The sequence below is a fragment of the Physcomitrium patens genome, chromosome 24, assembly GCF_059467195.1.
Source record: "Physcomitrium patens ecotype Gransden chromosome 24, ASM5946719v1, whole genome shotgun sequence".
Lineage (NCBI taxonomy): Eukaryota > Viridiplantae > Streptophyta > Bryopsida > Funariales > Funariaceae > Physcomitrium > Physcomitrium patens.
Genome location: NC_143433.1, coordinates 6,137,589 through 6,209,677, shown reverse-complemented (window position 1 = coordinate 6,209,677; position 72,089 = coordinate 6,137,589). Strand labels below are relative to the sequence as shown.

Below are 72,089 nucleotides of genomic sequence, written 5' to 3'. Positions count from 1 at the left end.
TTTACTAACATGACTATACACATTATTAAAAATTTTAAGCCAAAATCTTGTCAAATTACTCAAGATATAGCTCAAAACACAATCACTAGTGAATTAAGTGACTTATTACCATTAGATTTGCAAATGCTGACTTCACCTTCCAATATCTCCTTTATCCCTGTTTGAAATTCATCAAATAGTATGCCAAAAGTATAGCCGTGAAAGTGTTCTCTCCAACCCTAGTTGCCAATCCTTTATTGCTTTCTATATACACACATTATGTCTAAAAAAGTTACAATAGGTACAAAAACAACACCTTAACTTTTCTTTCATATAAACTCCAAATCACACAAAATTTTCACCAAAATTATAGCCAAAAACTTAAACTTACTGATCTTAGCCTCCAAAGCTCAAATGCCTCTGAAAGAACTACCCTAATCCCTAATAAGGCCTCGGGCAACCTCCTTGAAGACCATTGGACATGATTTTTAGCCAATAGGAATGGAGATTTTCATCATCCATCTCCATTCATCCATATGAATACCCTAACTTCTCTTTTTGCTACCAAGACCCCTCTCCAATTATTTTTCTTATAAGATTTACATAATATATGCCTTAAATATCAAATAAAAGAAACAAAATAAGACTTTAAAGATCACCAATGTCTAATAAAGGTGACTTTAAATGTATAAAAGTTACTATCAACCAAAATTAATCTTAAAAGCCACTATGAAAAGAAAATAAAGTTATATAAATTTTAATAGTAGTTCTTTTAAACAACCTCCTTTTTAAAGTAGTAATCTAACTACATTATACAACCAATCAAAATCTAATGATATGGCTCTTACCATGTTACTTAGTAAATTATATATCAAATAAATAAACATAATATTTTTACATGATAGCCGAACCAAAATACAATAGCATGAGACCTTCTTCATTCTTGTCAATGCTTATCTTGTGTGTATTTTTATTTTAATAAAATTTAATTTCCTTATCTTTGGCAATGATTATTAAAATTCAATATGAAACCATTTTTGCATAACTATCTATTCTTTTTGAATGAAATAAGAGTGTATTAATCCTTTGGTTCTTTGAGATTTATGTCAGTGAAAATTATTGAAACCAATTTCTTTGTATTTCTATCATATTTTTTTATCTTTGGTTACATCTTAAGTTATCATTTTAATTAGACTTATAGAAGATTTTTTATTTTTATTTTTTATAATATCCATTGATGCCCAATTTTAAATTTAAATATTATAAAGAAATATTTTTTAATTTTTTATCATTAGAAAATATTATTAAAGAAATAAATTGGTTATTAAAATATAATAGATGATCTATATGGACTAAAAAAAATTATAAATTATATATTAAAAGGCTAAAACAGATATTTTTAATTTAAAAAAATATTATGTTATATTTATGATATCTATATTATATAGAAAATTTAATTTTAATGATATTTTTATAACATTTTTAAATTCATAATTACCTCTTAAATTTATTTTTATAAAGATATTAATTTATTTTTTAAAATTTAATAAAGAATATAAAAATAGTAAATATGATGGTTTTTTCATAATTTTATTTTTAAAATATTTATATATTATAAATTAAAACATATTTATATATTAACAATTAAAAAATAAAATTATGAAAATTTTTATAATAATTAAATATATAATTTTATATATTTTAATAATTTTATTTTATAATAATTAAAAAAATTAATTATCTATCTTTTTAATATTTTTTTCTTTAATATTTTATATTAAAATGTATATATATATATTTAAAAAAATTGAATATTATAACAATAAAAATTACTTAAAATTTTATTTAAATTTACATTCAAAATTATTAAAATTTATTAAAATTTATTTATTTTTATAAATTTTAATATAATGATAAAATTTTAAAAATATGAATAAAATTATATTTAATAAAAATATATATTAATATATAAAAATAGATAGAATTAAATCAAGAAAAGAATAAAATATATATATATATATATATATATATATTAAGATAATATATAATCTTCATTTCATATTTGTACATATTAGCTAATAAAGAGGTTATGTAAAAGTTTTATAAAGATTATAAGACTTGCAAGATATATACGTAAGATATGAGATGATTCTATAATAGTTGTATAAATTTAAAATATTTTTAGATATTTTTTATAACTACATAGTTGTAAATATATTTTAAAATCTAATTTATATCAAGAAATTTTTCATAATTTATTTTTGAAGAAGATGTTATTTATATAATATAATTTTTAATATATATGTATATATATATATTATTACTTAACTTATTTTTATTTATATAGGTAGAAAAGATGTCCATATTATAATAAGTTACAAACATTACAATCTTTTATGATTATTTAAACAAAACCTATTATTTTGAATCTCTTAGAATATATTTGAAATTTTATTATATATATATATATATATATATATATATATATATACTAAATCAATTCCATCCATTTTTATTTTGATCCATCTATTATCAAATCAAATAAAAATTATATTATTATCCAATAATATGAGTATCAATGTGAATATTAAATTAAAACTAAGATTAGCAAGATACTATGTGTCATAATATAGCAAGGTACTATGTATCATTTGCTTTAGATTTGAATTAATAATATATTTTTTATGCTAATCCAATTGTAAAGCAAATGATATATAGTACCTTGCTTATAGATTAGTAAGATACTATGTATCATTTGCTTTACAATCGGATTAATCTTGGCTATTTATTTCATCAAAGATGTTTTACCAAAGTCTTCTATATTATTTATTAAGTGTTGCTGACAATCGCAATAATGCTTATTAAAATTGAATGTAATCCAAATATGTCTTGTAATACAGCATCCTATACTTAAATCCTTACTTGAATTGCAACAACACTACTAAGGTTGTATAGTGAGATATTGAAACATGCAAACTCCAAGAAGAGAAAAAATTTATAATACTAAAGCCACAATAAAGTCAATGACAAGAGTTTGTGAGTTATAAATACATTAAAATTTCCATGAAAAACTTTAAATACATGAATTATATGACAAATCAATAGATGATGTATCAATCCATAGTCTTACTACATTCTATAATCTTTACCACTAGATTTTACTTTAGACTATAATGTTATGCAACACAATCATACTCTTGCATCCAAAGAAGTTGTAAAAGAAATTTAGTGCTTTTCTAAATCTAGAAGAAATAATAAAAAAAAAAAAAGAATAAAAGCATGAAAGTGCGTATGTACATGAGTCTCTTTTATCATATAATACTTTAATAAAGTCTTTTTTTCTTTATAAGTCAATACTATATGTTTATTCAACCAACCAACTTTCTATCATTAATTTCTTTCAATGTGCAATTTTCCAACTATTTGTCAAATACACAAGAAAATTGTAGCTGCCATGAATGCTCTTCAACTAAATCAAATAAATTAGCATTCAGCCAAACTACACATGGTATTAGTCCAAAATTTTCAACTAAAATTATTTCCAAAATTTTATATGAGATTAAATAGTAATATAATATAAAAGTAAGTTTTTATATCTACAAAATTACTTAAGTAACTTCACTATGATATCCTTGACTCAATAGATATCTATAATGTCTATAATCCAACTAAATTAAAATCTCTATAATCTAGCTAAAATAAAATCTCATTGATGTTTGCTTGTCAATCAATATCCACAATGCCTACAACCTTGTTACATCAATTGGATTGAAAGAACTAAGGTGTAATTGGATGAAAAGACAAAATAATAAGGAATTAGTTGCTTTAATTTTTTTCATATTTTTCTTACTTTAATCATGCTAAATCCTAATGTATAATCCTAAACCTAAACCATAAGTATAAGGAAGTACAAGAGAACCACCTTCAACATCTATAGCATCATATTGCTTTTACTTTGACATGATGCTCTTGCTTTGTCTTGTGTTCTTACTCTTTTTTTATATCTATTATTGATTTTCTTAGATTTACTATCTTTAGATATTTTAGTAGCTAAATAATAATAGCCTTATATACTACTATGATAGGTGATATAATTTGATGCTAATAGATGATGAATTTGAGGATTGAATTTAATATTATACCTAAGTATGGAGGTTTGTGCATAAGCTATGAAGCATGGAGGCTTGTACTTAAGCATGGGATAATGTTCCATAAGATTTTATCAATCAAAAGTTCTATCTAAATCATCCATATATATAATTTCATAAATACATATAATTATATAAGTAGAATTGAGCATGGATCCATGCTACATAGTGCTGTTCTCGTTGCATTCAAGCTTCAGTAGATCAAAGCAATTGAACTAATAGAGGTGGATTCGAACATGGGAAGAGACTGGTTATATGAATTGGGTCTATTAGTATCACAATTGACTCTATTCTGGCTATCTGAAATCAAGTATCAAACTACAAAACACTGAGACTTACTACTTTTTTCTTAACTCAACCCATAATCCATTCTATGATTATCAATTCAACAATAGTTCTCTCAATCACCATTCTTCATAAACAAATAATAAAGAAAAAAAAGAAGTAGCACCAAGCTTACCTTGGCTTACGACTCTCAGTTTGGTCCTTGGCTTACGATTCTCAATCTAGCTCTCGACTTATGACTCTCAATTTGGTTCTTGACTTATGACTCTCAGTCTGACGCTCGATTTATGACTCTTAGTCTGACTCTTGATCTTTCTTTCCTCAACCTATTTATCCTATGAAAAAGATGATCCGTCAGCCAGCGAATTCCAAAGGTTATGACCATTTGAATTCTTAACCATTTATTCTACTAACAACTTATTGTTACCAGCTAAACTACCTAATCATCAGTCTAATTCTCAAGGTTATCAATAACCAACCAGTAACTTACAACAAATTTTATTTACCTATTCTACGTAGCCCCACTCCTAATTGTGCAGTGTCCTTGCAAACATTATTTAGCCTCAACTTATAAAGACATAGTAGTGTTGGCTTCTTCAGTCAATGGCATTGGCTTACCACTCTCTGAATTGGTGACCTTCTCCTCTTTATATCTTTGTCGTCTGCCTTGGTGTTTGATGGTTCTCCATCCAAATACATCGTCAGATCTTCATTCAACAAACCCAATTCTCATACCTAAGACTCACATTGGGCAATTTGGTTGTCACACTCCTCCAACATCTTCTGCCATTCTTTTGTCGGTTTCAAATATATCTCTGAAGGTGTTATCGCTAAAACTGGCATATTGGTCCGTACAAAATTATTGACCTCCTTCGCTAATGTTGCTAGTTTAGTCTGCAACATTGCAACCTCTATCTGCAGCCGTTCTTGCCATTCCTTCCAATCGATCGCTATCTTTATTGTCTCAGATATCATGTTCATCATCTTCTCCTTAATCACAAAAGAAAACACAATGCTTGTCAAGAGCCTCCCTCCTACTTCATATTATGGTCCAATCAATTTGGTCGACTCCTTTTTTTGTAACAGAAAATCCATCATGGGTTTATATATAATAAAGTTTAAGCCAATTACCATTGATCCGTGTTGCAAATTTAATACCCATAAAGTCTTCTAATTGTACTGAATGATTTGGAAATCCGTCAATAACTCGATATGGCCCATGCCATCGAACTTGAAATTTTTTAAGAAAATTTTTAAATCGACTATCGTAAAGGAGTACCAAATTATTTGGCATAAAAGCCTTTGGTCTAAGCTTACTATCATAATAAGTCTTCCTTCGTTTTTGGATAGTTTCCATTATCATTAATGCATTGGCTCTAGTTTCATCCAATTTTTTCAATTCTTCTAAACAGTGCCATAATGAATCTTGATCTCTCAATCTATTATCTATAGCACTTCGTAAACTTTGGACTTCCAATTCAATAGGTATGATTGCTTTGTAGACATAAACCAATTGGAAAGGGGTAGCATTGGTAGTAACTTTATACGTAGTATGGTATACCCAAAAAGCTACAAATAACTTAGTGTCCCAATCTGTTCCCGTTCGTGAAACTATTTTTGTTAAGATTTTATATAAAATTCCATTAGTTTTTTCCGTTTGTCCATTGGCTCTAGGATGATACGGTGTAGTCTTCGGATGTTTTATCTCGTATTTAGCCATGAGTGCTTCGATTGTACTATTGATAAAATGAATTCTCCGATCACTAACCAATTCTCATGGACAACCGAATTGTATAATAATATTTTCATACAAAAAAGTTGTTATTGTACTTGCACTATCAATTTTCGTAGCTATTGCTTCAGCCCATTTTGTTATGTAATCCATTGCGACCAGTATATACCATTTTTATCTATTTCTCAAGGTTGGTGTAATTGATTCCACAAAATCAATTCCCCATTTTTTAAAAGGCACTTAAGCAGGAATTGGTACCAATGGCATTACTGAAGTTCCAGTAGGTCGATCCATTCTCTGACATGGATCACAATGACGGACAAATTGGTAGGCATCTACAAATATTGTTGGCCACTAATAACTAGCCTGTAAAGCTTTACGAGCCGTGCTGTCTCCCACAAAATGTCCACCACAACTGTCCAAGTGGTAACCTTCCAATATAGTATGCACTTCAGTCTATTAAATATAGCATCGTAAAACTCCATTCTTGCCTTCTTTATATAAAACTTCACCAATCATCGTATAAGGTGCACATTTTAATATTAAGCGTCGTTTAAGCTTTTCATTGAAATTGGGTGAGAAGGTTTGAAATGTCAAGTATTGAATTATTTCACTATATTCTCGAGAAATTACATCTACCGCAAACAGTTTCGCATCGGGTAGTGCATCGTTAATGGGTTCATTATCCAATATATTGGATAATCAAGATAAATGGTCTGTATTGGAATGTAATTTTTCTAGTCTTACTTGAATAGTAAAGTCAAATTCTTGCAAGAGTAGAATCCATCGTGCAATATGACTACTCAATTGAGGTTTATTAAACATATATTTTAAAGCATCATGGTCGATATAGAAAATAAATTTATAACCAAAAAGATAATGTCGAAACTTTTGTACGAAATAAATCATTCTCAATGCTTCTCTTTTGGTTGTTGTATAATTTCTTTCAGCTGCTACCAATTGACGACTTGCATAATAAATAAGGTGATCAAAACCTTGGTCATCTTTCTGGCTTAGTACAGAAGCAATTGTGACATTAGATGCATCCACATAAATTTGGAATGGTTTTGTTCAACAAGGTGCCACCAATATTGGTGCTGTAACCAATTTCTATTTCAATGTTTCGAATACAATTGTACATTCCTTTGTCCAAAATAGATTGGTCCCATTGGTTGGTGGTTTCTTTAAGAGATTTTTCAAAGAAAGGCATATAACTGTGAATAGATAGATAAATCATCGATAATAATTAACATAGCCAACAAATGCTTGAACACTCGTAACAATATCTAGTTGCTTTAATTCTACTATAATCTTTATTTTATCCGGATCTGTAGCAATTCTTGCCATGAAAACTATATGACCCAATAGTTTACTAGAAGACACACCAAATTGGTACTTTTTCAAATTTAAAGAAATTCCATATTTGGCACATTGATTCAAATATTGACCTAGACATTCTAAATGCCTAGCTCTCGTACTAAATGTACAAAAATTATCTAGAAATATTTTCATTGAAATTCGTAGATAATCTTGGAATGCTTATATCATTACCTTTTGAAATATAATTGGTGCATTACAAAGTCCAAATGGCATAACCTTATAAGCAAAGGTCCCTTAATCTGTAGTAAAAGTAGTTTTTAACGAGTCTTCTTTTGTAATCTTAACTTGATTATAACCGGAGAATCCATCAAGAAATAAATAATATTCATGTGTAGCGACAGCATCCAATATACTATCTTTGAATGATAAAGAAAAATAATCCTTCTTGATAGCCGTATTTAATTTTTAAAAATCTTGACAAATGCAAACTTTTCCATTCTTTTTTGGCACTATAACAATTGGTGAAATCCATTCACTGAAAGAAACTGGATAGATAAATCCAACCTCCAACAGTTTATCCAGTTGTTCTTTTATCATAAGTGAGTATTTTGGATTAAGTCGATGTTGTCTTTGTTATATTTGTGTAGTGTTCTCCTCCAATATAATTTGATGCTGACAAACTTCAGCTAAAATTCCTTTCAAATTCGCATACAACCATGCAAAAGTAGTTTTATGCATTAAAAAGTAATCCACCCAAATTTCTTTTTCCTTACCTTTTATACGGTCGAAAATCTGAAAGATTTGGAGAGCCTCTCCTGTACCTAAATTAACTGGTTGACATCGTGGAATTTCAAGAATCCCTGGATTGATGTTCTACTCAATTCTAGAATCTTTCATAAAATCCGACACATTAGAACTTTCCATCTCTAGTTCCATACCACTAATGTGATTAACATCTCGTCTATTCATCCAATATGTAATCATATGATCAGAATCGTCAATAATATGTGGAGGAACTAAGTACTCTCCCAGTCCCCTATAGTGGTAGTTCATTCTAGTATGCTCGACAACTTGCCTTGTATCAGCATAAATTGGGTCAGATGTACCAATTTCTTCTTCTATAGAGTCATCTTCACAATCTGACGTGAATTTTGAACTGGCAACTTGAGTTTCTCCATGATATTGGATAGGATATATTTGAAGCATAATTTTATCATTACCTTTTCCAATTGTCAATGTACCACGGCCCCAGTCATTTCGAGTTAAATCCATGGTTGTATCAAGCTAAAGCCCTTCTCAAAACTAATGTAGTAGGCAATAAGTGATCCAAATCCAGTTCCTCGATTGTAGTGGCATTCATAAGATTTACATTAGATCCTCCATCTACTTGCACTCCCGATAATAACACTCCATCAATTGAGACATCAATCGTAGGTGCATCCGGATCGGAATTCAAACTTATTTCTTGGATTTCTTTATTTCAAGATCTGCGACGAATTAATGAGGAATTCAAGATAGTTTGGCACTTAGGTGCTACCGCCAATAGTTGCTTCATGGAGATCATGGGTTGTATGGTGCCCAAATCTTTTAGAATATCATATTGTTCTGTATTAGTGGTAATTTCCAATATCCATTTTTTCTTCCCAGTCCTAGACATCGACATAGGTAAATTGGTTTTTTCTATATTAAAAATTGATAAAGCTCCTGGAACTGAATTTGATGGAGCATATAAAATTGATTCTTTCAACGGGTAAGATTGTTCTTTCAATTGGGCTGATATTGGTTCCTGAGGTAATTGGTACCTCATTGGAGTACGTAACTGATTTAGGTCTTATATTGAGTAAAGGACCTATGTTAGGACCTGGATTGGATGTCCCTGTAATTGGGTCCAATTGGTCCTTCGCTTCAGGATCACCCAAATGTTGAATTAGTCCTTTTTTCTTTTACTGACTTTTTGTAAGGACAACTTGGACTACTTCTACCCAATGAACTAGTGAATCTTGAGGACCTTGATTTATCTCCTTCATTTTTCCTTGGCTTTGGATCTGCTGATCTCAATTATTGAAATTTAATGGAGCATTACATTCCTGATAAGTATGTCCCGACTGCTTGCAATTTGCACATTCTGGTACATAATCGTCACTAGCTCTGGGATTGAAACATTCACAGGCATAATGACTAATCTGTCTACAATGGAAATAAGGAAGTGGTCTTCTTGCACTTCCATCTGGCATATTGGATGTCTCCATCGGTATATACCTACTAGGCTTGTTCCATGTAGGATTAAAAAATGATCCTAATTGTCCCATTGGTACGGAGGGTACTTGGTTTGATGACACCAATGGAACATATTGCTGATACCTCTGTTGCTCCTTCCCGTATTTCTGAGGGTTTGATGCAGATCCCTGATTAAAATTGTAACTTTAAAAATTATTAAATGTTTGATTTTATCAATTAGATCAATTTCCATTCCATCCATATGTATTTCTCGATTGAACTTGATTGACTTCCCACTGAGTTAGTGGGATCATGGTCTGATTATTGAATTGTTGCCTTTATAAATGCCAATAATTTTGGGTATGATACTTTCCTCCACAAAATGTACATTGAACATTCGTTTGTTTGGATGATGGAAATTCCATATCAAAATGATCTTATCCCTTATAATTATTACACCATACATTAGGTCTCATATTAAAAGGCTTTTGTCATTTCTCCTTATCTTTAGTAAAATTCATAGCCAATTCTTCCATTTTCTTTGTTAGATTTAATAACAAGGCTTCATTTGGATCTTTAACAGTCGCATTTGTGAACAACTCCAGTTGTTGATAGGTTGGCGATGTAAAATAAGGTGTCATCATTATTGGCACTATTGCTTGGAGTGGTGTAGCATTAATTGATTGTTGCAACATAACATTCTTCACATTGGAGGCAGCCATTTGTGGATAATCATCCATCGACACATTTCTCAATTGTATTTGTTGGCTCCCTAAACTTTGAATCATCGTGGCCCCCATTGTTAATAATTGGTCATAATGACATTCTTCTCATACCTTTGCTCGTGCCAAGGATGCCTCTACCATAGCTAGTCGAGCTTCTTTTACAAACATTTTCAATTCTAGTAGATATAAACCATTAATTAATATCGACAATATAATTGCATCTGGTATTTGATTATTTGACCATTTACGAAGTATGTCCACGATCCGGCCATAATAGGACTCTATGGATTCCCTTGTAAACATCCTACTATTCATAAAACTTTCTCGAAGCCGATCTTCAAATCCAATTGGTCTAAAATGGATTAGGAAGGCATTCCTCAAGGCCTTCCAATTAAGAAATCTATCCACTGGTTGCCAAATATATCATTCAAAAGCTATATCTTTTAAAGTTACTAGCAACCATCTTAACCAAATGTCTTTAGTTCTACCATTATTAGCAACGCAAGCTGTCAAGAATTGAGATATATGATAATCGGGATCAGAGCCCGGCCAACCACTAAAAGTAGGTAATGGTGCCATATTTGTAGTTTGGTCTCTTATTGCTCCCATTTATACTACAATTGGTACTTTTGGCACTCCCGTGGTCATTGGTGTTATCACTGGTCTCGTTACTATTTGAATCTGAATTTTTCTTTCTTTGGTTTTTTTTGGACCTGCAATTCTTTTTTATCATTCCTGTAGGTTATTTCTTATGCGTAATTACTCTTTTCTTTCTTTCGCTTGTCGATTATATCTTTGATAATCCTCCCTCCTATGATTATCACTCAAAATCTTTCATTCTTCTTTACAAAATCAATACTGCCTTCAATTATAACTCACATATTTGTAATCCTAAAACTCGTTCTTCTCACGTTCTCATTCAACATATAATTCCAGCTTCTATACAATCAATTTTTAACATTTCATATTGTTATCATTTCCTCGGCAGCGGTGCCAAAATGTTGTTCTCATTGCATTCAAGCTTCACTAGACCAAAGCAATTGAACTAATAGAGGTAGGTTCGAATACGGGAAAAGATTGGTTATATGAATTGGATCTGTTAGTGTCACAATTGATTGTATTCTGGCTATCTGTTAGTGTCACAATTGATTGTATTCTAGCTATCTGAAATCAAGTATCAAACTACAAAACACCAAGGCTTATTACTTCCATCTTAACTCAACCCATAATCCATTCTACGATTATCAATTCAATAATACTTCTCTCAATCACCATTCTTCATAAGCAAATAATAAAGAAAACAAAGAAGTAGTACCAAGCTTACCTTGGCTTACGATTCTCAGTCTAGCTCTCAATCTCTCTTTTGTCAACCTATTTATCCTATCAAAAAGATGATTCATTGGCCAGCGGATTCCTAAGGTTATGACCCTTTGAATTCTTAACCATTTATTCTACTAACAACCTACTGTTACCAGCTAAACTGCCTAACCATCACTCTAATTCTCAAGGTTGTCAATAACCAACCAATAACTTACCACAAAGTTTATTTACTTATTCTACACATAGAATATGGCAATGTAAATTAAAAAAACTCTTTATAATATGAAGTTTTGGTCCACTATGTTGGATCTTGTGAGGACCAAATTTGTATGTTTGAAGGACTATGTTAATAGAATATTTTATTATTATAGCTGCTAAATTTATTACTTTTAATTATATAAGATTTTTTTTTATAATATACATTTTATATCTAACTTTGAATTAGACAACTAGAAAGAAGACTATGCATAGAAAACTACATGCATCAAAAAGACTATATACACAAGAATTATTTGAGGCTTGGAATTCCAATTGAAGAATTTTTTTTTTTAATAAATAAAATTAAATAATAAAATTTGATTCATATATTGTCTTTTAGTCTATTTGTAAATCTATTTATCAAATATGTAGCTTTAAAGCAAGCTTTTGGATACTAACCATATATATTTTTATTTCATTTAATGACACTAAGTCTTGTTTAAAAGAAAATTTATTTTTATTTTGAAATAATTATATTTTAAAATACTATATATTTTGTAATCAATTGTCATTGACTATGTTGGTAAGAATTATATTGATTCTTCTATGCAATGTAAGAAAGCAACAATAAATCTTTTGAACAACAAATTTCATATACTTATAGCAAAAGAGATGATGAGAAGCATGATTATAGATATCAAACAAAGAGGTGATAAAATGAAGAAATTTAGATAGTTTATTTAAGTATTAATTTAGTTTATGTGCATTTGATTACAAATTACATCTGTTTGTAAAAGTACATAAGCTTCTATTTACATAAGTATACAACTTCTATTAGAACATAAGTACAAAGCATAGTACATTAGGTAGCTATAATAGAACTCTATTCTAAATTTATTTAAATTACTTAGCTAACTAATCATTCCAAATTTAAAATATATTTATATAAAGTTATAATATTTTTATTATTAATCTAAGTCTATCAAAGAAGAATCTAAGTTGATTAGTGATATAGTAAAATTAATTGGTGATGAATCCAATTTTAATGGTGATGCAATGGCAAAATATTATAAAGCATGAATACCATAAGATGGGCAAGTGTAGATGTGATGACCAATATCTTTGGAATTTTTGCATTGAAACATACTGATACTTGTACCTTTGACATATTCAAATTTTGATGAAATTTGCTATGTAGAATTTGTGTTTATCATGTTTTTTGAATCATGCAAATGACTTTTTGGAAGACTTGCTAAAGATTTTTTCTAACCTTTAGTCATTGTTGCCAATTTCAAGAGTTTTTTTATAGCATCAAATATTAGTAGATTGCAATGAGTTCATCCCTCCAACCAACTATTACAAAGATAATAATTAATTTGACAATGGTAGTAGTTTTCTTCATAATAGATTGATCCATCAAAATTAATAAGTTGACCAAGTCATATTGGATATGGGAATCATCAACCATGAAGTGATATTTCTTCATGATGTAATATCATATTAATTATTTCTTGATAAAGAAGGTTAAGTGTGATTATAAATGTACTTGAATATGTAGTACTATTATTGTCCAAAAGTGTTATGTCTAACCACAAGATTGAGTACATATATTTTCATCTTCATAACAACACTCTTCAAAAAATTACTGTTACGATAGTTGCATATACACAATCATTTAGAGCTTTTTTGAGCCTTGATTGCTTTGATTTAATTTTTTAAAAAAGAAAACAAAAAAATATATATATACTATAAAGATCTTTTTTAGAAATCTTGATATATGACTTTAAGACTTAATATTATCCTTTTGCATGTAATGTGATAATGTACCTAAAATAGAAAGTATCATTTGTTTAGTATTCGATAAATTATTTTTTGTGAAAAATCCATGTTTTTTAAACATATGCAATAATTTCTTTTGAAGAAGCAAAAACATAAATGGCATAGACATTCATCTATTATTTTTCAAAAATCTCTTCCAAAAGAATTATCATCCATTTTGCAAAAAAGATGATCAACCATCTTCTTCTATGAATAAAAAGAATTTCTTGCAATTAGCCAAAATATTTTTTTAAATATACAAAACACAAAGAAGGACCTTAAATGTGGGAAAAATATCTTTGATGGCATTTATAAGTATCAAGTCCATGTCAATACTAATATTCATAAGCCATAATATTCTATACAATAGCTTAAGTTATATTAAAATCCAATACAAATATGGTTGTATTTCTTCTTGAAAAAATGCAACCCTGATTGTAAAAGATATGTTGAAACTTGTGACATCTTCATATAGTATGGGCATCTTAAACTTGTTTTTTTAGTGTATGTAATCCATAACTATATTGTATGGATATCTTTTTACAAACTATATATATTTAATTTGACCAAAAAAAAAGACTATTAATGTTGTTTGTCTCATTTTATTTATAGGCATAATGATATGAAGTGTCGTAAAGATATTCCATCAAAATGTGAATAGCCAAAGAACCTTAAAGATGAGCCATATTAAGAAGCTGGTGTTTATTATAAATAGTATATACAACTACCAGATTTGCAGAGAATCATTGATAAGGAATGTAACTTTTTCCTTGGAACTACTCCTATAACAAGCATGTAAGTTATTAGAGCTTTTTATGTAGATTGGAGACAAAAAAAATAAATAAATAAATGTTTTGTTAGTAATGCTTATAAACTATGGTTGTGACTTTCATTTCAAAGTGATAGATATTAATATTTTTTAATATACAAACAACAAGCATATAATCTAAATAGATGCCTTATCAACTACATGGTTCAACTATGTTGACAAAAATGTACTTTAGACTAATTGTAAGTGCAATATCTATAGCACTTAAAGACAAAGAGGCCCTTCTTAGAGCAATGCCAACAAATTACACAATCTTAAGCTTACTTAAACCGATCTAAGCATCTCTTTATTTCTTTGTACATAATAAATGATTCTTCTAGTAAAATATCTATATCCAAGGCATTTTCTATTTTGAAATGAGAGAATTTTAAGATGCTCACAGCATTCTTTTTTAGCTAAAAGATAGCATAATATAAAGTTACAAAAGTAAGATTTTTAAAGTGGATGAATGTCATAGACAATATTATAAATTTTGAATGGGAATAAATTAGTCAATTTGAATGTTATAAAGTAATTTTTATTATTTATTGTGATTGACAAATTTAATTGTTTTTACTAATAATGTTTCTATGGATGAATTATATTTATATAGTTATATTTACCATGATTAATCTAATTGCAAATGCAATAGTATATATTGTAACATGTTGTATCTTACCAATCTAATTTTAATTTAATATTTGCATTTATACTGCCATCGTTAAATAATAATATAGTTTCTATTCTATTTGATAAAAGAGGGTTGAAATAATTACATGTAGGATCAATCTAATATTTTCTTATATATATATATATATATATATATATATATATATATATATATAAATCTATATTAAGATTTTTTATAAAAACTAACCTATGTATAGGTATCATAATAAAAATTAAAATATATATATATATATATATATATATATATATATATATATATTAAATAATAAATTAATACTTAATTCATAAAAAATAAATTGGATGTTTCAAAAAAAATATTTTTGATTATTAAAAATTTATATTTATATTATTAATAATATTGAGTGGCTATAAAAAATACAAAATTTATTTAAGATGTATTCTTTAATTTATTTTATTAAAAATATGTAATTTTTAGTCATGTTAAATCATATATATATATATATATATATATATATAATTTACTTTATTAAGTTGTTGAATTTATTTTAATAGCCTTTAAATTTTAATTACTGTTTTTATAATAGAGTTTGAAAGTTGGCAATACATATAAAATAAACTTTTAAAAAAAAGATTCATAACTACAACAACAAATATTTAACTCTAAATACAAGTAGAATATAAACAAATAATCAAGAAATTATATAATTTTTAAGTAATTTAAAATTACTTAAAATTATTGATGTAAATCATAAATAAATAATATTTTTGATTTTAAAGATATGAAACTATAAGATTAAGAAAAATCACTCATTCAAATATAGTGTTGGAATTTATATATACTTCTAATTCTAATTGAAATTAATATTTATTAAGATTTGAAAAATATAAGTATAAACTTAAATTTAATTTATAAAAATTTATAGCCAAAAATACTGTTATCTTTATGGCTTTGTAATTTAAAAAATTTAGCAAGACAAATTTATCAACTCAAAATAAATCAAAATTCCACTTGACAAATCATATATATATATATATATAGTTGAATTTAAAATGAATATATATATATATATATATATATATATCAATTCAATTTTTTTAAAAGGCATTAATTTTGATAAAGGCAAAAATTTGAACCTTCTCTTTTTATAATTAATTAATAGTGTATTTCAATTACAAAAACTATTTCTTTATATATATATATATATATATATATATATATATATATATATATATCATTATGAATATAATTTAATATTAATTATTTTTTAATTTTATTTGAAATAAATAGTTTTTTTTCTAATATTTTAATTAATTTTTTATTTTATTTTTTAAAATTGCTATCTCTTTGACAAATTATTTAACAACTATTTAGTCATTTTTATCTTTCATATAGTCTTTGACATTTTAAAGTTAATTTATAATACATTAATCGCAAATAAATTTTTTTTCATTTTTTAAAATAAAATTTTTAGTTTATTTAAAATTAAAATTCTCAATGCTTTTATGTGATAAATTTTATGAATGTATATATATATATATATATATATATATATTGAATCATTTAATTTTGTGGAACTTTATTTCTTATAATTAAATTTTTATTTTTTATTTTTTTATTTTTTAATTGAGAAGTAATATTTCCATGTATATTTGTCAATTTACCTCAACAAACAAGTTTTTTTTAGTAATGTTATAATTCTTTGAATAACCAGTAAGTTTTTTTTTCTTTTATAGAGAGCTTGCCTCCTATGTTGCAATAGCATCTTTTTTGTGACAAATTTAGACCTAATTTCCTCAAAGCCTTAAAATCAAGCATCTTTTACTACTTATATTATTAGACTTTTCAAAACAGTCAAACAATAGTTCTAAAAGCTTAAAAACTTACAAATAATTCTTTACAAATAAGTTTTTTTCTTACATCTCAATTAGTTGACTTCAACTAAGTTTTCTAATAATCAAGATTTAATAAAAGTCACAATTCTTTGGTAAAGAATTTTTTTGTTTTAAAAAAAAATTAAAAATTAAAAATACATACACATAAATATATTTTTAAATTGAATTTCAATCTTCAAAGAAATTCTAGAAAGCTAAGAATCAATAAATTTGAAACCAATCTATAAAATAATTATAATAAGACATAAATAAGGAAATTTATTAAACCATTCTAAGAATTTTTATTTTTTATTTTCAAAGTACAACCTCCTAAAGGTGCAAGTATGAATAAAAATAATAAGAAGAACAGGTTGATGTAATGATTGTGTAGTATGTCTATTTTTAGACATTAGATTTTTTTATTACATGTGTTCAATTTTTTCAGTTATACATCCTATTCTAAAAGTAAATAAAATCTTTGAATATACACAAACAAGTTATTAAATACACTTACAAATATATGAAAGTAGAAAATTTTGTGTCAAAATAATGCATTAGAGATAAAATCCAATACACCACGCTCTCAAATATGTTACGAACACATGAGTTCGAAACAGAAATAATTAGACAGTTTTTATTTGTCACCGTCTTTAGTTAAGTTATACTGCACATCGAACATAGGATACGTCGAATACGATACGTATTTAGATACATATAGAAATACAAATAGAGTATATGATACATTGAACGCTGGCGTGGCGCGGGGCCGAGAGCTGCGCGTTTGGTGCTTGCGGGGGGGGGGGGAGAGGGGGATGAATGAGAAACTGGGGAGGAGCAGATGAAATGCGCGGGGATGAAAGCAGGTGAATGAAAGCCACCCGTGTCCTCATTCCCAACGCCACGCTGTCTATGGCCGGCCCCTCCTGCCTCGCTCTCTATGGTTGTACCCGCAGTCCATCCCCGCGCTCTAGCGTTGTTGAGGGTGCTTTTTGATGCTGCTACTCGTCCCCATCGCGACCATAGCGTAGCCACCACCAGTGAAATCGTGAACCTCTCATGTCCCGCGCTTCGCTTCCTCGGCGCTGGCTGTGCTCGCCGTGGCGCTGCGCTTGACGCCGCGTGAGGCTTGTGCTGTTTTAGTTCCTCCGTTTCTATATTATTTCTTTTCTTTTTTGTCTATTTTTCAAAACCGAATTTTAATTTCGGTTTCTTAGTTGCGGTGACTGTCTGCTTTCTTTCCGCAATGAGGATCCGGAAGGGTCACCGGAGCTTGCAGCTGGCACCGGCGGATCAAACTTGCTTGCAGGAGGATTTGGGTCAGAGGGATCAGAATGCTCACGGGATAGACGCCATCAAAGTTGAGGCCCACTCGCGGCGACTCGTCAAGAGTGCTGCTGCTGCTGCTGCACCTGCGGACGTTGCAGCCACCAGTGGCTTCCAGGAGCTGGTACAGCTGGTGTGGGAATTGTAGACGCCGGGTTGTGGTTGGCGCGTCGTGAGTGTCGCGCTCGCGGGATGCGTGTCGCTGTGTCATGTTTTTATGAGACTTTGCAGACATTAGAAGCATTGAATTATGGTGCGCCCTTGGTTCACTCATGTCGAGAGTTGGAAGAAAAGGCCAATCTGGGGACTCGCGGTTTCTTCTCGTAGCAGTTGTAGCTCCCGAACTCTCGGCTGGCATTGAGAATTAAGTTGAGACCTGAGATTAGAAATTAATCGAGGGATGAGTTAGATTATATTACTGGTCCAAGTGCGTCAATTGCACCCTTTTCAGACGTGTAGGGAGAATCCATTATCATAATGTCTGCAGTGGTCCATGGTCGACATGTAACACTGACAGACCTGACCTGTTTCATGTTGAAGCAGGAACATGCAAACGGTACATCTGCGAAAAGAGAAACGGGCCTAGAGTGTAATCTAGAGGCGAACAGGTACATCCTCTTCCAAAGGCCATCTTTCTGTGTTTCTCGATTGTCGCATAGTTGCTATCTATACTGGTGTTCAGTGCCCTAGATGCCATGGCTGTGGTTAGCACCTGTTCCTGACAATTGCAACCAGGTGGTATGTCGTTCATCGTCGCTTTCCTCTGGGAGGGTAGTGCTGCAAGATGGAAAGCTTTGTGTGTGCGTTAAGCAGTGGACAGGTAGCGCGTCAACTGCAACAAATGTATAGTCCTCTTGCTCGAAGCAGTGCGTCGGACGCGAGCTCTAACGCGTGGAAGTATTGATGGATTGCAGGGTTTCAGTTAATGATACGTTCGACGAACGGTCCTCGGTTCAGAACACAGGTAACCACCTTTTGCACAAATACATTGATTAAGGCCAGGATTCAGAGGGTTCAGAATCAGTCTGGGACTAACTCCGGCAATGCCCTTAATCTTCGTGTGTTCAGATCTTTGTGGTACAACTGTACCCTAGGATTCAACTTTAATAGAAGGGGTCTCCATCTCATACCTTTATGAGTTCGACTCTCCAGTACAAGTAATCTCATACAGATTGGTCACGTGTTGTCTCAGTTGATGCTGGATCGCCAGATGATGGACATTCAAACGAGGGTCTGCCGCCGATTGCCGTGGACGGGAAGCTCTCTATCAGCTCTATCATAAGAGCAGGTAAGATACTTGAGTTGTTTCGAGCGCATCTTCTTACGTGACGCGCACTTGAAGAGGATGGTTCAGTTTCAGGGTCCCGGTCATCGCGATAAATCGTCATGGCTATGTTGATGTTTGCTTACGACCTGATTGTTACAGCATGATTGCAGATCGTTGCAGTCACAATTTCTAGGGTAGAGTGAGTCATACCCTAGGTTTTGAACTTAGCACTTCTTTGATCTAGGATCTCCTAGGAATTCGAACTGGTGCATGTGTTCAGTCGAGGATTTTTGCTAAGTGCGCTACATTGTGCATCGAAGCATATTAACGTTGCGAGGAACTCATGATCCTCCGTCGAACTTGCGAGTGAAATGTAATTTGTGTACCCCAGGTGTGGCGCCGGGGAAAACCAATTCGCCATCGGCTCTCGCATGTGCCCATTCAATCTCCACGTCGGATACATCACTTGTCAAAGACCTGAAAGACGCAATTGATTGCAGCCCACCTATGGCCATGAAAGTCGCAGATCAGTCGAATCTTTTGTTGCAGTCTTTGAAACTCATCTGCTTAACTGCTGCGAACACCGGTCTAACAGCGAAAGAAGCAGTTACGAAAGTCCGGGAGCTTGGTCTGCCAGGTTTAAATGAAGGAGGTGAGAGATTGATCGTTCAGGTAGCTAAAACATTTCGTAGTTCTTCCTTGTTCGTCGAGCGCGAGGAGCGCGGAAGATACTTCATACAAGACTCTGCGAGCCCGAAAGAATGGGGTGATTCCGATGCGGACGAAGCAATTGTTAGCCGTGAGAAAGCAGTCTCAACGGAGGTAACAGAAGTGGAAAAGACCATAGAAGCTGCGAGACAGTTACAAAATTTGCAGAGGATTCAGGAGGATGGCGGTAATCGGGAAGGGGTTACGAGTCACAGTGAAAAATCAGGTGGCGAGGTGAAAACTGGAGCAGATCGTAGAGGGGTGACATTGAGAAGCAAAAGCAGCACGAGATCGTCAAGCTCACAGAAAACGAGTCTGTCGGGGGACCAGTCCGGACCTCGATGCAATCGGGATGATGGGAAGGGTTGGAGATGTTTTCGACCTGCAGAAGTGGGGTTCTCTTTATGCAAGTACCACCGAGACCAGATCCGCAGGGCAGATATCCGTCGAAGGAAATCGAGGAACAAGTCAAAGGAACAGAGTCTTGTTCAGAGTCCTGTGAAGACTTCGAAACTTACACTCAAAAATGTTGTGAAGCCATCTCCCGTCTCAGAGGTGGATACATCAGTCGACGTAAATTCGATCGATTCCGACGACGAGCTGCTGGATAGTAAGCGTCGAAAGTTCGTGAAAGCGAAATCGCTGAAGTCAATACTGTGATCGTTGAGCTCCTGGAGATGGTATCAGAGATGTATGTAGAGGCCATATCAGCCAATTAAGTTCCTGCATCAGATCTTGTACATATGCATTCTTTTTAATAAGCTTCCTTGCTTGAACACTGTTTATTAGGTAAACGTCGTTTGTGTCATTTCAGAAAACATGGCTTTGATTCTGTTTCCGGTTTTGGTGCCAGACACTTCAAAAGATATTGGATGCTCTACCCCTATGATCTGATGCCTACTATTGTGAGAATAAATTTCTCAATACTGAAAATCATGCTTCTCATTTGCTAAATCGACACATCGAATATGTTTGTCCTCTTTGCACTTCTACTTCTTGTCTCTCAAAACTTTGATCAGTTCAGTATCAAAATGCCCGGATCCAGAGTCCGAGGACAATTCCATTTGTACCGCTCAGTTCCTTCCAAATCCTGACATGGAGATCTAGTCACGGGCGGTTACTATCACTGAATAAGACTCAATCCTTGTATTCACAACGAAATTCAGCCTTCGTTCATGAAACTCCGTTGTCTGTTTCACTCGACATTCTATGTGAGAAGCTTCCGAGCACAGCACCACTTCCAGCTCCACTCCACTGTTGCAAGCTGTTTCAGGCTGGGAAACATTTTACCCGCACTCCTGGCCCCATCAACGTGTGGGAAACAACCAATTTTTATTCTAACAGATCAATCAGAGAAACCCAGAAACACAAATTTGATAATCATTAACTAATATGGATATCAATAAAATACTTTCCCCTAAGTATCTGAAGCAATAAACGAGATAGAACAGAAAGCTACCCGTTAATTAAGCTGATTCTTCATAAATTCGAACCCCGCAACCCTCGAGCTCCGAATAATACTGCAGGTATTCAAAAGACCAGATATATACCCACCACCTACAGTTGATCAGCAGCAGCTAACACGACTCCCGACAAAATCGAATTCAGGCATCGATGGACGGCAATCCCAACAGGGGTTACACATCCATGCGCTGCAACAACACTCACAGCTACCAGAATCCCGGACTAATTGCGTAGAACCCAAAATCCACAATCTCCACCCGAGGGATTGAAACCAACAAACACTGTTGAGATCGACGCACAGAAACCATCACGCTTTCCATTCGCAGAAATGACCTCAATGGATAAACAACGCCCAACCACACACCCCCTCCCCCATCAGGTCGAAAGCGCCCTGTGCACCAGGACTTCGCAACAACAATGTGGTGTCGCGGCGACCACCATGAGAAAAAGCGTCATGATCTCCGCGCCCTGCAATTCAACTAAACTCAACTCAACCACGCCGTGGCTCGAAATCAGGGCACTAAATGTGGTCCTTTCGAAGCAAACTCCATCTCCACTTGGCAGTGAGAGCTCATTCTTAGGCAACTACCCCAGCAAGCGGAATGGGATTTGAATGTGAAGCTGTAGCTTTTCGATCCACAAGTAAAAGCGCGATGGAAACAATGGCGGTGAAGGACATAATAGATCTTTGAATCCAGACCAAGAGCTGCGATCGCTCCCTTACAGACACCTCCAGGGCACACGCGCGACTACCCCTGATGCCGCACCATAAAAGCACGTGCATAATTAATCCCTTTAAGGTCGCCACGTCACCGTGCACACAAAGTAAAAGAAACGAATCCGCACCTTTTGCTTTTTCGCATAGGCTCTCACCTTTCTTGGGTTTCTTGTTGTGGATGTAATTTTTTCGCGTGTCTGTGAAGTAATTGATAGATTAGTACTCTGCTTTATTAATAATTTTTTTAAAGCTTGTTATTTTTTTGGATCTTAACTTGGTTATCTCGATTTTATCATAACGTTGATAGATTACACAAAGTAGTGGTTTCAAAATACAGAAGAGATGATGATTTTTAAATTTTTAAAGTGATGGTGTCTGTTTTTTTAGGGCAATAAATAAATTTGTATTGCCTTGCAAGTATTTACGAGAATTGGGTTGTTTTTGCTTAATTTTATGTGGTAAATTTTTATTGTGTATTAAAATTTTAAAATATTTGTGATTGTTATTTGTGCAAAAAAAATACTAAAATGATATCTAAGAGATATGACATGTTAAAAAAAAAAAAAAAATTGGAATCTGATAAAAATAGATATATCTATATATATATATATATATCCATAGAGAGTAGAAACCATGAAACAAAGAAGTGAGATTTTGAGAAATAGGTATAAATCTGTGCTACAACATTAAAAAAAATTAAAAAACATAGTTCTTATACAGAAATTTAAAAAATAAAGTATTAAAAAACACTTAATCATAACTTTAAAATCATAGTCAAATTATAAAATTCAAATACTCTTAATTAAGCATTTCAAACTTCAAAATTCAAGGTTTATTTATAAATAAACAAAAATAAATAACTTAACCATTAAATTTAAATATGAAAATTTATTTAAATAAAAATCTAATATATATATATATATATATATATATATACATTTAAATCTTTGGCAACTAGAGTATTATTCTCCTAAATTGTTGACACTATTTTTTTCCATTTCAAAATTATTTATGTGTTTAAATTCGTAAATTGATAAATAGTTTAAAATTCTTTGTGTAAAACATTACAAGAGATTCTAAATGTTTTTGAATAAAATGATGTGAATCATATTAAAATTTTGAAATTAGTATTTCGGGAAAAAAATACCAATTGATATATTTATATAACATAAGATATTATATCTTTTTTGGACAGATTTTTTGTGAAAGTTTCAATTTTTAGTATTTTATTTTTTGTAATGAATCTATGGCTTGAATATTGTAACTTGTTTAATAGAGTTAACTTTTTTTTTATTTTTTTATTTTTTTACATTAAATTAAATTAAATTTTAAAAATAATGAGCGATTTTTTTTTTTATACAATTCAAAAATAAATCAAACATGTTGTAAGGTTGTTCAATGAAGACAATAAAAAAAAAAACTTTATTGAATAAGCTTTTAAAATATAATGATTGTTTGTAAATTAGTTTATAAAATTAAAAAATTAAAATTATGTTATAAATAATAAAGTGTTTTCTAAAGAATAATGAAATCTATTAGACATTGACTTTTTGGGTTTTATAGTTGAAAGAATAAAACTTTATGTATCTTGTTATAAATCCAGAAGATGATTTCGTTTTTTTTTTAATATTACGTTTTGTTAATTATATGTAATTTTAATTTTTTTAGTGTTATCAAATAATCCAAATTAAAGATAAAAAATTAAAAATCAACTTAAAAGTAATAAGAATAAAACTAGCTAAATTTTGTAGAAAAAGTAGCTTTAGTATATTTGGAATAATTACAATATTAGTGTTCTATTTCGTAGGTCCTTAATACATAAAATTATAGCATCTTAATTAGTAAGAAAATGTTTTAAAAATATAATTTAAAAAAAGTATGCTGTTAGAATACATGTTTCTACAAATTATATTGATAAAAAATTATATTTACATATAGTTTTTTGAAATGACCAAAATAACCAATCAAAATTAAAACCATTTTAATTTAAACCTCTTTCATATAAACATTTCATATGTTTACGAAATATCAGACTTAATTTCAAATTTTATCTTCCTTCTATTTGGAATTTAATTTCAAAATTTCTCATAAATTATACAGGCTATGTTATAAAACCATCATCAATTTTTTTTTTCATATTGCATAGTTCTCAAAACGTTTTCACGACTTCAAACCAAAAATAGAGTCCAGTTTGAAGACATTATATACAATTCGAATAAAATTTGCAATAGAAAAAAATAAAAACTATAATACATCTCTAATCGTAACTTGAAATTTCTACTATATGAATGATAAAACAATATAAAAAAAAAATATAACAGGATACAAGGTTCCCTAAAATATTTCATTTGTTCAAAATTTTATTCAAGAACATTCATGTTGGCACTATTTTTGAGATACAAATTTTGAAATTGGATAAATTAGAATAAAAATTGTTAATAAAGAATATGAATCATAAGAAAAAATGGTTCTTATAATTAAAAGAATGAAATTGTATAGATTTTATTATATTAGTAAAGGTAGAAATTATTAATTTTTAGAAACTAACCTACATCTATGTTTTTTTTTTTGTAAGAACCTCAAATTAGCCAAGAAATTATATATACACTTGAATTTTAATGGCTTTTAATTTTAATTTTAATTTTAATTTTACTGTTTTTTAATGTTTCTAGTTTTTTGCTTATTCATTGTGTTTGTTAAGTCATTGATCTGATCTTTAAATCAAGATAAATTTACTTTAATGACACATTATTATTCAACATACTTAGATGTCGACATGGTCCATATACTTTTTTTTAATACCTTAACCATAAGATTCTGTTTAACATTAAATGAATCTGAAGACTTGGTTAATCAAAATGTTTACATTTCTTAGTAATGATATGTTGATATAAAAATACAATAATTAAACATCATATTGGAATCTCATAAAAATTATAGTTATTATAAATTAGGTTAATTTTACTTTCAGAAGTATAATGTGATGGAAATCAATAATTGAATTCAATATCAACACTAGCGGCCAAGCCACTGTGGGGGGGGGGGGGGGAGAAGGGGGGAGACGGATGGATGAATAGAGTTTTGGATGAATGGGCTTAGAGTTGAACTGACGTCATTTATTTCCAGTGTCTCTCTGTCTCCATCTCTCTCCCCGTTCTCTCCTAACACTGTAGGAATAGCTCAATTGAAGCATTCTCATTGTTGAACGTTCTGCTGCTCTTCTGCTTCTTCTTCGCAGCCATGAAGTATCGGTTTGGGAGTACTGTAGCCTTCCATTACTCCCTCATTCGACGTCATTCCGTCCATTCGGCCCACATTCGCTTCTCACTCTCCGGTATAGTTTTAATGCTTTATATTTGATATTTCTTTTTCCCTCTTCTTGCTATGAGGAGCGGATTAAACCAACGATGTTTGTTGCTTTTGCCAGCCTATCGCTCCTTCTTGCACAATTGATCGCTGAAGCCTCAGGAAGGACGTGGCAAAATTGATGAGAGTAAGGACCATGCGAAGTAGGCGTTGATGCGTGTTGTTGCGCTTGCCGCTGCGTCAGTTCCAAGAAACTTTCATGGTCCTCTGTACTTGTTACGTACTGTCAATTGAGTAATGTTGTAGTTAGCACGCCTAAGAGTCGGGCTCACGTGAAACGTGTGCCCGTGTGATGCATAATGAGGCTGTTTACCAGGCAATAGAAGCATTGGATGATGTTTTGCGACAGTTAAAAAAAAAAAAAAAAAAATGTTATAACCTGTCTGCGTTGTTTATACTTGGAATTGTAGGAACTCCCGGTTATTGGCTTGTATTTGTGCGCATAGCTGAATTAGAATATATCACTGGTTCCACGGTGTCAATGACGACAAGTTCTCTCTTCTCGTGATAATAAGCTGCAATGATGTCTGCTTTGATTCAAATGCAACACTCACAGGTCATAGCTTAGCGCGGACATGAGTGTTGCATATCAATCACAGCAGATGTGCAGTTTGCATATACGTGCTAAAGCATGAGTGTCATTGACTGGTCATGCAAACAGACACATCTGTGTAAAGAATTCCGGGTCTGAGATATGATTTAGAGGAGAATAGGTACGAGGTCTTCTAGAGACCGATGTTCTTACCGGAGAATTGTCGGTATCTTCAATGCGTATTAGTGCCCCAGGTGATGCAGCGGTGCTCAGCTGTCTGATACACCGTTGATTTACTCCCTTCCACCCAGAGGGTGATGCTGCAAGATCGTATTGAAGTTTCTACACGTAGCAATTGGTTGAGGCGGCCACTGAAGTAGCGAAACGCCTACGGTAGTTGTGCGAAGCGATGGGTCTGAGGTATGGAAGTATTGGTGGATGACGGGATACTGGCTGGTGATGCTTTCAAAGAGCGTTCCTTCATGCAGGTATCTGGTAACCATATGTTGCACGAATACTTTGATCGATTAGTCGATATACTAAGATGTATAATATCGAGTTTCTGAACTTTTTCTGTGAGTGAACTGGTTACCGACACAAATCCACCGTGGTACCAAAATTGGCCTTCATCTTTGTGTGTTCGAATTTCCACGACAAATTTTCACCTGGATTCAAAAACCAGTTCAGGAAACTGATTCATTATCTAGTCTTTTCACTGATGTAAAGGAAACAAACAGCAACACCGCCTTCAGGATATAAGCTGTCTTTAGCAGTCACAAACTTGAAAAATTTCAATTACATTGAAGATCAGATTGATTTATAGGAGCAATCGTTTCATTACTGTTGCACCAATGCAGGTAAGACTGGTATAAGTGCTCGTGATACAGGTGTCAAAATGATAGACTGAGGCTTTCCAGTGTTAATCGAAGGTGAAGGCTGCTTGTGAAGGTGGCTAGACTGTTTCATAACAGCTCTCAATGTGCAGATATGTCTGACATGATTCTGCTAACGTGGATAATAAATGTAGATTACAAGCGACTCAGGTTTCTTTCGGGTGGTCCGGTTTCAGTACACGCGGATTGTAGTTACTAGGCAATTACAAAATCTACAATATAGGCTCTCTAGTTCGATTATCTCTGGTCTTGTTGAACTGAGTTTCCAACCTCGAAAGAATTTACTAGGGTGCTCAAGTCGAGATTGAAGGATTATCATAAGCAGTCAAAAGTTGAAGAGATCTCGAAGATTTCACAGCGATGAAGCAGAGTACGAGCTCTGATAACCAAATTAAAAATAAGTCATTCATGGCAGCTGGAGGGGATCTGAATACATGCGGAATTATGAAAAAGGGTGGAGGCGCTCCCGACCTGCGGAAGCCTAGTGTGCTAATTGCTGGTATTACAGGTAACTGATTTTCAGGGCACAAATAAATCAAAAGCGGACGAAATTTGACAGAAAACCAATTGTTTCTAGCGAGAATTCTCCATTGTTGTATGTTGTCAACGCGCGTGATGTCCCGGGCGTCATCGTGAAATCAGACGACGTCAGCAGTTAATTCCTAGCTCTGAACCACAAATTGTAGCCCAATGAACGTCGGTAGCCCCTAAAGGAGATACTTCGGAAGCCTTTACTGCTGAACAATGATATTCGGCTTAAATTTTATTGTCATTCTGGGAATCTGTGCCGAATGTACTATCGCCGTTGAGATCTTACAGTTTCTAGAACTTTAATTGCACATTAGTCTGACACAATTGCAGTGACCTTCCTGTCTTAGTTGATACATTGCGAATGAAACGTCTGGTTGAACCTGGTCCCTCGACATTCTATTTTAGTGATCTGACATCTCGAAACTGAATCTTTACCTTACAATAATATTTTAAGAGGACTTATACGTAGACTTGAGAGGTGTAAGGGCAAAGCACGACGTACTTGATTAGTTAAACGATAAAGTGAGATTCATTAGGAATCATTGATAATATATTTCAGAAACATTTGCGTCCAGCGGGGAAAATACTTTCTATCGCATGCTAAGGTCTAGGTACGATCTTGTGACTAATTCCATGGCTAACTGTTAACTATGAACGACTGTGTAAACATTCTACAAACGCCACACTCAGATTCCTTCCTCGCTTCATTTCTAGAATTTCTAACGAGAGAGGATATCAACGGTAGAGCATCATCTGCGCAGTCACCAGGTCCAGCGAACTCTCTATCCAAGTTTTCTAAACTCAGTCTTGACTAGCCAGAGCATCACTTCCAATCGCAACACACGCGTTCTAGAGTCAGAGAGTCCAATTCTTTAAACCACGTTCCGTCAATGCTGCTGTCACGACCAATGCAGTCACAGCCAAACGCCAGGCCCATCTTGCCTGCAGCTCCAGTTTTCTCCATATCGAACCATTGTCGTCATCTTCCCTGATCTCTGCGGATCTCCATATCCTGCTTCGACTTCACTTAACAAAGCCTGATTGACGATCCCTAAGTCTTCCAGCGCTGGTCAATGAGTGATTGAGAACGATGCAGAAGACTTGGGTGCCGAGCTTCTGTGACAGACCACTGATTGGGCTGGTGGGCTCTTGTTATATGGGCTCATGCTGAATTGCAATTGTTGCAGTGCAATAACTAAGAGTGCATTTCTGTTTTATGAAGGTAGGACTATGGATGAGCAGATTGAAAGAATGGAATTTTTATGAAAATTAGTTTTTTCATAAATATTCAAACAGTGGTTGTTACTTGTGTTTATCATCATTTTAGTTAAAAGTTTTTGAAAAACATTCATAACATCTGTGACATTAATTTCTCTTTGTTTGTTTGTTTGTTTGTTTGTTTGTTTGTTTTTTTGACACAAATAGAGAGTAACTCTCTATTGCAAGTAAAATTAAGTTTCAGTATCCTGCCAGGTCCGGCCAGGCGTATTAGAGTTACTTATGGGTTACTATTTATGAATGAGTTAATCGGACCAGGAAGCTTTCTTTCTGGTCTATTGCGTTCCCACTTTGCTAGAGTCTGGTTTGTGCACCATTGCGTGCGGAAAAGCTTAATGAGTTATGCCGCTTGTTCCGGCTTGCGTTTGGCGCTCCTTTGCGTATTGAGCCACAAACTACTGCCATAGTTGACGAGTTTCAACCAAATTGTGTGAAGAACTTGTTCTAGCAACCACCATGATCCGTTAAATGCAGTATCATTCCTTTTGATCCACAAAACCCACATAATGAATTTCCGAAGCAGCATCCAAAATCCCTTCTATGTAGGTCCCTCGGAGATCGACTGTGGCTGTCCCCTCGTGTTGGGCTTGGCGCCAACTTTGTGAGAGCTTGCAGAGTGTGTTTCTGTGCCCCTTTACTGTGTATAGCTTGGTGTGAAATGAGATACAGAATGTTGTGGATCTTAAATCTGCTTTATAGATCGTCGTTGTTTGCCAACACACTATCGGTTGCTGGGAGTCCTCATTGTTGAAAAGACCAACCCACTCCCCCAAGCTAATGCAATTCTATTCCATACTTTTGAACCTTTTTTACTTTGGTGTTCTAGTATAGTGAAGAATTCTAAACTTGATTGGATGGGAACTATGCCAATTACCTTTTGTATATGGTTGCTACTTCATTAGATGTTTTTTAATAATATGTGCAGATTTGATTTGATTGGTGCCATTGCTTTGACAATCCATTTGCCTAAAAGGGCCACCATTGTATCCAAAGGGTTGATAAGATTATTTCCACCTTTGTTCCAAAGTTGACAACATTAAAGCCATGTTAGTTTGGTTTGAGTCCATTACATTCAACCTCCTCCCAAATAGTTGATTAAAGAAGCTTTGATCTTTGATATGACTTTCTTAATTCATCCTTAAATCAATATAAAGTAGAACATTCTAGAGAGTAGAATTGTATTAATAATTACTCATCTACCTATAATATTAATTAATCATAAGTTCTAATGTTCTAATTTTTTATTAATTTTTTGTTGTAGGAAGGAGTCAAAGTCTAAAGAGGACAAAGACGTATCAAATGGAACTCCTAATAATTTTTTCACTTTATTTTCTTTAGTACATGTGATGCCTAAAGTATTTGTCCATAGAGGCTAGTTTGGCATAGCATAGTCCTTTTAATATCTATTTGATTTGTTTAAATTCAATACTAGGCTTGAACCTAGATAAAATGCTTCAAGTGTATATATAGCATGGTATATGTTAGACTCTTCTCTCAACAAATTTAAAGATATATCATCCATATATTGAGCCATAATTTGTTGTTTGGAAACTAGAGGTAATTGAATTCTTTTTTATCAATCCCAAGCTTGCTTCCTTCATGATCATTATATAAAAGACTTCTAATACCATAAGAAATAGATAAGGAACTAGCAGACAACCATGTCTCACTCTTTTCTCTATTGAAAAAGGTTTTAAGAAGGATCTATTAATCTTCACACATGCTTTAGTTAGTTAAAGAAGTAGCTTGATTGTGTGATTAAAATCCCTAGATAATTCCATATCCTCCATTGTAGAAAATAAAAATTTCTACTCTACCATGTCATAAACTTTTGAGAAATCTAATTTAAAAAAATGAATGGTTATTTTATCTTCTTCGTCCATGTTTATCATATTATAAAATGAATGGTTATTTTATGTATCAATAATATGTTGTTTAAAATAAATTGATTTGACAAGAAAGCTGATTGATTTAAGTTGATAATATTCATAAATATAGATTGAAGCCTAAGTTACAAGGCCATTGTATAGATCTTGTATCTTACATCAAACAAGATCATTGGTCTCTAATTTTAGAAGTCATGTTTTGTTTTTTTTTGTAGATTAGTGCTATAAGCCCTTAGATTAATTTTGGAGGGAGGTGGCTTTTGCATATACTATCTTACATCATGGCAAAATAATCTAGCCTCATAACATCTCAAAAGATTAAATAAAATTCTAAAATAAATTTTCCAGGCCAAAAAAAATTATCTTTTCTCATTTTTTTTTAGTACTTTAGAGAGTTCAACTAGAGTAAGAGGCCTCTTCAAATTTTGTTTTTTCTTGAGGCTTAGCTTATCAATGACCTCTTGATTAGCTTGATTTGTTGCTTCTTATGAGGTTGTTGTAGGAGCGCAAACTCAATATAATCAACTATAAATTTTTTTGACAAATATAAGCCATAGTCTTCAAATGATTCTGGAGTTGGCTACCTTCATTCTTTAATTTTGTAATATAGGCCATAGTTTGCCTTTCCATATGGGCCTTGAAAAAATCATGGGAGCATTTATCTAAAGCCTTTATGTATTTAATTTTGGATTGGAATTTTTATCTTGTAATCTTCTATTGTCTTAGTTGTTGGAGACAATTGGTGCATGTTATAAGGCGAATTTAGTAGGCAACATCTCTAAGGCAGACTTGTAGGTTAGAGTTGCTACAGAGAACTTCTTTTATAAAATTTCTTCCTTACAATTACAAGCTGCAGCTTGATTTATACAAAATATTTTATAATAGAAAACACAATGCCATAATTTTTCATAGAAAAACTGTGTTGGATGAGACAGCCATATCTTCCTGATCTAAGACTAGACTTCAATGTTGTCAAAGAACTAAGAGCTCATCATATATAGAAAACTTCTCTTCGCCTTTGGATGCAATAAAATTTATCCTTAAATTATAAGATAATTAGAATATAAGCTATTCTCAAATATAATATATTTTGAATTGACAATAATATTCTCGAAGGAACCAAAGATGTATATATAGTGTAATTGTGCTAATATGTAAGATCCATCTCATTGCATATTGTTCCAACTAAATCTTAATATGTAGAAGGCAAAGAATACATCTTTGACTTATATATATATATATATATATATATTATGAAGGCACTGAATAGTTATTGTTTCAATTTCAATATGATTGCCCCTTAAACATTTGATCTATTATATTTTAGTTCCCCATCAATATCTATTTGCAATCTACTATTAGATTTCTTAGCAATTCTTCTCAAAGATCATTCTTCTATCATGTGCTATGTGGTCCATACATATTTTAAATAGAAATGTCTTCCTTGACTACTCTTCTAAGATAGATCCATTGAGCTCTTCAAAACTAGGAGTAGCCAATAGATTTAATAAGCTATAATATGTGGAGAGAAATCCACATACCAATCCTTCTACTACCTACTCTTTCTCATAAGTTATATGGTTGTAAGTTGTAGCACTTTTTGTTGAAGAAACCTGCTTCAAGCCAAAATTTGAGTTTAACAGCCACAAGTCTCAATCCTCTTAATTCATGCTCTTGAATATAGATAACATCTATTTTGAATATAAATATTTTGAGATAATTTTGAACTATGTCTACTTTGGTAGAGTTGTTTAGATTCTGCATATTTTAAATTAATATTGATAATTGCATAAACTAGTATGGAGAGAAAAGTTTTTGAACTTCAAAGTTACTATTCTTAATTTGTAGAAGAAAGCTTCCTATTTTCCTTTGTTTTATGAGGTAAAAGGATTGGTGGCATCTCAAAGAACGGAGATGTTGACTTCTTCTTACAATCATTTTGGTTGATAGTTTAACTCAGATTGAGATATTTAGTAGCTCACTTATTAATCTTTAGTCATATAACCATTCTATAAACGAAGGTGTTTACTAGTTGGTGATATCTCTATTTGTCCTCTATTGAGTTCTACTACTGGTAACAATGGATTATAATATATCCTCTGATCTTCGTTCACTCACTTAGATGTATATTGGCCTTGATATTACTATCATATCTAAGAGATGGTTGTTGTGGGATTCCAAAAAAATAGCCATAAAAATATTATCTTGATTCAAATTAAAATCTAAACAAGTAGATTTGAAACTAAATATTGTCCTTTGGAGAATTTGCAATAGAATCTTCTTTCAAGATTCAAATGGATTTTCTCTTCTTACTGCTTCAAACTCTGAATTATTTTTTGCGCAATCCATCTACATTGAGAGAGGCAAAGGTCCTATGAGTTGTTCTTTATTTATCTCCAGATGAGATATCTCATTAGTAGAGTTTGTTTTGTCTTGTAGCCGATTGTGGTTTTTCAAGGCCTACTCAAATTTAATTTGACTTGATGGATTTAATGCGAGGTCTCCCATGACTTGGCTTGATTTTATTGTCAAAGTTAGTTTTGAATTAGGTGCTTGAGCTTCCATCGCTTGTCATACTCTAGCTTCTATTTCTTTGTAGGTGAGGTTATGCCTCCTCTTAGTCTATTCATTTTGAGCATTATTAAATTTGTTAATGTTAGAGAATTTGCTTGTATTGAAAGAGGATTTCCATCCTCTAGCTTTTTCCTAGCTTTGCCATGTTGTCTATTCTAGGCTTCCCTAGTATGGATCTTCTTAATTTATTCTATCTCTTTGGCCTTTGTTTGAGTTTTTTTTGCCCACCTCTTCTTCTAGAGTTATTTGGACTAGGAGTGGAGTTAGAATTCAGGATCTCCAAAGATAGAACTGCCATCTTACTTGGAGGTAAAGGAAGAGAAGATTCTACCTCCCTTTAATTAAAGAGATTACCGTTGGTCTTAGCAATGAAATTCTGTCTTTGACATAGATAATTTGGAGATGCAATTGTTTGGTTTCACCCTCCAGTCTACTCTAATCTTTGCTCTAGATGGATTTTCAGGCAATCTCTTATTAGATAGGTGGTAGACATGCAAAATTGACATCATGTTAGAAGATTACTATAGTCTACTTGGGTGTGGGTTATGCTATTAATTATTAAGTTGAAAGCTTCAATTGTTAGATTATATGGACTACCATTATTGTATTACATGTAATCTTGCTTGAAAATGCACCAAGCACCTAACTTTGGAAGGTAAGTAGAAATGCAACAACAAAATCTTGTCAAGTCTAATAGAGCCTTAAATAAACTTTAAATAATCTTTAACAATTCTAACAAAATTTTTACCAATTCAAAAGAAATTTAAAAGAAGTTACAAAAGAAATATAAAGAAGTCATAATTAATTTTTTTTAAAAAAATCCTAAAGAAATACAAAAATAAAACCTTAAAGAAATAATACTAATCTTAAAAAAATATTATAAATAGAAAATTTTAAAGAAATAATAGAAATCCTTTTAAATAACAAAAATAGAACTATTAAATAAATCCTAAATAAATTGAAATCAAATCTTAATAAATCCTAATCAAATCCTAGATCAAACCTTAATGAAATCCTAATAAAATCCTAAGTCCTAATCAAATTCTACATTAAATCCTAATGAAATTCTAAATCCTAATCCTACACCAAATCCTAATCAAATTCCAAAAACATCCTAAGTAAATCTTAATCAATTACTATTGTTATTTGAAACCTCAATAAATATTAACTAAACCATTAACTTCACCTGTCACTAAAAAAGCGTCTTGATCAGCTCTAGCTCCATGCAATCATCCTTGTGCATCTTTTCTATCTTCCTTCCTGTCTCTAAACTGGTAGGTACCACTGGAGCATGGATCAGCCTAGTCTTGAGTATTTTTATGTACGAGGCCATGACAAATCTTGATTGTGTAGGATCACGTCGGGTCGCTTGTGGGGCTAGTGAAAATATAAATATATATATATATATATGAACCACTCCAATGCGACGACAGTAATTCTCCACAACTATTCAAATTTACGGAACTGGAGTTTAAAAGACATCTTGAAGAACATAGAAATAGTGCAAGTGTTCAAAAGTACAGCCTTCAAGGTTGTAAGTTAAGCATCCCCCCGCATTTTCAGGGGCATGCAACCAAACAAACACAGCTACGTAGCTACGGCAGTTGCCTAATTTGTGGGGGATTTCCAAATGTAGCCCTCACTTCGCACATATCCTGTCTGTGCATTTAACTCATCAGCTTCACGCGGTCCTCGAGACCCTTGCTTGTATGGTAGCAGTGGAATCTTTCCAGCATCGATGCGATGCAAGAGAGGTGTAAATATCTCCCAGGCAACCTGCGTAGTCACAACATTTAAGCGTTTGTATCAACAGCAGATACAAACATACAACTTTGAACAATAAGACGAATGACGGATGTGATTTTCTAAGGCAATGAAGATTCAAGTAGCTAACGATTGTGTTCAAAACCTGCAGAACTTAGGGTAATCGGAAATTCCAAATAAAAAAGTCGAGCTCGAGTCATATATCTGGGTTCAGGTCCCAACTTACCCGCAACTCATCTCTTCGCACAAAATGCTGTTGATCCCCACGAATACTGCATTTGATCAAACACGAGAAGGCTTCAACAATATGTGACTGATAACTGTTTACCCAACGTGGTCATTGAACTGAACGATCCCGTATTTTATCCTTGACAGTAAGCAGCCTCTAGAAAAATATGCGAAATGCAGCAAGAGTAAACAACTGGTAACTCTACAATTGATGAAATAGAAGTGGTGGCATTTACGTATCAAGAATTAGACGCTCGTAAGCCTCTGGTATGACAACTTCTTCATAGCGTTGATTGTACGACATGTCTAGCTCACTCTGTATGGCCTTCATGTCCAAGCCAGGTTCCTTCACCTGTCACCAGAAAAGCGTCTTTCGTTATTTTGCTGGCGCTCATCATTTTCTAGTGTGATGAGGTAAACATTGTGCCGTCACGATAGTTTCTCAACAACCATCTTTTTGTCTTGCTGTGTTGAACGTTGTAACAAAGGAACTGTGCAATCATAAGACTCGCCCTGAGCACTCAATGAAACAGTGAGGGAACATTTAAAAACCGTTAGTTTCATGTACATCGCCTCCTTTGGTTGCAGACGCATTACGAACTCATTTCGGCCTAGCTTCTTGCCTGAACACAACTGACAGTTGTCTATCCATTAGTAACAGCACCCTGACTCTCTGATTATGAACAAGAGAATATGCCAAACTTTGAGGATTGATATCATTAAATTAGTATTTCGCTCACTTGCTTTAAGAAACAATAATTCCCCAGCAAAAACAGAGATAAAACATCATACAATTAAAGATGTCACCAGGAGTGTCCCTAAACTGCACACGTATTTCGACTTTTTTAGCATCCAACGCCTTCCCAGCTTTCACGATGAAAGGTACGCCTACAACAACCAGAAAAAACCTCACGTCAAAACAACGTGAAGGAGAATTCAATTCGATGAATGCTACCTCAGATGAAATTTCACAGAACGAAAAATGAAGAGCTACAAGATAGTCGCTGATTTGCCAAATCATGCATACCATCCCAGCGTTCGTTGTTGATACGAAGAGCAAGAGATGCAAAAGTAGGAGTATTGGAACTCTTTGCAACAGTAGGATCATCTGTATAACCTTCATACTGTCCAATCACCACCTGTTCCTCATTGATGGGTTCAACACATTGTAGAACCTGCTCATTATAGAACAGAACAGGAAGACAGGTCAGGATAATCTTTCTTATATAGATTAGAAAAGCTCTAGTTGTAACCTATACTTGATGCGGTTTTCATTTCATACAACAATTTGGCAAGCCTAAAGGTGTATATAGCACTTGCTAGAGAAGGTAAATTGAAATCCATATTCACAGGGACTGTAACCGCACCTTGACTTTCTCATCCCGAATGTGCTCCGGACTTAGTGAAACTGGTTTCTCCATGGCCACCAAGCACAGCACCTGCCTCATAAAACACTCCACTTAGCTGCCTTGTGGAATCTGTAACGGGTTCTGGTTTGCGTAGATATGTCTGGGTGGATTTGTTAAGGACCAAATTATAATCAAGTTGGTTTCCAAAGGTCACAATTTACAATCTGACATCAAGACAAAATAATGCGGAAGAAAATTTTGAGAAAAGCAGGAGACCTCAGTTACTAATTTGGGGTCTATGACTTTAAATGAACTTAGGCTTTCATTGAGACTTGCATTGTAATATTTAAAGTGGTCCATAGCGATCAGCCTCGTCATGTTTGTATACAAACCTGTACAAGATGATTCTGAATGATGTCCCGGATAATTCTGCAGCGAAACAAGTGGTAACTTGCACTTTCAAGAATACGACAGAAAAATTGTTGCAATGCTCAAGGATATACAATCATGAGTAACCTACAAAATTTCACTGTTACACATCTCCAGATGCACAACTGCTACTACGCAAGCTTGCAGCTTGAAGCGACTGTGAAGCAGAAGCAAGTTTAAAATATTTTAATTCTCTCCACTGATTTCCTCTGCGTGCAACTGGTGTGTTAACGTGTGTGTATATAAGCAATGACCGGGAAATCTTAGTGACCTACCCGTATTCGTCGAAGTAGCCGCCTCGTCCTTCAGTTCCAAAGTCCTCCTTGAAAACAATCTGCAAGATGAAACTAGAAAATAATCAGAGGGTAACCACATCCGAACACCTTCTCAAACTATGAAATAGAGATGTATAGACTGCATTGATCTATTTTAACGTGTTTTTGAACAAAGAGATAGCTCTTACCGGAAAATAACTTTGAGAAAGAAGACCACGGAACTGAGAAAAACCCACTCAAGATCGCAGAATTTTTTTTTTATCTCTTGGAATCATGTACTAAAAACTACCTTCCCACCCCTAATTCTGGCAACCTCACCAAACACAGAACCTCACTTAATCCCGCAAGTCTTCTGACTAGAGAATCATAACATACCTGGACATGGGCAATATTGTCCCGATTCCAGATAGGCTGAAAGAATCGGTTGGCGAATCTCATAATCAACTGCGCAACAATTTCCAGTGCAGTCAGATTAAAGAAGAGATTTCAAAATGAGCTGAGATCTAGTGATCACAAGTTATGACTTGATTCATAGCAGAACAGACTGCCACGGACTTCAGCATATTTCATACAGACAAAACAAAAAATCCTGACCTGGTACTTACCAAATTTTGTACCATCTCCTTCCCCAAATAGTGATCAATACGGTAGAGCTGCTCTTCTGTAAAGAGAGCTCCTAGCTCAGAGCTCAAAGCTTCTGACGACTCTAAATCCTTACCAAAAGGTTTTTCCACTATGACTCTTGTCCATCCTCCTGTTGAGGAAATAGCAGTGACACATTCAGCTCAACCCAGAAGTTTTTATCGAAGTTGGGATGATTGCAATATCAGAAAAGTGCCGTGAGGATGAAGATAAAAGAGCGTAAATACACTTGAGGTATGAATGATACGAAAGCTTACTTGGATTCATGCAGTGTTTCCGGACCTTTTCGCTCACCTCCGGATAGACGGAAGGAGGCAAAGCGAAGTAGTAAAGTCTGTGTGTGGAAGAATCTTTATCATCCTTCTCTAGTTCAAAACGTGACACCTCCTCGTTCATTCTGATATAACCTTCATCAGTATCGTATGCTCCTTGCATGTACGTAACCTGCACAATTGTCGACCAATAAGTGTGAATTGACGAATTTCCAGCACAATCATGCTAGATCTATGAGGTGATTTGATGTGACTTGGCTTTTTCGGTAATAGTGACTTTAAAATGAAAATCGAAATACAGATACAAAATAAATAAATAAATAAATAAATTGCCCCTATGAAGAAATCATTGGCCATACGAGAAGCCCGTCAGCAGAAATATTCGTGCCAGAAACCAAAGAGCTTTGACAATTTCAAAACGCGAATGAAATCCGGAACATGAATACCTTGCTCAGAAACTGGTGAATGACGTCCTCAGATTTCTTGGTTGGATCTTGCCTATCTGCTTTCAAGTACCTAAACTACAAAAAATGCGCACGATTAAGAATGACAGAGTCAAAGCTACTGTCGAATTAAAACTTAATGACTTAGTTCTTTCCATAGTCAACTTCAAGTCGAATCTAGATGAGTGAAATAAAAAAATTAACGCTGAATCTTAACATCATGAAACTCAGACTCAATTTGGACGAAAGGTCACTGCATGCGAATTAGAGCAGATCCTCTCGAGTGCCTCACAGTGGTCAGCTGGACAGCCAGAATTTTGACAATCCATAAACCCTGATAACTGGCTTGATTCATTTAAATCACACAGTCTGCCAGGAAAATGAGCGAAACCAAGCACTTACATTTCAAAATTTCGACGTCGACAACAGAGCCAATAGACGTTGAACTTGACGAAGTACAATAGAAATGAGGAACACAGTGCAACTAGATTTATGCAAGATTGGAGGTAAAATGATTCGTTACAATAGAACAACGTACCCTCGAATTGTCGTGTGCAGCTCCTCGGTAGTCATTTTAGACCTCGAATACCCAATAATTTTCAATTCGTCCGGCAAGAAGCCCTGTTGTATGTTAGCAAGTCCCACAATGTAACAAATTGGGAAGAAAGAGTAGCAAAAGCAAGCGAAATCGCAATAATCTTAAGCAGTTGATATCCTATTAAGACAGTGTAATTCGAACTTCAAACATCTTGGGAATTAATATCACATATAAGACAATGAAACTTCTTCGAAGACACTTAGTTTCATTACAAGACACAAAGCTCGTCGTAAACACCGAGAGTCTGAGACCACGTCAACCTCCAAACGAGAGGTGATTAAGATACACACGAAAGTCGGGTGAGTAACATTGTACCTGCGTGTAAAGGTTGAAAATGGCTGGAAAAGTCTTCTTCTTCGCAAGATCTCCAGATGCACCCAGCACGACAATAGAGAGGTACCCAGTAATCACACTTGTTACTTGCCGTGGCTGGTCTGACTCAAGGTTTTTCTGAAGGGCTGGAGGGGCCATCACTGCAGTAGTTCCCATTCTGAAAGATGGCCTAGCCAATCAGTGCTTTCTCAGACGATGTTGAACACCAGTTCGTCGTTTGTTGATCAAACCCAGGCCAGAACCTTCACAACTATCCCAGAACTTACGGCATTTTGAAATGAAAATAAACCATATCAGTACGTAAATATATCACTTGGTGATTTGCAGACCCCACAAAGTATGCTTAAGTAGCTGGAGAGCCACAGATTCTCTCATCAGCACATGTCTACTGCATCCACACAAGGTTATAGGTCGAACTTCGAGTAGCAATGAGCGGCTACTAGAGAGAAAATCCTAATATTAAGTCTCTTTTTTCAACTGATGCAATTACTAGTTCAGGTACAATATGAAATTTAGTCTATTCTACATTAACAACAATTCCTTACTTCTGGAAATAAACTTCTTAATGAATAGACTGTAGAAGGTGCTTGAAAAGAGAGCTTCAATTGTGCATCGCAGTGTTAATATTTGATTACCCTACGAATTTGATAAATGAGCTAGGATTGAGATTGTCTATGCTATCCTCAATGTACAGTACTCTACCTTGGGCGGATCTCGTAAGCTCGAACTACTTGATTCTAATAGAGGATCAAAGCTTCTATAACGCAGGAGAATGCAAGCTCGTTAATGGTCAGATTCACATTCCCAGTGTCAACCCGTTCGCAGGAAGAAAATCAATACCATCTATAGGATCTATTCAAATTTCATTTTGAAATCCAGCACCGGTCCAATTGTTTATCTAGAGACATTGCTCAGACAACGTGCCAAGTAGAGCTGAGCTTTAGTGGACAATAAGAAGAGGACTCGAGATTGTTCTGTGAGAATGGAACTCTGCCAAATCACTAATCTACATGCTCTTCGTCTGTAACGCAATTTAGCACTTACAGCCCGAATCAAAGGCCTCGATACGGTCAAGAGGCATGACCACAAACAACAGAAGCAGTGTACCTCTCCGCATTCCAAAGAATATCCCGAATAAGCAGACTCCTGGAAAGAGAAACAGGAGACAGAAGACCTAAGCAGGATACCCGAGACAGGTACCTCATTGAGTTCTAGCCTCAAGCCAATTCGAACCACACCCATTGAAACTGCCATTGCAATTAAGCTCACCGGCTAACTGAACCATTACGAGCCCAAAGCCTCTGAACCGCGTGCTTGATCAATCTAATGCATACGACATCGATGAAGTTGCACGTCACGAAGGTGCACGTCACGAAGGTGCACATCCTCAATCACCCATTGTTATTAAACCGGCACATGATCTAAAGTACCAAAGATCGAATTTTGGATTACAAATAACGTCGACCGGCTGAACTAGAACATGGAAGGGGGGAGGTGGGTCAATCCACATCCAGTACTTGCAACACCTAACATCAACCACACGGGGGAGCAGCCCCATCTCACCAAACGGAATGAAATCCACACACACTGGTCCCTCGCATATCCACTCGCTCGCAGAGGAACTCAGGCACAGAAAACTCTCACTTCAACATAATCGTCAACGACTCGCCTAATTCTAGTTCTTAACGAGCAAAAGACGCGACAATTCGGAGACGAATACCTCAGTGTTGTGCACCGAATGAGGAGAACCCAAGAAGATCACAGGGCACAAGAAGTGCTCGACCTCTTATACTATCCCGTGCTTTCGCTACAGCTGGGTCCTGGTCACAATACGAGAACCACCACAGTGAAGCTCACAACTCTAAAAGCCAAAACATAATCCCGGTTCAAGTGGCACAAATCTCTGTGTTAAGCAAGATTGGATTGTCTTGATTTCACGCCCAATGACCCGTAGAGTTGGAGGCCAGAAGTGTCAGGTCTCCGGTGACCACTTTCGGCCTGGATCGACAACATGAAACTCACGACGCTACCACTAAAACCCGTCGCCGCGGGGTACGAAGACTCTTCCAGCACCACGGGCACTGCATGTTCTTCTCCCTCCAGCCCCACTTCGGACAAAACCCATCACATTATCGGATGAGGAACCACTAGCTTTGTCCCGTGTGACTTGGTGTTCTTAATCCCGGAGTCTGAGCGAAGGGCTCCGATCTGTCCAGAAACACATAGGCGTGCGATGCATGGGAGCTGCCTTCAGGCCCAACTACAAACCAATAGTGATGATCAGATGCTGACTTCAAAGTCTAATGATGGTCCGGGCTCTTATTGAGAATTGAACCAGCTCCTTGTGCGTGCATTTGCGTTGTCGTGAGCGAAGCCATTATTTTTGGTCGGCGCGTGAGAGTCGAATGCCATGATTCTTCTCTGACGCTGCGCCGATAAGCATTCTGCATCGCTGGGGGTCGATTGCCTGTGCCGCAACGAACTGGTCATCCAATACTTCCAATCCACAAAAGCTTCCCAATTTTATGTGTATTCTATGTTTCGAAATCCTACACTGAGAGTTGTACGATTTTCTGTATTGTGTTGAAACATCAGACACCTGATTTTGTCACTATTTTCCTTTTCGTTGAATATCTACACCGAAGAAACTCAGTGCTTGCCAGTGTGGAAGTTCATGTTTACAAATCATGATTCATTCAATTGTTAAAAGACAAAAAGAGAATGAAAGGAAAACGAAATATCAGAACTTTGATTGGATTCCTCAGGTTGTGGATAAGTCGGACTCGCCTCAAAAATGATTTTAGATATTTCTTGGTCAAAGATTAAAAAGTGTCATGAAACATGAATGTTATGTTTTGAACGACAGCTTATGTCATTTGTGGTACCAGGGATCATACCGTACTGATTCTTAGGATGATGAATCATAAGACAGTGAGGTTGGTTTTAATCTTATGTTTAAGATTGTAGGGTTGGTATTACCATTATGTGTAGGTGAAAACATATATATATATATATATATATATATGAATTGTAAATTTATGTTCCAATCATTTTTTGATGAATTTGTATATCAAAATTTTATGTTAGATGATTTTTGAACAATTTAGATTTTAAATATATATATATATATATATATATATATAATCAATAAGTAGTACATTTCAACTATTTTTTAAAAATTCTACTTGTATTTCTTAAATTATGAGTTCTTTTTAATAAATAGTGCAATCTATTGATACTAATCAAAAAAATTTAATGAACTTATATATTACTACAATAGCCAAAATACTAGTTTTGACTTGATAAATCTCTATCACTATTGTATTTTCTTTTAAAGATATAACTCATATAATGTATTTTAAAATCTTTAAAGTTTAAAAGATTATATCACTTCTTAGAATAATTAATAGTCATAAATTTATAACTCAATTAATAATCGATTTTTGTTCAATAAAACTTAAATGAATATATAATTGTCATTCTTTAGCTTTTCTTAAGTTGAATTTTATTAATCTTAATATCTATTATAAAACTATGATATACATCAAAATATTTTAAAAATACATTAGTTGATAATTAGACTATTAATATAAATTTATTACAATTTAGAAGCATAATTTATTATCAAAATATTTTATTTTAAATATTAGATTATTTTTAAAAAACATTGATAATATAGTTAGAATATTATAAATTCACAAAATTAACTCTGAAGATTTTTTTTTGTATAATTTTAGATTTTAAATATTATAATTAAGAACTATATCTAAATTGCATATAAAAGAGAGCAAAATCTAAGTGCTTCCACTTTCTATAAAAACGTTATCTTTAATATCAAAATACTTTGGCTAATAAATCTAAGCCAAGATTTATATTAAAATAGATTTTTAAAGTGTGTATAATCTTATATATATATATATATATATATATATATATATATTCAAAATTTAATATAAATTTTTAGAAATAATACCATATCTTTTAAATTTGTAAATACTATTTTTACTTTATAACAATGAAAAAATAAATTATTTTGTAAATAATATATATATTTTTGTTATTAAGAAAAATAATTCTTTTTTATTCTAAGAATAAAAATAAACATAAATAATTTATTTATCTTGCATTAAAATTTTTGTGAATAAAGGATTTTATGAAAAAAATTAAAAGTGCTATATGTGATTTATTTTAATTATAATTTAATGATTTTAAGAAGAATTTTAAAAAATTAAGTATATCATATATTAATAAGTATCAACAATAGTCTATGAAGTTTATTAATTTTTAGATTGTCTTACTTTTCTTAACTTATTTATCTATTTTTTTATTACTACTTTATTTAATGAATTTATCTTTTAATGCAAAAACTAATCAAAGCATGATTTAGATGCAAAAGAAAAATTTTCAAAGTTGTAAAAATATATATTCTTATAAAATTTATTCTTTTGTAACTTTTTAAAATTAAAATTTATTTTTTATAGAAAAAAATTTATTAAAGATTTTACAAGATAGAATATTGTAATAAATCAATAAAAATGATATATTTTATCTTTTTTTAATTCAAAGACTTATTTATTTAAATAAAAATTTGGCATTATCAACAATAAATCTATGAAATTATTTTATGAATCATATTCAATCAAATTGATAAGAGCTCTATTGTTCTAATCTGTATTATAAATAAGTTATTAGAATTTGACAATACAATAACAACGAAACAATATTCTTATTATAAAGATTAGAATTTTATCTTTGCTATGTGTTTTCAATTGCTCCCTTCAAATGTGGTTGTAAATACTTTTAATAATAAATCTATATCATATAAAAAATGTGAATCCTTCATTATTAAAATTACAAATCAAAATAAAATATTTAAAATAAAATTATTAACTATTAAGTATTTTTATTAACTAGCTTGATTAACTAGGTATTAAACTTGAATCAATAGGATTATAGTAATGAACAAACTTGGACTAGTAAAGATTTAGTCAATAGATTGTGAGAATAAATTTCTCTCTCAACTCAAATTATAAGATGGCATCTATTAAGAGTTTCTTGGAATTAGTGGTAAGAAGTAGAAGATTCAATAAACAAGAATAAATAGAAGAATAACACAAAATAAGTGAAATAAGTACAAACAAATAATTGCATACAATAAAAATAATTCTTAATCTATTCATTGAGTTTTCATCCAATAAAAAGTAAAAGTAAATGTTAAAAAATATATTTTTAGATAGATAATTTTTTTATCTTTCTAATGATGTGAGCAACATATAAATCCAAATTACTTTGAATAAGTTGTAAAAATTTAAAAATAGGAAGTGAATAATTAAAAAGTTAAATAAAAATATTTTATCTCAAAAATAACTTGCTTATAGATTAAGGATTCGAGCCTCACTAAGATTCACATGCAATATATATAGGTTTTTTTAAAGAGGCCTTAAGACGTGAGTCTTATCTTCCTACTTACATCCAAGGTGCTACAATCCATATGGGACTTATGCAACTCCTTTCTTATAAGGACTAGACTAGCTATTGGTCTTCTTACTTTCTACTAGTAGAATTCATATTTCTGCATTTTTGACTTCACCGTAGCATTTAAAAATATCCAAATAGCCTAAGGATCTCATATTGGCTTCAAATCTTATTCCATTTTTTCATAATGGCTTCCAAGGTGGTAAAACTAACTTTTACCAAAGTCTTGAAATCTTCTCTAAAAATTCTTAAAAATTTCTAAATATATTTTAAAAAATCCTACAATATTTTTATAATAATATTATCTATTTAAAGCTATATTTTTCTACCTAGGTACTTTTTTATAATAAAATAAATTCAATTTAAATCTAATAAAAATTCTATTTTTTATATAATTAACTAAAAAGATATAAAGTTCTTTTTCATGGATCTTCTAATTACTAACTAATTATTGATAGGTTTTTTATAAGTAATAAATTTAGAAAGTAAAAAATAAAGGTATTGATTTAAATAACTAATCCTTAATACTCAATAATAAGTAAAAATATTGAATCAACTAAGATAATTGCTTCTAAGACTTATTAAAACTTTATTTTAAAAAAAAACTTTTAATAAGACTTTTTTAATTGATAAATGATTTTAAATTCTAATAAACACTTAAATAGTCAAAAAAACCTTAATATTTGTATAATTAAATAAATCAAATCTATGTTTTTAATTAATCTACCAATTAAGATGCATTGGTCGGATTCACATAGATAAATCCAAAATAATAGCATTAGGAGAAGAATTCTTAATGGATTGGTATCAAGGACATGAATTTTGAAGAAAAAATCCTTAATATACTCTTATGTTACTCAAAAGAATTAGAAAGTCACTCAAAGCTGATATAGAATTAAACTAGAATGGCTATTATTAAAGACAAGAAGACTTAGAAAGTCTTGAAACAAGATTAAAGACTAGAAAGGCATTGACAAGAATAAAGAAGGCTTCATTCTTGCCTCCATATATACTCTTAACTAGGAGCTATATAACAATGTCCTATAAGACTTCCAAAATATATTGACTTTACAAGTCATGTTATTATAATGTAATATAACTGTTGAAGGAAAGAACTCTTTGAGTAGTTGCTAGTGGTCAATAGAGTACAAGTGTTGTTAGGGATATCCCATAAGGTTAAGTGTTGGTCTATAGTGCATTAGAGTACAAGGAGACGGCTAGGCCTAGGAGATATCTCATATGGGTTATAGCAATTGGTACCTTGGTACTAGTATATTAGGAAAGAGTTGGCATGAGAAGAATTATCTCATAACATACTCTATTTGTTAAAGTGCAACCTTGCTGGTCCTAACTTACTTGTGAGGAGTATGCTTTCTATGTTTCAATAGGTTATGGGCCCACATTCTCTTACCAAGTAAGTTGTTCTTGCATTATTTCTTTGTTGCTTGTTTTTGGTGGTTGAGATCTTATGGTAGAGTGTTGCTAGTGAATTGTTGAAGTCATTGCTCCTGGATTTGTAAGTGTATGAGCTTAGTGCAAGATCTTGATAGTGTCTTTGCTGAAAGAGCACTAGTATTTGAGAGTTTTATGAGAAAGTGAGTCATTTTGACTGAAGTGACGTAAGAGAGACGTTTGAAAGTCATAAAATCACATTACAAACCATTCTCCACCATTTAGACGTAATTTGGACTCAAAATATGCAAAAAGTTGCAAAACAACGAATTTTGGGTTTGTAGTTCAGTAATCTTTAAGTAGTCATATCTTTTGCATTACAACTCCAAATCAAGAGTTTTTTGGACCTACTTGTAGCTTGAGATGGCATCTTTTGAGAGTGATAGCTTAAGAGTTATTGAAAAGTTTAGAGGTGACAACTTTCACCACTAGAAGGCCAAAATGGAGCTACTTTTGGCATCATTGGATCTTTGGGAGATAGTAGATGAGGAGGAACTTGTACTTGGGGTAGAGGCAAGCATCAAGGAGCAAAAGGACTTCAAAAGACGAGAGAAAAAGGCTTTTGGCATAATTTCCACCAATTTAGATGAAAGCAACTTTGCTCATGTCATTTCTTACAAAGGGGCAACAGATGCATGGAAGACTCTTTGCAATGTCTATGAAAGTAGGAATCTCTCCAATGTGCTATGATCAAGGCAAAAATTCTTCACCGTGAAGATGGAAGAAGGTGAAGATCTCATGGCTCATGTGAATAAGGTAAAAGCACTTGCAAACCAACTTGCTGTTGTTGACAAGCCTTTACTTGAAGAAGATGTTGTGATGACATTGCTCTCAAGCCTTCTGGACTCTTATTTCTCCCTCATTGTGGCATTGGAGTCCATTTCAAGGAAAGACCTCACTTTGGACTATGTCACGGCAAGACTAGTCTATGAAGTTACCAAAAGAAAGCAAAAGGAGTCTATTGGGGAGCAATCAACTCTATTTACAAGACCAAGTAAGGCAAGTGCCCCTTTTCAACGTTATCCTCCTAAAACTTGTTACATTTGTGGAAAACCAGGCCATTTTGCTAGAAATTATTTCAAAGCAAAGAAAGGAGAAAGAGAGAATGCCAACAATGCTTTTCATGACCATGGAGGTGAAGACTTTGCATTCATGGAAAAACAAACTCCTTCTATGCTTGATATGAGCAAATGGATTGTGGATACCGGATGTACCAAACACATGACTCCATACAAGTGTTCATTTAATACTTATCAACCAATTTTAGCAACCAAGGTTTGGTTAGGTGATAATGGTATGGTACAAGCCATTGGAATGGGCACCATTGTAGTGGAGGTGTTGGTGAAGGGCATAAGCAAGAGAATCACTCTCAAGGATGTCTTGCATGTGCCAAAGATTAAGAAGAACCTCCTTTCGGTGAGTAAACTTGTAACTCATGGGTGCAAAGTGCAATTTAACATGAATGGATGTTTTGTGAGAACCATGGAAGGCAAAGAAGTAGCAAAAGGAACTAGGGATGGCAATCTCTATATTATCAATTGTAAGAGGATCAATGGAGTGGAGGTTGCTGCCTTTGCTGAATTTCCATCAAATGAAGACAAGCTGGGCATTTGGCATCAAAGACTTAGATATTTGAATGCCAAAAGCATGAAAGAGCTTCAATCCATGGTAAATGGCTTAGACCTTGGCCATTCTACTATGAATCTAGCTTGTGAGGGATGCATTCAAGGCAAACAACATAGGACACTATTTCCTAGTGGAGTTGCAACAAGAGCAAGTCAATTGCTGGAGCTTGTACATTCGGATGTTTGTAGGCCCATGAGGACACCATCTATGCATGGAGCAAGGTACATTGTCACATTAATTGATGAATTCTCAAGAAAGATATGGATTTATATCATCAAGGCCAAGAGTGAGTGTTTTGCCAAGTTTAAGGAGTGAAAAGCACTTGTGGAGAAGCAATGTGAGCACAAGATTAAAGTGCTGCGATCGGAAAATGGAGGTGAGTATTTGTCCAAACACTTTGATGAGTTATTGAAGCATGAAGGCATTGCAAGACAAACCTCCACTCCCTAAATCCTACAACAAAATAGAGTTGCTGAAAGAGCAAATCGCACCATTGTGGAGTTGACAAGGAGTATGATTCATGTTCAAAAACTTGGGTATGAGTATTAGGCGGAAGCTGTGGTAAATGCCATGTATATAAGAAATAGGTGTCCCATAAGTGCACTTGAAGGAATGACTCCCCAAGAAGCTTGGACTGGTAACAAACCTTGCATATCCCACATGAGGATTTTTGGATCCATTGCATATGTCAAGGTTTCAGATAGTATGAGAGGCAAACTTGATGCAAAAGGCACAAGATGTGTATTCCTTGGTTATTGTGAAGGCACCAAGGCATATAGGCTCATGTGTTTAGATACCAAAAAGATCATCAAAAGTCGTGATGTAGAGTTCTTGGAGCATAAGAATAGTAGTGAAAAGTGGGAGATGTGTCCAAGTGGGAGTAGTGGTGTGTTTGTGGACACATCTTCAATTCCAACAAACAAACAAGAAGATGAAGAAGAGCATTCTCAAAGTGAAGAAGGAGGGGAAGATGCCATGATAGAAGAGTCCAATACTATGAAGACTTCAATTCCAGCAAGATACAACAAGGACAATGAAGAGAATGAAGATGAAGAATACCAACCAAGGAGTGAGAGAAGGAACTCTATGAGCCATATAAGGCAGCAAGAGGTGCATGAAGGCTCATCCTCTTTGCATGAAAGAAGATATCCAACACGTGAGAGAAGACCACAAGGTGAATGGTGGAAGAACCACATTTTTCCACAAGTAAGTGAAGACCATGCCAATGTTGCTCTTCTTGATGATCCATTGACTTTGGGGTGATGCAATGAAGTGAGAGATTGCAATGCAAGAAGAATACAAATCTCTTATAGACAATGAGACATGGGAGTTGACTCCACTTCCACAAAATCGATCAACATCATTTCATAAGAGAGAAGATAGAGATGGGAGTTATTGATATGATGTATTGTGAAACCAAAGACATATTGGCTGATTTGTTGACAAAAGCCTTAGTTAGAGAAAGACACAACAAGTTGAATAAGGCATTAGGATTGATAGCTAATTGATCAATAGCAAAGTGGGAGTGTTGAAGAAAAGAACTCTTTAATTAGTTGCTAGTGGTCAATAGAGTACAAGTGTTGTTAGGGATATCCCATAAGGTGAAGTGCTGGTCTATAGTACATTAGAGTATAAGGAGAGGGCTGGTCCTAGGAGATATCCTATATAGGTTGTAGCAATTGGTACCTTGGTACTAGTATATTAGGAAAGGGTTGGCATGGGAAGAATTATCTCATACCATACTCTATTTGTTAAAGTGCAACCTTGCTGGTCCTAACTTATTTATGTGGAGTATGCTTTCTATGTTTCAATAATAACTATATAGTAAAAATATAATCAAAATTAAATTTTTAATTAATATCTTATTATCTTAGTTCAATAATAATTCAAGATATTTAAACATGGCTTTTATAAAAGACTATTATTTTATTTTTTTGTCTTAATAGTTAGTAGGTTGAAATTTGGTTAATAATATTATCTTTTAGGTTGTAGAGACTTTTTTATTGCCTTAAAAAGACCATAAATTGATAAAATCAGGTTACAAGAGGTAAATAATTAGCATATTTGATATTAAGATTAAATTGAGGATAATTTAGATTGATATCCAAAGGTTGATTTTTTGTGAGATAGGATCAAAATCAAACCTCTGAAACTAAAATGGCCGCCTAAGACAAAATAAAGATTTATTTGAAGTTCGGCAATTGGAATTGGAGAGTTAACTTAGAGCTTCTCCCAAAGATGTAACACTTGTTTTCATAGGATTTAATTAGACTTTGCGATTTTTCTTCAAAATCAAGGTTTAAATAGGCAGCTTGAAATTTATGCAATACAATTAGAGCTAGTACTCTTGGCTAGTTCATGAAATTGGTATCACATCTACAATTCAAAATTTGAAAATAATTATTTAATTAGTTGTGCTAAGTATATATATAAATTTGTGATAATCCAATAGTACAATTGGAAGATATCCAAGTTTTTGTACAAGAAGGTATCAAAAGTTGGCAGTTTGGAGTTGAATAGGATTTCTATGATATTAAAAGTTCTACTTGTTGAATCAAGATGAAATTTGGGATAGTATTAGAAGAATTAAAGATTAAGCCATACACCAATTTTGAGTTGAAGTTAACAATTGGAGAAGGAGAAATCACTATTGGAACATTTGTATCAACTTTTAAGTTGGCGGCCAAGTAACATCAATGTGGTTTTTAGGCGTTTTCTTACAATTTGTAAGTTGGATTGAGATGAATTCTTTTTATGCACATAGAAGATTTATAGTGGAATTTTTAAGTAAAATTTTGCTTCAAGTGAATAGTTAGATCAAGAGCTATAACTTGCTAAAGTTTGCTAATTATGATTCAGGTTTACAAAGAAAATTCAAAACTGCCTAATTATGAAAGTAATAAGGTAAATAGAGTTTATGTATGATTGAAACAAGAATTTTTTTGAGCACTTTATATTGGATTTAAGCACTTTTGAATTAAAATTCGAATTATATTCTTCTTATAAAGGTAAAACATATTAGGATTCTTCAATACTTATAAAACACAATCCCATCTTTTACAATCAGATGTCTAGTGCATTTCTAAACAAGATGACATATAATATGACAATGTATCTTAACTCGCAAGGTAAGTTTTATATATGTGTGCTACATAATTAAATTATTTTTTAAGCTATTAATATGTAATTAACTTATTGACCAAATTTCTAAGCTACTAATCAATTATAAAGAAATGTAAAGTCAAAGAAGCATCTATGAAGCTTTTCTAAAAAATATTATAAAATAAATATATTTTCATCTACTTCTAGTTAATCATATAGATAAATATTAGAATAAATATGTATGTCTGTGATATTACTCTTTTTTTTGGATGAGTTCCAAAAGGAATGGTCATCATATATTAAAAAAATCCAAAATGTAGCAAATTGTATTTGCTACATATTCTAATATTTATTCTTTTCAAAGATGGTTGATAGATCATTTCAACTATTGATAATATTCCATATCAAGGTGAAAAGACCACCTTATTATTTGATTGTTGTTGAAGCCTTTATAACTCCCTTCAAATTAAACATTTGAAATACCATCAAAAATTGTTTTTACCTCTAATAAAATCACCAAATATTCGAAGTCTCTATTAAGGTCATGATATCAAACATGTTATATTTTTCCATCTATTTGAGGCAAGACATGTTGTTCTTGAAGATCTTCACCTTGATTACATCATCTTGAAGGTTGTAACAATTATAATGTCATATCTAGTAAGTCCTTGAATTAAATATACTAGTTGTTGGTTCTCCATCTCCTTAATTTTATAAATATACAAAAGCTACAGACAAGAATAAAAGATAGAATGCTATCTTTTTTGGATCTTATTTCTTTTATAATAAAGATTTTCAATTCTTTATCTTAATTCTGATTGATGTCATTGATAAAAAACCTCAACTATCTTTGTTGTATTTACAAGATTCTTTATAGCTTCCATGTGTATTTATTAATATCATATCTGTGCCAATTAATAAGATATTCTAATCTATTTTGGTGCCACCTTGAATCATAGACTTCTTCCATCTCAAATTCTTAATTATTATTAAGAAGAGGTGGTATTTGACTTCTTGTCAAGATATTCAATGTCTTATATGGCTTAAGGAGAGATATATGAAATATGGAATGGATCTTCAAATTTTAGTAGATATAATCAATAAGCAATAGGATTGACTTGTTCACAAGTAAGAAAAGGTTTAAGCCTACAATAGTCCAACTTGTCACAAAAATGAGTAGTCTTGATATTACAATAGAATAATCATACCTTCTCATCTACATTGAATTGTAGTTATTCTTTGCAATAGGCATCTATATTGATCTTTTATTATTCTTCAGCTCATTTTAATTTTTCTTTCATTATTGTATGTAACTTTCACAAATGATTTGCCAAAACTTTTATTAAAGGATTATCAATTTTTAAAAAGTCAAAAGTATCAATTTGTGGATGATAACCATAATTGACAAAGAAAGATGTTTATTGAATAAAAGAGTATACCAAATTATTGTATGGAAATTTTGTCAATAGCAAAAGAATTATCTAATCATTTTAAAGATATTTGATGGTATACTTCAAATACTATTCTAGAACTTGATACATCAATTCTATTTATTCATTAGTATGAAGATAAAAAGCTAAAAAAAGCTTTATATCTATCTTTAGAATCTTCAAAAGAATTCATCAAAATCTTAATATAAATTGAGTCTTCTTATTTAATATAATATACTTGGATAATCTATGACACCGATAGATATTGTTAAAAAAAAGCTTAAATATTTTTTCACTTGTGATAGATTTTATAAATGGTATAAAATTTTCCATCTTGATAAAAAAATCTACTATCATAAATATAAAATTATACAAACTTGAGATTGAAAGTTTTATAATAAAATCTATAGAAATAAAAGACTATGATTGTTCCAAAATAGGTAATGGTTGAAGAATTCCATAAGATCAATAGCAAGGAATTTTGGATTTTGAACAAATATCACATGATTATACAAATTCTTTGATTTCCTTCTATATTTGAGGCTACCAAAAATCTCTCAATGTTAGCTCCAAAGTCTTATTGTATCCAAAATATTCAATTGCTAGAAAGTCATATAGAGCTTATAAAACACATAATCGTACTTTACCTTTTGGAATGAATAATCATTCTTTGAAATAGAGTAAATGTTTTTGAACTCAAACTTAGAAGTATCACGAGATTTAAAAGAATTATTCTTGATATTATGGACAAGAGGATTAGAGGACATACTTGATTTAATTTGCTTGATAAAAATTGAATCAATAATTAATATTGATTTTATTGCTTAAAGGTGAAAATACTTTGGCTTCAAGAAGATCATTCTTTATTGATCAAAAGATGCATCTCTTTCTATTGGTATTAGGGACATAATCCTTAGAACCTTTTAGAGACAAGTTTCTAGAACCTTCTAGAAACAAGTCTCTAGAACCTTCTAGAAGCTTCTTAGTTTGTAGAAGATGTTAGGGACATAGTCCTTAGAACCTTCTAGAGATAAGTTTCTAGAACCTTCTAGAAGCAAGTCTTTGGAACCTTCTAGAAGCTTCCTAGTTAGTAGAAGTTGCTTGAGAAGCTTCTTAAATAAGAGTATATATTGGAATCGAGGCTGAAGAGTTCTTCAGTCTCGACAACACATCTCTTGGAGCTCTAGCTCACCTCTCTGGTATTGTTCTTGTATTCATCTAATTAATCTAGTTCTTACCAATTCTTGTTGAACTTCTTGTTAGATCTCGAGTCTGTATTTCTATGTCCATGACAGTTTGTCGAGACTTCACTCACCTCAGATATCAGAGTTAGTTTCTTACTCGTTAGAGTACAGATTATCCCTCTACTTGAAAGTATACTAGCATTTTAGAGGTTGCGAATTACCCTCCTCTAAACTGATATTTCTTTTATTACAATATTGGAGTCTTATTCTTCTTGGAGAGAGTGGATTACCCCTTTTCTTGAAGCTCTTAAGGCATTTTAGAGGTTGCGGAGTATCTTCCTCTAAACCAATATTGTCTTCTTGTAGAATCATTTCTGTCCTTCTTTTAGAATGGCCGGAGGCCAAGACATTAGTATGATGAAAAGTTCGGAGTCCAAATTGGAAGCTATCATGAATGCCCTCGCTACGTTATTGCAAAGAACTGCAGAGATTGACGGAGTCGTGGCAAGGCTTCATAATGATGGAGCATCTGGGATGGCACAATCTAGGTTGCATCAGCCTCAAACTTCTGTACTTGGAGAAGCAATTTTGCCTCAGGTTCGACAAGCACCGCTGGTTCTACAATATAAAGTGCCCCGAGTTAGTCTTCCGGACAAGTTCGATGGTACGCATTCCAAGTTTCGAGGATTCGTCAATCAAATCAGGTTGATAACAGTTTTACAACCTGAACGCTATCCAATGGAGGAGTCACGTGTTGGGCTTATTGGAACCTTACTTATAAGGCAAGCTCTATCATAGTTTATTCCTTTGTTTGAGAAACAATCATCCATACTAAATAACTTTGAAACCTTTTTGGAGGCATTTGCGAAAGCATTTGGTGAACACGACAAGGTTCGATGGGCTACAACAAAGATCCGGTCACTACGATAAGGAATGCGCTCTACATTAGTCTATGCATCGCACTTCAGGCAATTAGCATGCGACATCAATTGGGACGAAGAAGCGTTGATGAGTCAATTCTATTGAGGTTTAAGAGATGATATGAAGGATTTGCTATTAACTCTTCCTGATCCACAAACGCTCAACGAAGCTATTAGCCAAGCTGTGAAGTGCGATAATCGCCTATTCCAACGTCGTCAAGACTAACGTTTAAGACAACATACGGTTCGCCACACCCCAACTATGTTGGCAAGCAGTGTGAATTCACATTCAGAGGTAGAAGACATGCAAATTAATGCGGTACTTGTCAAATTCCTTACCCTAGAAGAAAAAAAGCAGCGTATGGAGGAAGGTCTATGCTTGTATTGTGATGAAGAAGGCCACAAAGTTGGAAACTGCCCCAAGAAGCAAAATCGACATATTGGCAAAACTAGGGGCACGTTTGTTCAGGAAAATAAGGATGCCCAGCCACAATAGGAACCGTGCAGCTGAACAGTGAAATATCGCAACAACAACTAGGTTTCTTTCTTTCCGCTCAACCTGTCATTTGCTTTACAATCCCTTTGCTTATTGGCCCTCAGAAACTGAGAACCTTAGTACTATTAGATTCAGGAGCATCTGCTTGTTTTTTAGACGAAGAATCTATGAAGTGTCATAAGTTCCCTTTAGTACAAAAATCCAAACCTGTTTATGTTGAGGTCATAGATGGGCGACCTTTATTGTCTGGTAGTGTCACCCATGAATCAAAACCTATAGAAGTGATTACTATATTATTTTTAATATTATTAGAACTCCATCAAATCCTGTTATTCTTGGTCTTTCCTGGTTGGAAAAGCATAACCCATCCATAGATTGGAGGTTGCAGAAGATGACCTTTCCCACAAAACCACCCAAGAGCAAGCCTAGTAGAAAACCTCGAATAGAGAAATCCTTATTCATTGGAACAAGAGTGTTTATAAGATTGTCCAAGGAAGGCACATCATTTGTCATTTATGCGGCTCCAACTATCGAGGAGAAGATCTCGACAACAAGTATACCTGAGCAATATAAAGATTTTAAAGACGTATTTCAAAAGAAGAATGCCGACATGCTACCGGAATATCGACCATATAATTGCGCCATAGACTTGCAGGAAGGAGCACAACTGCCTTTTGGCCCAATCTACAATCTATCGTAGACGGAGTTGGCAAAGTTGTGGAAGTACATCGACAAGAATCTAGCCAAGAACTTCATCTGTCATTCAAGGTCATCAGTTGGAGCACCCATCTTATTTGTGAAGAAGAAAGATGGCTCGTTGCAGATGTGCGTGGACTATCGAGGCGTCAACAAGGTAATAAAGAAGAATCATTATCCGTTACCCTTGATTTTTGGTCTCTTAGAACAACTTGGACGTGTAAGGATCTTTACAAAAATTGATCTAAGGGGAGCTTACAACCTCGTATTAATCAAGAAAGGACATGAGTGGAAGACAGCGTTGTCATGTTGTAATACGTCTATATGATGAAAATATAAATGAAGAAGATTTATTAATATTTAGTCACCTTGGGTGTTAGAAGTGGTGGCCAATTCCAGTGCAAATACTGAGAGGCCAGGTTCAATCACTCCGTTATAGTCAGCCGGGGCATAATCACTAGTAACGAAATGCTCCGTTCGATTCCAATAACGGAAGTCAGCAGAAAGGAAAAGGACCAATTCAACGATAAGTGAGCCTGGTTCGAAGAGCCAATTGGATCCAATTTCAGAAGACCTCTAATCCAGGTCCTATTACGGGCCTCTTACCCAATATGAGACCTGACTTGGTCGGGCAACCCAATGCGGTCCAACTACGGGGCTCCGATTCTGTTTCAGGGTGTTCTGTTCTTTGTGCCGTTCTGGGAATGTCTGTATAGTAAAAGAATCTCTTAAAGGCTAAAATGTGGGAGAAAGCTCCGTCAGCTGTTCCAATTTGGGGAGTCCAAAATAGGAGAATAGGATCTTCTCAGGGTTAAAGGGGAGGATAGGTTAAGAAATAAAAAAAGGGGGGAGAATCAGGGTTTTAGATCGGAGAGCTAGCTTCATACTTTGGGAGAAAAAAGACAAAGAATTAGGGTTTTTTTTTTTCTTCATAGGGTTTTGAGAAGACTGAGGCAATCGTTGCTGAAAGTTAGTGTTATATTGGTGAACTAGATTTTTTTTCCGAAAGAGAGAAAAGGCTGGTACTTTTTATTGTTGATGAAATGGGAGATACTTCTGTGGTTGAAATTCAGAGTTGTCTAGAAGGTTGAATATGCTGAATGCATGCGTGGTTGTGTTAATCTGACTGTACGGATAGAGGATATCTGCCAACAGTTTAAAGAGGTTTTGGGAGTTGGTAAATTGAGGGTTGTTTAGAGTTTCTGTGATAACGGGGACCTACTGACAGGGATAAGAGGAATATCGGTAAGCGACTAATGGACATCGGTGTGGATTGCAACATAGCCTCACAATCTGTAAGCGGGTTTGAACTGGAACTTCTAGAACATTCGAAAGGGCTTGCAGAGACACTAGCGATAGATATTTCATAATAAGTCGGAAGGACAGATTGAGGATCACAGCTTGCCGAAGTTCACGGTTTAGGAGTAAAGTAATTAACGATAAAAATAAAATAAAAAATAAAAAATAAATAAAATAAAATAAAAATAACAAAAGAGATTGAAGTTATATAGGATCTTTAGGCGTTTTATATTGGAATTAAGCTTTTACATAACAATTCGATATAGATTGTATTTGGGTAGTCAAGAACACGATAGACTGCTTGAGTACTAGCGAAACACCATACTACTTCCTACAGCCAGACGTCCGGCACGTTTTCAAGCAAGATAGTACATAATACGACATAAGTGGTGAACTCGACCTGAAAGCTTGAGGTGGAAGGTATTGGATTTCATTTGATTTTATTTTTATTTTTATGGAGAACAAAAATAAAAATTTTGAAGGATCTTTGGGAGGAGTTTCTGGTGGGGGTTCTTTTAAAGGACAAGGTATGCATATGGATCCGTCTACTGCTAGTATGTTTCAAGCCTTCTCATTATCAATACAGCAACAACAAAGCAATGATCAAAAGGAAGCTTTGGCAACCAAAGCATTGCAAGCAGTGGTCAATAAAATTGATCAATTTGATGGAAGGAATATTTTAAGGTATTTAAGATGTTATGTTCGTGAAATGGAATTAAATCACGTTTTTGAGAAGAAAATGGTTGAATTATTTGGACTTGCCACGATACCGGAGATAAGAAACCATATTACATCAATTACGGATCGTTATGAGAATTCATGGGAGGTTTTATCACATACATTGAAAGACGAATATTTCTTGGAAGATGTTGATTGCGTTATTAAGAAGCTGTTTCTGGAATGGATTGAACGGCCTAATAAGAATTTGTAAGCAACAGAGCTACTAAAGGAATTTGAGAGGCAGTACTCTCAATTATCAAAGGTAGAAAAATTGACATTGGAGCCGAACAAAGTTGATCTATTTCTTCAAGCTGTTGATGGAGAATTGCAAGGGAAATTAGAACTCCTTCTTGAAGACAAAGAAGAAGATAAAGGATTAACAACAAAGGGGAAGAACGTTAAAGATGTGGTAGAATTGCTTGCAAAAAGAGAAAGGAGGAAGGATAGGGGCAATATTTCGAAAACAATACAAGCACCCAAAGCTCCAATACATACAACACCACCAACAATGCCTACAGTTCAACCTTCGACATCCTTATCAAAGAAAGTAGATATGGAGATGGAAGAAATTATACGAGGAATGCGAGATCTTCAAATCAAATTGACAAGACTTGAAGAGAATACTTCTATAAATAATTCGAAGAATGTTTCAAAACAAGGATATGTACAAAGATGCATTTGGTGTGATGATGCTTCACACACTAGAAAAGATTGCAATGAATTTAATAATATGATACGGCAGGGAATTATTTGCTGGAAAGATGGGAAGATGGCATTGAAAAATAGAGAGGATCTTCTTTAAATCAATTTTGGCAAGGGAGGAATGAGAGCATTGGTTCAATATTACCTAAAAGAGCATGAAACAGCAGCACGAGAAAATACAAGTTATGGTGCTAGAGTAGATGATGAAATTGGTGGAAGTACGGAAACTAGTGAGTTTTGGGCTTCTGCCGTTTCTACAATGCAAGAAGGGAAATTACCTCGAAAAGTGTTATTGAGGACTGCAGCTACAATACGAGGTAGAACAGGTTGAGAGGATCCTGTTGAGTCTCTTTCAGTTCATGCATATATTGCTAAGAGCCAACATGAAGCTTTGATGGAAGAAAAGAGACGAGGAAATTTTGATGATACTAGAGAAGGAAATTCTTCTAAGAGGCAAACTCGAGGAGACAAGGCTCGGGAGGCAGCTTCACAAGAATTGCCTATAAAGGATACCTCAGCATCATTGGAAGAAAAAACAAAGGAGACAAAAGATAAGGGCAAATCAATTGCTTGTAAGCTACTTTCTGACATTGAAGCGGCAACAAATTTGAAAGGGGTGTTGGAAGAACGTATATTAAATACTAAGGTGGAATTCACATTGAAAGAAGTCTTGAGAATTACAAAGAAGGAGTTTCATGATGTTATCATTGACACCATTAAGCGAAAGAGGCAATTAATGAGCGAAACTGGAATGAGTCATGCTATTGATGCAAGAATATGTAGAGATGAAGAAGAGGTTGATATTGGTTACAAGCAACCAACAAATGAAAAAGAATGGGTATAATTAGCAAGTACGTTTCGAAGATTCTAGTGACAAGGAAATGGAAACTTTGAGCCATTATACTCGAAAGCATTGGGCAAGGACAACTACTGAGGTATTGGTGAAAGTAGGAGATATAGAAGAACCAATAGTTGCTTTGGTGGACCATGGTTCTGAAATAAAACTCATGTCTAAAGATCTTTATAAGAAGCAAAAATGGCCAATTGATATGGAATATGGATGGGCAATACGAGCAGCTAATAACACACGGGGCGAATTATATGGAGCTTGTCCAGATGTCAAAATTCGGATTGGGGATGTTACGACGGAGCAACATTTCTTTGTTCAAGATACAACGTCTTATCCGTTGATTTTAGGACAACCTTATATTACGACAACACGGATGGAAATAAAAGTATTTGACGATAGTTCTGCTTATGCAAGGGTACGTAGCAAAGATGGGAGGAAAGCTGTACAATTTCTAACAGTACCTCCTAACCATGAACGGAATCGAGATAGGTTGAGAGAGAAACCATTGCCAAAGATTGTTGAAGGATTTAAGGATTTTGGGGAGGTACCACTATAAAGCGAGATTATGGAGGTACAAAAGAGGAGGTACACTCGCAAGATGAAGGTACCTTTGATGCGAGTTTTATTGGTATATTCGAGAATGGAAATATTATGTATAAGAAAGTTGATGATTTTAGAAGAAAATAAAGAAACAAATTATATAATATTGAAGGAGAATTATGCAAGTTAGGTACATTGCAAGATGATGAGAGGATTTTAGGTGTTTATGAAGAAAATGGATTGGAAGATTCATTGGAATTGATTACATCTATTGGATTAGGGGATAATGATAAGATTGTTGAGATTCATTCAAGAGAGGTTTATACCATACTTGAATCTTTTCAAGCACCAGAAGTCACTATAGAGACGAGATATAAAACGGCAGATAAGAAGGTAAAGCCCGTTGCCGGACTATTACTAGAAGATTTTAAGGAACAAATAGGAGAAGCATCAAAAGAAGCAAGTTTAAGAGATCCAATGAGTATTGGACATTAGTTTACTGAAGAGACTTTTGAAGAATTGAAGATTGGTTCTGATGGTTCTTTATTGCAGGAGGAAATTACTTGCTTCAAAAAGATGTTGGCTAAACAAGGTAGATTGTATGCCTTCGAATCTCATGAAATTGGGTGTGTGGATCCAAATATTATAACACCTATGGTTATCTTCACTGTACCGCATGTACCTTGGAATCTAAGACCGATTCTTGGGTCGAAGGTACATTTACCTAAATTGATTGAACTATTAAAAGAAAAAATAAAGATGAAAATATTGGAACCTTCATTTGCGCCGTATTCTAGTCAATGGTTCACGGTACCTAAGAAGAATGGGTCACTACGGTTTATTCAAGATATGCAACCGGTGAATGCAGTAACTGTCAGAAATGCAGGAATTGGACCTATTGTGGATGAATTTGCTAAGGCATTTGCTGGAAGGGCGATCTATTCAATGGGTGACTTGTATTCAGGTTATGATCAATTTCAACTTGTCGAAGGAAGTAGAAATATGACAACAATGAGGACACCACTTAGATTGGTTAGAATGTACACTCTTCCTCAAGGCACGACCAACTCAGTTGCGCATATGATGAATGGGATGAATAAGGTATTGAGAGATTTTATTCCGGAAAAGACTATGCCTTTTTTGGATGATGTTCCTATAAAAGGCTGCAGAGAAGGAGACAAGGATGAAATTTTAGATTCGAGGGGGTGTCGCAGATATGTTGTTGATCATATGCAAGATTGTGAAAAGATTTTAACTCGGCTTGGAGAAGTTCATCTTACATTATCGGGTATGAAGTCCGTATTTGGAGTACGAGAGGTTGTGATTGTTGGACATTTATGTGGATCTTACGGAAGAAAACCAAATCCGACTAAAGTTGATGCAATTGGAAGGATGAAAGAGGATTATGATTCTTTAACAGAGGTTCGCAGGTTTTTGGGTGCATGTGTATTTTATCGAATCTGGATCCCTCATTTCGCTCACATAGCAGATCCATTATATGAACTGTTACGCAAGGGTTACCTATTTAAATGGGAAGAAAGGCATATTCAAGCAATGCAAAGATTGAAGAAATTATTGATGTCACCTCCAATATTGAGGAAGGTTGATTATAAGTGCAATAGACCAATGATTCTTACTGTGGACGCTAGTCCAATTGCCATTGGATGGGCTGTGGGTCAAGATGATTCAAATGGGAGTAGATTTGCAGTTCGATTTGGGGCTAAAGTTTTAAGTATTCGTCAGCGTGGATATTCGCAAGTCAAAAGAGAACTTTGGGGAGTCGTTTTGGCTATGAAAGCTGAAAAGGACTATTTGATTGGGGCAGTAGTAGTAATTGAAACAAATTGCTTGCCATTGCTTGGAATGATTACTAACTATTCAATGCCAGATATTGCAATGTTGAGATGGATTGCTTATATTAAGTCAATAAATCCAAAATTTAAGCATATTACTGGGAAGGACAATTTAGTAGCAGACATGCTATCTCGAGCAAGATACGAGAGGGAGGACGAAATGGTTGAAGACATTGATGACGTCGGATTGAAATTCTATTCAATATCAAATCTCAACAGAGAAGACAAGCTATTTCTTGAAGAATCTTATGAAGGAGAATTATTGGATATTGGTCATTACTTGAATACCTTGACTAAGTAGGGGAATTGGTCTACAGAAAAATTCAAATAAATAAGAAAAAAGACATATGAATTTTCACTTCGAGATGGATTCTTATGGAAGAGACCGAAGAAAGGAATTGGGATGCCATGACGAGTGATAGGCAAAAGGGAAGAAAAACTAAAATTATTAAAGGAGTTTCATGATAGTTTATGGGTACGGCATAGAGGAATCTGGGCTACTTTTGCTAAACTCAAAGAACGATATTGGTGGAAAAATATGTATCGAGATGTGCTCTCATTTGTAGAGTCATGTGAAATCTGTCAATCGTATTCTAATATCCGACATCGAGATGGTCTTCATCCTACGTATCCTCTGGCTATTCATTTTAAATGGGTTGTTGATTTGGTTATTATGCCGGTTGGGTTATGGCAGATGAGATATTTGGTTTTAGCTCGTGAAGATTTATCAAATCAAGTAGAAGGAAGAGTATTGAGGACAAAATCTACAGAGAGGATTTGTAGGTTTTTGCTTGAAGATGTCATTTGCCACTATGGATGCATAGGAAAAATCATTGCAGATCGTGGAGAATTAAATGCACAAGAAGCTCGTGAGTTCTTTGAAAGATGTGGAGTTAAACTATCACTGACTACTGCTTATAATCCAGAAGGGAATGCAAAAAGCGAACGCGGTCACCCACCAATTGTGAAAGCATTGGTTAAAGCTTGTAATGGGAAGGTTAAAGAGTCGCCACGGCTTTTGTCATTTGCATTATGGGCTGATCGAACAACACATAGTTCGGTGATAGGATATATGCCAGTAGAACTTATGACAGGTCAAAAACCAATTATGCCGATTGAAGAAAAGGTACTTACTTGGAGTATGCTACCATGGGAAGATGGATTGACAAGAGAAGAACTTCTGGCTATTAAGATTCGACAATTGGAGCAAAGAATGGAAGATGTGCAGATAGCATTGGAAAGGTTAAAAAGAGCAAGGTTACAAAACAAGGCGCGATTTGATAAGCAACATCGATTGAGACCAAAAGCAATCGAGGAAGGTGACTGGGTACTTGTTTATGACAATAGTCTGGATAATCAACATAGTACTTTGCGAAAATTTTCAAAACGTTGGTTTGGACCATATGTGGTAACAACAGTTCATGATAATGCGACTTACTCGTTACGGGAGTTAGATGGTACAAAATTGAAAATACCAATTGCAGGGAAGCGAGTTAAAATATTTAAACGAAGACACGCGGAGATGAATATGAAAGACCTTAATGAAGGTATAGAGATTCCGCAGCAAGAAGATGAAAGTGATTTGGATAATGAAGGTGACGAAGAGGAATTGGGCAAAGACGTAGAGGATATATTCTGAATCAAACAGCAATTGGGTAAATTGGTGCATATCGGAGGATGCACAGGTTTAGAGAGGGTGGATGTCGTATTGTAACACGAGTATACAGTGAAAATTTAAAGAAAGGGGACTTTTATTAATATTCAGTTACCTCGAATATTGGGAGCAACGACCAACTCCAGTACAAATACTGAGTGGTCAGGTTCAGTCACCCCGTTACAATCAACCGGGGCATACTGAAATGCTCTGTTCGATTCAAATAACGGGAGTCAGCAGGAAGGGAAAGGACTAATTCATGCGACAGATGAGCCTGGTTCGAAGAGCCAATTGGATCCAATTTCGAGTATCCAATCCGGGTCCTCTTACCCAATATAAGACCTGTATTGGTCGGGCAATCCATACAGTCTAGTTACTGGAACATCCAGGTTAATACGGGCATCTTACCTAATATGAGACCTGAATTGGTCGGGTAACCCAATGCAGTCTAATTACGGGAACATCCAGGTTACTACGGGCATCGTACCCAATATGAGACCTGCATTGGTCGGGCAACCCAATGCAGTCTAATTACGGAAAAATCCGGGTCTTAGTACTGGACTCTTATCCAATATGAGACCTGAATTGGTCGGGCGACTCAATGTGGATCTGAGTACGGGGTTTTGATTCTATTTCAGGCTGTCCTATTCTCTGTGCCGTTTCAAAGAAGGTTGTTTTCGGTAAATGGATCTCTTAAAGGTAAAAACGGAGGAAAAAGCTCTGACGGCGGGAGCCAATTTCGGATCTAAGCTTTGACGATGGGAGCCAATTCCGGATCCAAGATGGAAGATTGAAGAAATTCAGAGGATAAGGTTAGGGGGAGAATAAGTTTTGAGGGGGGGGGGTTCTTTTTTTTGGGGATTGAGGAACTAGCTTCAAACTTTTTTCAAGGTTATTAGTTCGTTTTTATTGGAGGTTTTTGAAGATCAAGGGGATTGGAGAGGAGCTTCATGCTTCGGGTCAAGGAAGAAAAGACGGAGAATTGGATTTTTCTTCTTCATAGAGTTTTGGGAAGACTGAGGCAATCGTTGCTGAAGTCAGTGTTGTAATGGTGAATCGGGATTTTTTTTAATGAAGTACGTTTGATTACTCTTGCCTGTTTTATGAAATCAAGTTACGTCTGTGATTGAAGGATTAAAAAGGTGTCTATAGGATTGAGTATGCGGAGTGAATGAAATTTATTGGATTAATCTAACAAGACAGTCAGTGGATACAAGATCGTAAGTACAAAGCGGTATCGGAGATTAGCAGATTGGGTTGTTCGGGGTTCTCTGTAACATCTAGAGACCTACTGGCTGGGGCAAAAAGGACTTCGACAAGCAGTCGAAGGGCATCCGTATAGATTTACGGTGTATTCTTGCAGTCGTTTATATTCCAGCAGTCAAAAACTGATAGACTGCTTGACTATTGGCAAATTTCCATACTACCTTCTACAGCTAGACGCCCGGCGCGTTCTCGAGCAAGAAAGCACGTAATACGACAACGGTACGTAAGAAGAATGGATAACTACGTTTTATTCAAGATATGCAACCGATGAATGCAGTAACTGTCAGGAGTGCAGGAATTGGACCTATTCCGGATGAATTTACTGAGGCGTTTGCAGGAAGGGCAATCTATTCAATGGGTGACTTGTATTGAGGTTATGATCAATTTCAACTTGTTGAAAGAAGTAGAGATATGACAACGATGAAGACACCACTTGGATTGGTTAGAATGTGCACTCTTCCTCAAGGCACGACTAACTCAATTGCGCATATGATGAATGGGATGAATAAGGTATTGAGAGATTTTATTCTACAGAAGACTATGCCTTTTCTGAATGATGTTCCTATAAATGGGTGCAGGGAAGAGAGTGAAATTGTTTAAACAAAGATATGTAGAAATAAATATAGAAGACCTTAATAAAGACATAGATATTCCGCAATGGGAAGATGAAATTAATTTGGATAGCAGAGACGGTGGAGATGGACTAGATGAAGATTTAGAGAATATATTATGAATCAAACGACAACTAGGTTAATTGGTGCATACCGGAGGATGCACAAGTTCAGAGGGGGTGGATGTTGTGTTGTAACACGTCTATATGATGAAAATATAAATGAAGAAGATTTATTAATATTTAGTCACCTTGGGTGTTAAAAGTGGTGGCCAATTTCGGTGCAACTACTGAGAGGCCAGGTTCAGTCACTCCGTTATAGTCAGCCGGGGCATACTCACTAGTAAAAAAAATGCTCCGTTCGATTCCAATAATGAGAGTTAGCAAAAAGAAAAAGGACCAATTCAATGATAGGTGAGCCTGGTTCGAAGAGCTAATTGGATCCAATTTCAGAAGACCTCTAATCCAGGTCCTATTACGGGCCTCTTACCCAATATGAGACCTGACTTGGTCGGGCAACCCAATGCGGTCCAACTACGGGGCTCCGATTCTGTTTCAGGCTGTTCTGTTCTTTGTGCCGTTCTGGGAACGTCTTTACAGTAAAAGGATCTCTTAAAGGCAAAAATGTGGGAGAAAGCTCCATCGGCTGTTCCAATTTGGGGAGTCCAAGGCGAGAGAATAGGATCTTCTCAGGGTTAAAGGGGAGGATAGGTTAAGAAATAAAAAAAAGGGGGGAGAATCAGGGTTTTAGATCGGAGAGCTAGCTTCATGCTTTGGTAGGAAAAAGACAGAGAATTGGGATTTTTTTTTCTTCATAGGGTTTTGGAAAGACTGAGGCAATCATTGCTGAAAGTCAGTGTTATATTGGTGAACTAGTTTTTTTTTCCGAAAGAGAGAAAAGGCTGGTACTCTTTATTGTTGATGAAATGGGAGATACTTCTGTGGTTGAAATTCAGAGTTGTCTAGAAGGTTGAGTATACTGAATGCATGCGTGGTTGTGTTAATCTAACTGTACGGATAGAGGATATCTGCCAACAATTTAAAGAGGTTTTGGGAGTTGGCAAATCGAGGGTTGTTTAAGGTTTCTATGATAACTGGGGACCTATTGACAGGGATAAGAGGAATATCGGTAAGCGGCCAAGGGACATCGGTGTGGATTGCAGCATAGCCTCACAATCTGTAAGCGAGTTTGAACTGAAACTTCTTGAGCATTCGAAAGGGCTTGCAGAGACACTAGCGATAGGTGTTTCATAACAAGTCGGAAGGACAGATTGAGGATCAAAGCTTGTCAAAGTTCACAGTTTAGAATTAAGGTAATTAACGATAAAGATAAAATAAAAAATAAAAAATAAATAAAATAAAATAAAAATAACAAAAGAGATTGAAGTTATATAGGATCTTTAGGCGTTTTATATTAGAATTAAGCGTTTACATTACAATCCGATATAGATTGTATTTGGGTAGTCAAGAACACGATAGACTACTTGAGTACTAGCGAAACACCATACTACTTCCTACAGCCAGACGCTCGATGCATTCTCAAGCAAGATAGTACGTAATACAACAACGTTCCGTACAAGGTATGGCCATTTTGAATATAATGTCATGCCCTTTGGTCTTACGAATGCTCCAGCGATCTTTCGACATATGATGAATGACATTTTTCGAGAGAACCTTGACAATTTTGTTGTCATCTATTTGGATGATATTTTGATATTCTCCAAAAATGAGGAAGAGCATGAAAAGGGCGTTCGTTTGGTGTTGGAGAAACTACACAAGCAAGGAATATATGCCAAGTTGGAGAAGTGTTTATTTCACCAAATAGAGATGGAGTTTCTGGTATTCGTTGCGACTACGGAAGGCTTGAAGATGGGTCCCAAGAAGGTGGAAGCAATCGTGTCCTGGGAGGTTCTGAAGACAGTTAGAGACGTACAATGCTTTCTTGGTTTTGCCAACTTCTATCAGATCTTCATCAAGAATTACTCTCAAGTTGCTGCTCTTCTCACTCAGTTGACATGCAAGGATAAGCTAAAATGGGGACCTCTAGCGGAGAAGGCGTTTCAAGACTTGAAGACCGCATTTACTATGGCTCCAATCTTGATACATCTAGACTTTACAAAGGCCTTTTATTTAGAAACTCATGCTTTGGATTTTGCTTTGGGAGCTGTACTTTCACAAATGGGAGAAGACAAGAAGCTCCATCAGATTGCATTCTATTCTCGAAAGTTCTCTGCTGCTGAAATCAATTATGAGATCCACGATAAGGAACTTCTTGCCATAGTGGATTCTTTCCAAGAATGGCATCACTTTCTTGAAGGAGCTATACATCCAGTGACTATATACACAGATCATAAGAACTTGGAGTATTTCATGTCGGCTCAAGTTCTAAATCGACGTCAAGCTTAGTGGAGTATAATGCTATCTAGGTTCGATTTTGTTATCACTTATCAACCTAGAAAGAAGCAAGGACTATCTGATGCCTTATTGAGGAGATCATATCTTGTACCAAAGGCTGGAGAAGTAGTGTTTGATCAACAATGTATGACATTATTGAAGCCAAAGCAATTTTAGCTTTGCGCTACTATTATGACAATTCATGCTGACTTCTTGAATCAAGTACGTGTCGAGACCATTGAAGATTCAGTAGCCATTGATATTAAGTAGCGTGCCATGACGACAAGTTTAAGGTGGTCTCAAGGAAAGAAACTCGATGAAAAAATAATTCAGACAAGTGAGCCTTCACTCAAAGAAAGGTAACAAAATATAAATAAACAAGTATGTATATTAAAAGAAAAACTGGAATGGCTATTGCCAAAAGAAAAAGAAACTAGAGACCCTTGAAACTAGACTGGAAGCAAAAAAGGAATTGACAAGAGTGAAGAAGCCTTCACTCTTGTCTCTATATATACTATCTATCTAGTGACTACGTGGTGATGTTCTATAGGACCTCCAATATGTGTTGACTTTGTAGGACACATGCCTTGACTTATGAGGCAAGTTTTTCTATGTGTGGGCCACATAGTTAGCTTGATCTTCAAGCTAACAACATGTGTGGCACATGGCCAACTTGTTGACCACGTTTCTAATCCAAAAAGTCAATTAAAGACACCTATGAAGTCAAAGCAGCATCTATGAAGCTTCTAGGAAGCTTTCATATTAAATACTATAGAATTAACTTATTTTTACCTAATTTTACTTACTTCTACCTATTTGTATATGTAATTACTAGCTTATATGATTATGTCCTTGACATTATCCCCCTTTTTAGGGATGAGTTCGACGAGGAGCGGTCATCATATATTGAAGAAATGTATGATGCGACAAATTGTATTCGCTACATACTTTGATCTTAGTTCTCTTCGAAGATGATTGATAGGGCCTCTCAACCATCTGTAGTGTCCAATACCAAGGCGGGACGACCATCCTATTATTTGATCATTGTTGAGGCCTTCGTAACTTCCTTCGAATAGAATATTTGGAACACCATCAAGAGTTGTTCCTACCTCTAGTACAATCACCAAACATCGGGAGTCCCTTCCCAAATTTTGATACCAAACGCATTGTATCTCCGCATCTATTTGAGGAAGAACATGTCATTCTTGAAGATCTTCATCTCGATTGCATCGTCTTAAAGGTTGTGACAATCGTAATGTCTCATCTGGCAGGTCAGCAAATGAAGGCTCTTGAGTCGAATTCGCTGGTTGTTGGTTCTCCATTTCCTGAGTGTCACTACTACAAAGAAGCTACAAACAAGAATTGAAAGTAGAATGTTATCTAGCCTAGATGTTGTTTCTTTTATAAAGAAGGTTTTCATCTTGATTTTGATGGATGTCGTCGATGAAAAGCCTACACCACCTTTGCTACATTTACAAGATTCTTTATTGGCTGCCATGTGCATTCACTAATATCATATCCGCGCCAATGCACAAGATATTCTAATTTATTTTGGCGCCGCCTTGAATCTGAGACTTCTTTTATTTCAAACTCTTCATTATTGTCCACTTCATAAGAGGAGGTGGAGCTTATCGTCTTCTTGGTATGTCCACTGTCTTGTATGGTTCAAGAAGAGACAAGTGGAATATTGGATGGATTTTCATTGACTCTGGTAGATGTAAATGATATGCAACTGGATTGATTTGTGCAGAAATAGAAAATGGTCCTAGTCTTCGATAGTCCAACTTGTCACAAGGACGAGTGGTCTAGATATTACGACGAAGTAGCCATACCTTATCACCTAAGACAAATGATGGTTGTTCCTTTTGATAGACATCCGCATTGACCTTTTGTTATTCTTGAGCTTCTTTTAATTGCGCCTTCATCTTTGCATGTAGCTCTGATAAATGAATTGCTAAATCTTTCGCAGCAGGATTATCAACTTTTGAAAAGTCAAAAGTATCAAGTCATGGATGATAACCATAATTAGCAAAGAAAGGTGTTTGTTTTGTAGAAGAATGTACCGTGTTATTGTAAGCAAACTCTGCCAATGGCAAAAGAGTTGTCCAATCATCTTGTTGGTAATTAATGATAAATCTTAAATATTACTCCAAAACTTGATTAACACGCTCCGTTTATCCATCAGTTTGAGGATGGAATGCCGAAGATAGTTTTATATCCACTTTAAGAATCTTGAAAAGAGTCCGCCAAAATCTTGATACAAATTGAGTTTCCCTATCTGATATAATATCCTTGGATAATCCATGATAGCGATAGATATTGTCAAGAAAAAACTTAACTATTTCTTCACCTATGATAGATTTTGTACATGGTACAAAATGTGCCATCTTGGTATAACGATCTACTATCACGAATATAGAGTCATAAGAACCTGAGATTGGAAGATCCGTGATGAAGTCCATAGAAACAGAAGACCATGGTTGTTTTAGAATGGGTAATGGCTGAAGAAGTCCAAAAGGTCGATGACGAGGAGTTTTTGATCTTGAGCAAACATCACATGATTGTACAAAGTCTTTAACTGTCTTCCACATTTGAGGCCACCAAAAATCCCTAGATATCAGCTTCAAAGTCTTATTATATCCAAAATGTCCTACTATTGAGAAGTCGTGACAAGCTTGAAGAATACATAAATGTGCTTCTCCTTCTGGAATATATAGGTGTCCTTTGAAATACAGTAGATTGTTCTTGAATTTAAATTTAGAGGGATCATGAGATTTAGAAGAATTATTCTTGATATCATGAACAAGAGGGTCTGAAGACATACTTAACTGGACTTGCTTAAGAAAAGTTAAATCAATAGTCAATGTTGATTTTATTGCTCGAAGATGAAATTACTTTGGCTTGAAGAGAACCGTTCTTTGTTGCTCAAAAGCTGCATTTTCTTCTTTTGGTCCAAGATAAAAACGTCTAGATAAGGCATTGGACAAACCTTATTATTTTCCTGGCCGATAAGTGATGATGAACTCGAATCTTGATAAAGACATGCTCCAACAAGTTTGACGATGATTTAATACATGTGCTAATATAAAATACTCAAGGTTCTTGTGATCCGTATATAGAGTGACTGAACTGGAAGAGCCTTATAAATAATGACGCCATTCTTAAAACAAATCCACAATTGGAAGAAGTTCTTTTTCACGGATCTCATAATTGATTTCTGCTGCTGAGTATTTTCTTGAATGAAAGGCTACTAGATGAAATTTGTCATCTGTTTCCATTTGTGATAAAATCGCACCCAGAGTAAAGTCTGATGCATCTGTTTCTATAAAGAATGCTTTGGAAAAATCAACACTATACAAGATTGGTGTAGAAACAAACGTTGTCTTTAAAGATTCAAAAACAACTTCTGCTTCTTGATTCCATTGGAGTTTGTCTTTACAAGTCAAACGTGTAAGTAGAGCTGCAACTCGAGAGAAGTCTTTGATGAAGATCCGATAGTAGTTAGCAAATCTCAAAAAACATTGGACATCTGTTACCATTTTTGGGATCTTCCAGTCTATAATAGTTTGAACTTTCTTAGGATCCATCATAAGTCCATCATTTGAAATGATGTAATCTAAGAAATCGACTTGAGTAGTGTGGAATACACACTTTTCTATCTTGACATAGAGTCTTGCATCTCTTAATTTTTGTAATACACGATGAATATGAAGTTCATGATCTTCTGGATTCTTAGAATAGATCAAGATGTCGTCTAGATAACAGACCACAAAATCGTCCAAAAACTCTCAAAAAACATCATTCATTAGATGTTGAAAAGCTGTTAGTGCATTTGTAAGTCCAAAAGGCATGACATTGTATTCAAAATGTCCAT

General features: G+C 34.1%; 2 protein-coding genes and 2 long non-coding RNA genes across 10 annotated transcripts; 2 read left to right on the top strand and 2 right to left on the bottom strand.

The window, feature by feature from the left end:
• Nucleotides 1–18,025: 18,025 nt before the first annotated feature.
• Nucleotides 18,026–21,165, top strand: LOC112277025 (uncharacterized). Of its 6 annotated transcripts, none has more exons than XM_024508976.3 (5): nucleotides 18,026–18,529; nucleotides 18,940–19,004; nucleotides 19,311–19,360; nucleotides 19,589–19,684; nucleotides 20,055–21,165. In XM_024508976.3, the coding sequence occupies exons 1-5, from the start codon at nucleotides 18,317–18,319 to the stop codon at nucleotides 21,029–21,031; spliced, it is 1,401 nt and encodes a 466-aa protein (XP_024364744.1). In that variant the 5' UTR covers nucleotides 18,026–18,316; the 3' UTR covers nucleotides 21,032–21,165. The 6 variants fall into 6 exon arrangements, with proteins under 6 accessions (XP_024364744.1, XP_073387248.1, XP_024364746.1 ...); XM_073531147.2 differs by having other exon boundaries at nucleotides 18,937–19,004; XM_024508978.3 differs by having other exon boundaries at nucleotides 18,027–18,520.
• On the bottom strand, nucleotides 21,120–23,236 carry LOC149986372 (uncharacterized). The gene is made up of 2 exons (XR_016500566.1): nucleotides 21,831–23,236; nucleotides 21,120–21,669 (listed from the first exon to the last, which is right to left on the bottom strand). It is a non-coding gene; the product is annotated as an uncharacterized LOC149986372 (long non-coding RNA).
• Nucleotides 23,237–25,624: 2,388 nt separating this feature from the next.
• LOC149986371 (uncharacterized) lies at nucleotides 25,625–26,037 on the top strand. The gene is made up of 2 exons (XR_016500707.1): nucleotides 25,625–25,887; nucleotides 25,981–26,037. It is a non-coding gene; the product is annotated as an uncharacterized LOC149986371 (long non-coding RNA).
• Nucleotides 26,038–35,049: 9,012 nt separating this feature from the next.
• Nucleotides 35,050–42,289, bottom strand: LOC112276726 (glucose-6-phosphate 1-dehydrogenase 5, cytoplasmic). 2 transcript variants are annotated; one of them, XM_024508344.3, is made up of 16 exons: nucleotides 41,667–42,289; nucleotides 39,929–40,207; nucleotides 39,554–39,636; nucleotides 39,019–39,088; nucleotides 38,558–38,744; nucleotides 38,264–38,412; nucleotides 38,034–38,102; nucleotides 37,659–37,717; nucleotides 37,347–37,383; nucleotides 36,973–37,044; nucleotides 36,633–36,780; nucleotides 36,398–36,493; nucleotides 36,158–36,228; nucleotides 35,842–35,957; nucleotides 35,604–35,649; nucleotides 35,050–35,389 (listed from the first exon to the last, which is right to left on the bottom strand). In XM_024508344.3, the coding sequence occupies exons 2-16, from the start codon at nucleotides 40,100–40,102 to the stop codon at nucleotides 35,222–35,224; spliced, it is 1,545 nt and encodes a 514-aa protein (XP_024364112.1). In that variant the 5' UTR covers nucleotides 40,103–40,207; nucleotides 41,667–42,289; the 3' UTR covers nucleotides 35,050–35,221. The 2 variants fall into 2 exon arrangements, with proteins under 2 accessions (XP_024364112.1, XP_024364115.1); XM_024508347.3 differs by having other exon boundaries at nucleotides 39,929–40,103; nucleotides 41,667–42,083.
• Nucleotides 42,290–72,089: the final 29,800 nt, after the last annotated feature.

Excerpts from the sequence above, each read along its gene's own strand:
- LOC112277025 (XM_073531147.2), top strand. The coding sequence starts at position 18,317 with ATGAGGATCCGGAAGGGTCACCGGAGCTTGCAGCTGGCACCGGCGGAT. Across the intron at positions 18,530-18,936 it reads TCCAGGAGCTGGTACAGCTG|CAGGAACATGCAAACGGTAC; the intron begins GTGTGGGAATTG and ends TTCATGTTGAAG. Across the intron at positions 19,361-19,588 it reads GTCCTCGGTTCAGAACACAG|TTGATGCTGGATCGCCAGAT; the intron begins GTAACCACCTTT and ends GTGTTGTCTCAG.
- LOC112276726 (XM_024508344.3), bottom strand. The coding sequence starts at position 40,102 with ATGGGAACTACTGCAGTGATGGCCCCTCCAGCCCTTCAGAAAAACCTT. Across the intron at positions 37,718-38,033 it reads ACAATATTGCCCATGTCCAG|ATTGTTTTCAAGGAGGACTT; the intron begins GTATGTTATGAT and ends TTCATCTTGCAG. Across the intron at positions 35,958-36,157 it reads CGATGTACATGAAACTAACG|GTGAAGGAACCTGGCTTGGA; the intron begins GTTTTTAAATGT and ends TTCTGGTGACAG.